At 33.2% G+C, this 72,089-nt stretch overlaps 4 protein-coding genes, 1 long non-coding RNA gene and 1 pseudogene across 9 annotated transcripts; 3 read left to right on the forward strand and 3 right to left on the reverse strand.

Moving 5' to 3' along the window:
• Positions 1-4,192: 4,192 nt before the first annotated feature.
• On the forward strand, positions 4,193-10,245 carry LOC120080471 (Pseudouridine synthase family protein). 2 transcript variants are annotated; one of them, XM_090314654.1, is made up of 10 exons: positions 4,193-4,646; positions 4,848-6,524; positions 6,711-6,766; positions 6,859-6,941; positions 7,190-7,268; positions 7,744-7,854; positions 8,467-8,576; positions 9,158-9,241; positions 9,402-9,439; positions 9,720-10,245. In XM_090314654.1, exons 2-10 carry the CDS (start codon positions 5,519-5,521, stop codon positions 9,788-9,790), a joined length of 1,638 nt encoding a protein of 545 aa, XP_090170780.1. In that variant the 5' UTR covers positions 4,193-4,646; positions 4,848-5,518; the 3' UTR covers positions 9,791-10,245. The 2 variants fall into 2 exon arrangements, with proteins under 2 accessions (XP_090170780.1, XP_090170781.1); XM_090314655.1 differs by having other exon boundaries at positions 5,041-6,524.
• A 1,396-nt stretch (positions 10,246-11,641) lies between these two features.
• Positions 11,642-12,420, forward strand: LOC150035426 (uncharacterized). Its single transcript, XR_016530100.1, has 2 exons — positions 11,642-11,766; positions 11,973-12,420. It is a non-coding gene; the product is annotated as an uncharacterized LOC150035426 (long non-coding RNA).
• Positions 12,421-16,433: 4,013 nt separating this feature from the next.
• On the reverse strand, positions 16,434-21,051 carry LOC120080472 (uncharacterized). 3 transcript variants are annotated; one of them, XM_039035133.2, is made up of 15 exons: positions 20,780-21,051; positions 20,211-20,279; positions 19,968-20,079; positions 19,684-19,836; positions 19,236-19,340; positions 18,484-18,567; positions 18,306-18,421; positions 18,107-18,208; positions 17,921-18,034; positions 17,733-17,789; positions 17,540-17,606; positions 17,401-17,454; positions 17,240-17,314; positions 17,130-17,165; positions 16,434-17,046 (listed from the first exon to the last, which is right to left on the reverse strand). In XM_039035133.2, the coding sequence occupies exons 2-15, from the start codon at positions 20,228-20,230 to the stop codon at positions 16,933-16,935; spliced, it is 1,209 nt and encodes a 402-aa protein (XP_038891061.1). In that variant the 5' UTR covers positions 20,231-20,279; positions 20,780-21,051; the 3' UTR covers positions 16,434-16,932. The 3 variants fall into 3 exon arrangements, 2 of the variants coding, with proteins under 2 accessions (XP_038891061.1, XP_038891060.1); XM_039035132.2 differs by having other exon boundaries at positions 20,211-20,379; XR_005482521.2 differs by having other exon boundaries at positions 16,842-17,046; positions 17,240-17,319; positions 20,211-20,379.
• Positions 21,052-23,383: 2,332 nt separating this feature from the next.
• On the forward strand, positions 23,384-25,920 carry LOC150035427 (uncharacterized; annotated as a pseudogene).
• A 2,581-nt stretch (positions 25,921-28,501) lies between these two features.
• On the reverse strand, positions 28,502-29,341 carry LOC150035428 (uncharacterized). Its single transcript, XM_090314313.1, has 3 exons — positions 29,258-29,341; positions 29,108-29,166; positions 28,502-29,024 (listed from the first exon to the last, which is right to left on the reverse strand). The coding sequence occupies exons 1-3, from the start codon at positions 29,339-29,341 to the stop codon at positions 28,502-28,504; spliced, it is 666 nt and encodes a 221-aa protein (XP_090170439.1).
• A 19,230-nt stretch (positions 29,342-48,571) lies between these two features.
• LOC120080118 (S-adenosyl-L-methionine-dependent methyltransferases superfamily protein) lies at positions 48,572-53,993 on the reverse strand. Of its 2 annotated transcripts, XM_039034680.2 has the most exons (9): positions 53,763-53,993; positions 53,443-53,684; positions 53,195-53,359; positions 52,911-53,093; positions 52,094-52,688; positions 51,616-51,728; positions 51,268-51,488; positions 50,464-50,798; positions 48,572-48,956 (listed from the first exon to the last, which is right to left on the reverse strand). In XM_039034680.2, the coding sequence occupies exons 2-8, from the start codon at positions 53,680-53,682 to the stop codon at positions 50,483-50,485; spliced, it is 1,833 nt and encodes a 610-aa protein (XP_038890608.1). In that variant the 5' UTR covers positions 53,683-53,684; positions 53,763-53,993; the 3' UTR covers positions 48,572-48,956; positions 50,464-50,482. The 2 variants fall into 2 exon arrangements, with proteins under 2 accessions (XP_038890608.1, XP_038890609.1); XM_039034681.2 differs by having other exon boundaries at positions 53,443-53,912.
• Between the last annotated feature and the right edge of the window lie 18,096 nt (positions 53,994-72,089).

A 72,089-nucleotide genomic window follows, 5' to 3' on the forward strand; every position in this document is an offset into this window, starting at 1 on the left:
GAACAACCCTCGCGATGGAATAAGTGGTTGGCCTGGGTTGAGTTGTGGTACAATACTACCTTCCATCTATCTATTCAAACCACCCCATTTCAAGTTGTGTATGGGTGTCCTCCCCTGCCAGTAGTGCATTATGGAGATCCAAAATCAACCAATGACAGTGTAGAAAGACAATTGAAAGTCCAAGATTTAGCCTTGAACGCCCTCAAAGAAAATTTGGCGATGGCACAGAACCGGATGAAGAAACAAATGGATTCACGTCGAAGGGAGTTGCAGTTTGAAGTAGGGGATGAGGTGTTCCTCAAGTTAAGACCATACAGACAATGATCCTTAGCAAAAAGAAGTGAGAAGCTGTCTCCAAAGTTTATGGACCCTACAAGGTAGTAGAAAAGGTTGGAGAAGTTGCTTACCGATTAAACCTACCACTAGAGGCAGCTACTTATAATGTTTTCCATGTGTCCCAACTTAAAAAGAAGCTAGGCAAAACTCAGCAAGTACAAAAAAATCCTTTCATCCTGTCAGAAAAGTTCGAATTACAAGTGAGTCCTGAGTTGGTGCTAGGAATAAGGTGGAATGGAAAGACGGTTGCTCAAGAATGGTTAGTAAATGGAAGAATCTCCTTGAAAGTGAAGCCACTTGGGAGGCTGCACCAGAAATGAAACAACAATTCCCTACATTTCACCTTGAGGATAAAGTGTGTTTCGAGAGGAGCGGTATTGTAAAGCCCCCGATTATCTACACTTATAAGAGGAAGGGTAAAAAGGGAAAAGAGCAAGGAAATTAGGTTATGAAGAGAATGGAGAGGGCAAATGCGGTTTTAGGAGGGGTAGTGGGAGAGAAATTTGGTTAAGGTAGGGACCGCCAGCTGCAGGTTAAATATCACAATCGGAAATCCAAGAAAAGTGTGGAGAAAAATAAGAAGAAGAGTCTCATGGAGAGACTTCTCAACTCTCTCGAATTTCCACTGGGTTTCTAAGGGTTACTTGCTTGTTTTGTTAATTTCTGTTCTTCTCTAGTCATCTGAGACTTTGTTTTTCTTCTTCTTACTTGTTTCTTATCGTTGGCATATTAATAGAAGGAGGTCTTGACTTATTTGTGGTTTGCTCTTCTTAGCTGTGGTAAAAGGTATATTTTAATATGTGAAAGGTTAGTTCGTGGGATTGATTGTTAGGACCGAGAGTCTTAACACATTAATATTCAAATTTGTTATAAAGAGTTGAGAAAATAATGAAACGTGCAGTGTTTACATTTTTTTTTTTCTTTTGTGATCATAGATTTTGTTTAAATTACCATACCAATAAACATTAATGCTTAAAACAAACTTCAATTCATATTTATTAATTGCCGGCCAACAGTATGAATCAATTTCATGATGTTAAAATATAGTCGTTATTTTCTCTCCTTTAATTGTTAAATGTTCTCAATTTTCTTGTTCTCAAATTTTTCTTGTTTCTTCTACAAAATTTAAAAAAGAAAAAAAAAATTGTGTTTAGTAACTATTTGTTATTTCCTGTACTTTTATAATTTAAATTGTATTTGAAAATTGGATAATTATTTTAAATGATAAAACTGTTGAAAATATGTTTAAATATACCAAAATGTCACGTTTTATCAATGATAGACAGAGAGATCATTGTCTATCATTGTCTATGAATGTCTATCACTGATTGATAGTTACATTTTGCTATGTTTGTAAATAAGGTAACTCATTATTTTTTTTATTTGATAATTAGAGGTGTACATGACTCATCTTTTTATATTTGATAATTAGAGGTGTACGTAGGTTGGGTTGGTCTGAATTGAGAGTGTTTTTTGGACCAACTCTTAAAATTCGGGTTGGGTTGGGTTGAATTGTTGACTTATGTAAATTTATCTACAATGTATGACTAACTAAAATCTAATAAAATTTAAATGTAAAATATCAAATGTCTATGATTTATTAACTTTAAATAAATAAAAATATCATAACATATTAAAAAAATATATTAAAAATTCACAAACTAATAAAACGTTAAACAATGAGAAATAATATATATAATTCAAGTTGGGTTGGATCAACTTAGATTTTTTTAGTTTATCCACGATCTGACCCAATCCAACAAAATAAAAATAGTTTAAACCAATTCAACCCTTACATTTTGGGTTGGATAATTGGATTGTTTGAATTGTCAACTCAGTTGAACTTATTGTTAACCGACCATTCTTTTTAGAGTTTATGATTCAAAATTATTATGTTATTGTTTTCTCTAATCTTTATTACACATTTGATGAGTAGACATGATGGAATAGTACATTTATTTATTATTGTTAAGAAATTGGAAATAGAAAGTAAGAAACAATGAATAAGAAATTGGGGTTGTAACGTAGTGTCCAATTTGGTAACTATTTTATTTTTAGTTATTTCTTATTGAAAATTAAGTCTATAAACATTATTTCAACTTCCAAAATTCTTTATTTGTTATCTATTTTGTACTAATGATTTTGAAAAACCAAGCTAAAATTTAAAAATTTAAAAAGTACTTTAAAAACTTGTTTTTGTTTTGAGAATTGGCTAAGAATTCAATCAACATAAAGAAGAAAGATGCAAAATCGTAAGAAATAGAGAGAAAATAGACTTATTCTTTAAAAATCAACGAAATGGTAACTAAACGAAGCACTTGTTTTTTATTTTTAATTTCTTGTTTCTGGAAAAAAAAAATCACCAAAACCTATTTTGAAATAGGTTTTAAAATAGGTTTTGGTGGACGTTTCTAAAAAGATGTTAAAAAGAAAAACTGAAAATTAATTATAAGTAAAAACAAGAAAAACAGAAAAATAATTATCAACCACATTGTTTCTTTTCTTTAGAGAAATTCTCATAAATAAAAAGAAAATCCACAAAATATTTATATTTTTGTAAATATTGCAAACATCAGAATTTAATTCCAACCTTAAACTGTAGCCCAAATCACAAATTCATATTAATACATCTAAATACTTACTTGAAGTATTTGTCCAAATCGACACTTCACTCGAGTCATGAACACAAAATTCAATGCAGAAACAATTCAATTTGTGGGAAGATAGGGCATACGATAGATGTTTGTTACAATAGATACAATAAGGAATTTACTTCTAATCTGAACAAAGGCAACAACGACATCACTTCAAAAAATAATGGCAAAACCCATGTTGCAATGGTTATCACACAGAGTGGAAACCCATTCGTCTCAAATGATTCAAGTTGGTATGCCGACAGTGGGGCAACCAATCATGTGACGGCTAACTACAACAATTTCAACAACCTAGTGGATTATGAAGGTAATGAATTGATAACCGTAGGCAATGGTGATAAATTACAAATTTTGTCTCTCGATAGTTTAACTCTTACTATTAGAAAATATTTGTTGAATCTAAATAATATCTTATATGTTCCTAATATTACGAAAAATCTTGTTAGTGTATCTAAACTAGCACAGGATAATAACATTTATATTGAATTTCACGATAGTTATTGTCTTGTAAAGAACAAGGGTTCGGATCAAACAATTTTGAGGGGCACACTTAAAGATGGGCTATAGCATTTGGAAGATGCTACCTTGAAGTCGGTTGGTTAGTTCAATTTTGTTGCTTATGAGTCCAAGAAGGTTGTGCACATAAATAAAGAGAGTCTATCAACCTTGACATTATATAATATCTTTGTTAATAGTGTTGTATCTAAAACTACTTGACATTGACGTTTGGGTCATTCTTCATTGAGAATATTTGATTTAGTAACTAATGATTGTAGTTTGTTATTTAAGAAAGATATAGTTGAACTTTGTCAATCTTGTCAGTTAGGTAAATCACATATTCTTCCCTTTTCATTATCTGAATCTCATGCATCAAATGTCTTTGATCTGATTCATGTGAGGTAGGACCCTTGTGTTTGTTGGAGTTGATGTCCTGTAATTGTATTGGACAAACATTTTACTTAAATGTTTATTTCAAAATTAGTTGCGTTAACCACAAATCAATAAACTAACATTCAACATAATATTGGACTTCAAGTGTAATTGCGAAAAATTAATGGATTTAGATTTGACGTTGAAATTATTCAATTTGAAAAAAATAAATGACAGAAGTTAATTTTATTTTTGGAAAGAAATGAAGTTAATAAAATAAAGTGGAAGAAGGAAAAAAATTGAATAAAGTTTATTTTATTTTCTTTTTAGTTATTATTATTATTTTATTTAAAAAAACAGATTCTCTTCTCTTCTCCCTCACGCGTCCGCCCCCCCCCCCGAATTTTCCCTGCTCGCCGCCGAACTCGCCCAGCCGCCCGTCCTCCTCAGTCCATCGTCTAGACCGCCGCCGCCCGAGTCCAGTAGCCGGTCTCCACCGCTGCTCGTTGCCGATCTCGACCAGCCGGGCAGCCGGTCAGAGTAGCGTCCGTTCTGTTCCGCCGAGAGCCGTTCACCCAGATCTGAAGGCGTCTTCGTCCGTTCTGTCCTGCCGAGAGCCGTCCGCCCAGATCTGAAGGCGTCTTCGTCCGTTCTGTTCCGCTGAGAGCCGTTCGCCCAGTTCTGAAGGCGTCTTCATCCGTTTGCATCGTCGGATCTCATCTCCGCTGCTGCCAGCCACGTTGTCAGTCGTTTCCCCATCAGTCTCCATTGTTCGTCTCTGGTTGGGTGAGTTGTGGTGTTTGTAAAGATATTTTAGAGGTATCTTGTATACCCACTTTCGATTGTCTCCCAATTGTCCCCAGCAGTCTCCATTGTTCGACCACTGATCATGTTTACAGAGGGATTGTTATTCACAACCACAACCTTATGACTATTTTGAGCTTCCAATCTTTTCTCATACGATAGTAACTCAAATTGCATTTGTAGCCAAGTGAGATAAGTTTTTCCTTGAAGAGTGGCAACGATGGCATTATAGTCTTCATCAAGCCCCAACAGGACTTGTGAGATAAGTGCCCTTGTTGGAACAGGGCTTCCAGCTTGACCTAGATTATCATAATGAAGTTTCATTAGTTTTAAATATTCAAACATACTATTATTACCTTTCCTTGTTTGTTGGAAGGTTTGGTGAACTTCTTCTGCTCGAGATGGAATTCCAAACAGCTCTTGGATTGCATCCCACAGATCCTTCGATCGCTTGTACCCCATGACTTGAGTTGCTACTTCTAGTGTCATTGAGTTGTACAGCCACCCCAGGAGCAGCTGATCAACGACAAGCCAGGCTTCATAGGCAAGGTTTATAACCTCCACAGTCTCTGGAGTCATAGCAGGATTGATTAGGTTTGGGAGCTCGATGCAATGGTGGCAAATGTTTCACTGCTTGCAGCGATTGTGTTTTGACTTAGGAACATGGGAGGGCATGGCTTTTGCCCAAGGAGAAAGCCTTCGATTATGTAACCTCAAAGAATAGGGAGAGTTAAGCCTTCGATTGTACAAAGTTGTACACTGTGGCATACCTGACTGTATTATTGACTTTTCTTTTTCCTTAATAAAGCAAGCACCCCCTTCCCACTCAGCCATCTAACACCACTTCCCCTTCAATGGTGAAATCATCTGCTCTGTTTCATGCTTCCAATTTCTTCATTCGCTCTACATTCATGCCTTCTTCCATAACACTCACTCTCTTCCTTCTACCCTCAAACCTCAACCATCTCCACAGGTTTGCCTTTCGCAATTCACTCTCTCCTTTATCGCCTCGAAGATTATCCACCACTTCCACCCCTTTCCCTCTGCAATACGAAATGATCATCAACCGACCGTCTTATCCTCCGCCGCCCCATCAGAATCGAAGAACACCCACCAGAATCCGCTCCGACAACTCTCCCGAGTTTGACTCCTCCGAGGATCCCACTTCCGAAATGGGGTTCGAGAGCTGGGTGGATCGGAAGCTTATATCCGAGAGTGAAACTATTTCTGGTAAGGAAGGCGTGGTTATGGATAAGGCTATGAGGAAATACTATAATAAAAGAAGGAAGAGGATGTATGGGTCTGATTCTGATGAAGATAATAAGACACAGGACGAGGGATTTGTGGAATTAAAGCCTGAGGTGGTCGAGTTTAATACGTTGCATAAGAGAGAGGAGGAATTGTTCTTCTATGACGCTTTTGCTTATCCGTGGGAGAAAGATAAGCATTACAAAATGGTGTATCAGTTGGAGAAAAAATATTTTCCTGATGAAGGTCTTGACAAGGCTTTTTTGGGACCTGGAGAGTCAAATGTGGAAGTGAATGAACAGACAAAGGGAAGGAAAGGGGTGAAAAAGGGAGTTGGGGTTGAGCCCGAAATGAAAGTGAAGGTCACCCATGGCATGGATGACAAAGGGTTAGTTTTCTTTGATGAGGGGAAACCAGAAAACGAGAACAAAGGGTCGGTGAAAGATGTGACAGAGAAGAAGGTGGAGGAGTTCTTCAAGTGTTTGAAGAAAGTTCCTGCTAAAGATTCTGAGATTGGTCCGACGGAGCCATATCTTTTGACGAGGCATACGGAGCTCCCTGCCAAATGGGATAGTCCTTGTGGGACAGTGGTTTTGCTGAACAAACCGAAAGGTCAGTCTGTGGTTTCTGTAGTCCTTAGAAAGGAAATACCCTGTTTATAATCTTTGATTTGATATCTTTGTGCAAGTTCTGTATCCATTCACATGTGCTCTAATTTGCATTGTTTCAGTTAGAAGTAAATTCCTCACCCTTTTTCTTTTTGACGTTTAAAGAGAACAAAATGATTGTTTAACGTAGGGTGGACTTCATTTACGGTATGTGGAAAACTTCGGCGCCTAGTCAAAGTGAAAAAGGTGCATTTCAGCTGTTTCATCTGCATAGACTACATTATTCGATTATCTGAGCTCCTCTAACAACATTGTTTTCCACTTATGTGCATTGATAGGTAGGTCATGCAGGTACTCTTGATCCTATGGCTACTGGTTTGTTGATAGTGTGTGTTGGTAAAGCGACGAAGTTGGTTGAAAGGTGATGATTAAGTCAGCTATGTAATTGATATTTTGTTTTTCATTTCCCCTTTCCTTTTTCCAAGTGAGATATTCCTTCGTTAATAGAATAAAATAAGAAGATATAAAGGGTAAGAGAAGACATGTTCCCAAGCCAAAGTTAAAATATATTTCTAAATCACTTTTACTAACATTGGTGAAATGGGGAGAGTAATTACAGAAAACTTGAGGCATACAACTTTTCTAAGAGGCGGCATGTTTATCTTTTAGATATCAAGGTATGATTAAGAGCTACAGTGGAGTTTTCCGTTTAGGTGAGGCTACTTCAACTTGGGATGCTGATTCACCGGTGCGTGATCTTATCTCTCTAGTCAATTGTGGTTTCTCATCTCTAACTGATACGCATTTCTGTACTATATCTGTTATGTTCTTCTGGGAAGTATTGTGTATCACTTTACGGTGTCTACTGTTAATGCATCTGCCAGAGGAATCATTATTCTAGTCTTAAGGGAGAAAATTTATGATCCTATATTAACTCATCAAATATTTGCCTCTGGCAAGCCCGGTCACAATAGGCGTGAAGAGATTCTTGAATTGTATTGAATATAAAGGGAGACTTCATTTTATATGCATACTATCCTTTTTCCATCATTAGCATAATGTTTCTCAACATTCTGTTAGTTGTTGAGTTATTAGGTTAATTGCAAAGTGAGGTTTTGACTTGTCTCACAGGTTAATAAAAAATTTCAATCGGGTTCCATTCCTGATGAAAAGTTATTTGTGTATCATCCAAATAAGAATCACTTGTCCCAATTATTATGCAGGTAATTCAACGAGAGCCTTGGGAGCACATCAAAGATGGTGACATAAAAAAAGCTGCTGCTTCTTTTTGTGGGGAAATCTGGCAAGTTCCTCCCATGTTTTCTGCCATTAAAGTAAGCACTTCTTTCTATAATTATAACTTTACATAGTAGAAGCAAGGTTTAAAAATGCATGTTTCACGGAATCACAAATATCATATCTGTATGGAATTTTTACAACTCGAACGGGGAGAATAAAAATGTGTTTAGAAACAAGCTTTTCTTTCAATATAATTTGTGGTATAAGATTATGGTTTGTACAGAGGTCCATTTGATGGAACACTAGGACGGGGGAGGTAATGACCATTTGAAAGTCTGTAGATTTTGTCAACTTCATTGCATCTAATTCTTTAAGGATGTGTTTCTTGTCTGTTCCACATTTCCTCTTTTCTATAGCGTCTCTTTTGTGTAAGATGCTTATATCAACGTTCTTTAATCACCAGGGCTTTCTTTCTTATACATGTCATCCATAGAAAGTTTGTTTCTCTGTCAAAAACTATGATGAGTTCTCTGATTGTGTTAACTGTTACGTTTCGACGGAGCCAGCCAACTAGAATGACAGTATTTCATGCTTCTTCATTCAGAAATTATGAATTATTTGTCATTTGTCGATATGAAATTGATGTTCCAGGAGATCTTGACTGCATGAATACAATTTGATTACAGATTTCATTACCTTGTTTTTAGGTCGGAGGTGAGAAGATGTATGAGAAAGCAAGAAGAGGAGAAAGTATTGAGCTTTCTCCAAGACGAATATCAATCTTCAAATTTGATATTGAACGTAGTTTAGATGACAGGTAGGTTCACTTTCAATGTACACTTCTGTTTTGTCGTTTCTGTATTTGGTGGCTAGGCCATATGCAAATGCATGGAGCACTTGAAGATGTCCAATTGGTTGTTAACAGAGAAATTTGTCTAGCTAAAATTGTGGCATTTCACTATATAAGATAGCACTAGATCATTAGGTGGCATGGGTTAGAAACTTCTGTTTTGATGAGAATCCAACTTTCTTGTAGAAAGATAAAAGTAGTAAAAAAAGAAGCCATATAGAAACACAGGCCAAAATAAGGAGTCTTCATAGAGTTACAGGAAAAGACTCCAATTTCAAGTGATTAAACATGAAGGAAAATCACAAAAGGTCCAAATTTTCAAAAATCTCACGGCCGACTCATTATATTGACAAGGCCAACAACTTGACTCAGTTGTTTACTTGATGAGCTCTGGCTGGTTTGTCGGACAGCTCAAATATACTTGTTAGTAATTTCAAAATTTCGGTTCAAAATATTGTTTTGCTGCACTAGTGTGTAAACTTCTTAATTTAGTGAATATGTTTTCTTTCAAAGATTTTAATGCGTACTGCTTGACTGGTCTGTGACAGGCAAAATTTGATTTTTCGAGTAACATGCTCTAAAGGAACATACATTCGATCACTTTGTGCAGATCTTGGGAAGGTCCTTGGCAGGTATTCATCTTCCCCCTTGCAATGGACCTTCATTTCTCTACATTCTTTTACCCTTTATTGCCGATAAATGCTTCAAAGAGTAAATCTGTGTCAAGCTTCTCGATCGTTTTGATCCTCTCTAGGTATAATCTTGACAATGTAATATTCTTGTCTCTTGCAGTTGTGCCCATCTAACTGCACTTCGAAGGGATTCAATAGGTCAGTTCAAGAGTCTTTATTTAGTTAGTTATTTTAATCATATTGACTCAACGCTCAAATGTTGTCGAAAAGTCTCATCGAGATCGTAAAGGACACTATCTACTTGGTTATATTATTCCATAACATGTTCAGAAGAAAAGAAAAAGAAAAAAAAAAAACTTTTACAAGTTCAGTTTATCATATCAAAGTATCACCTTTTCAGTTATGTAAAGTATTCGAAGTGGTAGTAGCTTGAACTATCCAAGACAATGTGATTTTGACATGAGCCTCCGCATTTCAGGGCAATATCTAGCAGATGATGCCTGGGAATTCAAAGAGTTGGAAGATGCAATTACCAAAGGTTATTTTTAGCTTTAATGTTTTCAACATTTCACGGTGTTGTTAGCCGGGGGGTCGATATTAAGCACCCATTGGCGTTTCTCACAAGTCATGTGACTTTTGCACCATCTTCTGATAAACAAGACATTTAGACTGCCATTGAGAAAAGGAGAGGAGGATGAGCAGTCTGTTGGTATGTATTTAGGGGGAAAGAGTTATTGGACAGAGAAAATGAGGTAATTTTATACTGTTGTTTTCCTTTTTAGAAGACATGATTAATTTGCTTCAGAAAAAAAAAAAACATGATTAATCATTTATTGACAGAATAATTAATCTTTGTGTCTCACAAGATAAGGACGATCTTTTGTTTTTGGTTTTTGATTTTGATAATGGCATGTATTCGTTGTACAATTAACAAGTGATTTGTTATTAGGAACTGTAGATGACTTTCAGAATTAATGAAAGAACAATATCACCATTCTTAACTAGGAGTGAGCTTATTTCAATGCTGTTATCATTTGGGAATTGTTTTATGTTATTTTAGGGTTTGTTTGGTTTACAATTTAGATTTTATTTTATATTTTCAGATTTACTGAATTCAGTGAATATATTTGGCAAACGATCCGAATTCTGTATCTGAAAATTGTTTTCGAATTCTGTAATCTAAAGAGTATAAATTCTGAAAACAACATTTTTTATGTTTTTATTTATACATAATTTGAATTTAAAAATTTAAAATGTATAATTACATTAAATAATATTAAAAATATTTAAAAATATATGTTATGAACTCAATTCAATTTTTTTAAAAATAAAATATTTATTATGTAATATATTATAAATTAGGTTAAATTTCAAATTTGGTCCATATGGATAGGATAAAAGTTAAAGTTTATGATTTTAAATTTTAGATTTTAGTTGTTTGATAGAACTTTACATATAGTTTCAATGGTTTTTAAATCTTTTTAAATAATCTCTATCGTAGGGAATATTTATGAAGTTTTTATCAAACCATAAGGGGTAAATTCGAATTAATCATAAGATTTAAAATTTAACTTCTTCCAACTAACTAGGGACTATTTATGAAGCTTTTATCAAATCATAGGGGTAAATTCAAATTAATCATAAGATCTAAATTTTAACTTCTAATTATGGAGACAAAAATTTCCATTTATCTTGTAAATTATATATTATTACAAAATAGTAATTTTATAATTTTTTTAAAACATAAAACATGTTTGTAAATAAGTTAATAATAGTTTTTTTATTAACTACTATTTAGTGGGCAAGTACAACTAGTTTGTAATTACTTAAATTATAATTCAATTTTTGAATCCTATCACCAAACATGTATTTGATGACATAAAATACAACGCTGTTTTTATTTAATCTATTGTTTTCAAATTTCTATTTTCAGATTTTTTTACCAAATAAGTCTCTTAGATTCTATTATTATTATTAGGATGATGTGGAACCAAATTTTAAAATATCGATGTAGATAGAATTATCAAGGTCTTTGATTTTACGAAAACGTCGATGAATATTTCTTAAAAAAATTAAAAAAGATTTAAATCAGTTAAGAAAAAATCTTTTATGATTTCTAAATAATTTAACATATTTATATTTAATAGATTTTTCTATAATATAATAGAAATGTTAATTCATCCTTCGTGTCATGTCGAACTATTTGAAATGTGAATATCATATGAAACTTTAATACCATTATCAAATGATAATATCTTTTTTAAAAACGTTTTGCGGATGGCATGTATTAGCACTTTATGGTTGATTTATATGTTGTATTTAGTATTAAAATTATTTAGTGGAATAAAGTCAACATCAAAATTTAATGTATGGGAAATATTACTTTTTTTTCCCCTGAAAGAAAGAAATAAATTCGTTAAGTTAGGCTAAAAAAGAGCAACGCTTACTATCAGCTGGTGACAAAAGGCAAGCTGGGGAAACAGTCAGTTCTTAACAGAAGTACATTAGATCTCGAAGCAAAGAAGGTAATAGAATGAGTCAATTAATTAATTGAGCTAATTTTTATAAAACTAATAAATCAATTTAAATAAGTTTAATTTCGAAAATGATTTGGAAATCATCTTTGAAATTCATTTTGAAAATCAAAATCAAAGTGGAGATTTCCAAAAGTTGGAAATCTCCATTATGAAATAAACCACCTTATTCACTTAATTCCATTTTCTTTATGAAGTAGGAGCTGACCTTCATGCAAGCTATAAATTTTCATGATGAAAGCTCTATAAATTGAAGTCCTGAGCTGAATGTTTGATTCATGCTTACAAGAACTTCTTAAAGAATTCTGCAGAAACCTCTAAACCCTCCTCAAATCTTATATACATCCAGCTCAATTTAGTGTTTCCGCTACACAATCCTTGCAAGAGAATAGTAGAAAAATCTTGGTGCTGGTCTATTTGAAGATTGAAGCTCTTTCACGTGGAACTCAACTGGTATTGAAGAGGATTCATCAAAGGTATTGTGTTCAGTAAACCGTATTCTGTAAAAGTTACTTTGAAGCATGTTTTAAACTCAAATTAAGTATAATTAGAGTTCTTATTGATTATGTTTTTCTCCGTTGTACGTTAATATACTCTAACATATCAAACATATACAAATCAATATTTAGTCGTTGGTGATACTCATTAATTCACTAAACGTTATATCATTTCTGACTTTCAGACCTTTCATGTGACTTCCAACATAATTGCATCCAGACTGGTCTCATTCCTTATCAAATCATACAAAGATGCAAATTAGCATCATTGATTTGCAATCAGAAAATTGAAAGTTGGATTCGAATTGCTATTAAAGTAAATGATCGTCCACCAAGTAATAAGCGATCACCCAACACGTCACCCAGTAATATATAATTGATTGTCCAACAAGTTATAAATAATCACCTAGTTAATGTAAGTGATCGTTTAGTTGTATATAAACGATCATTAATATAATACTAAATGATCACTTACATAATGGTGATCGATCTCCTATCTTTTAAGAACATGATATTGGAAGAAAAATACTTCGTAACACTTACCTTCTCTCCTTTTTTTGGCTATGATAAACGATCTTGCTTTATATCCAAAGATAAAATGAACTGAACAAAGATGAAAGCGAGGGACAATAAGAATGTTCAACTGAAACCCTGAGAGAACAATAGGAGAACAAGTTGGGGAATTCGACTAAAAGTGAATAATTGAGAGTGACCTTCCATTCTTGATATTAGTAGCATTCGATGTTGTTGGTAGAATGTTGGTGTTGCATTTTGTTAGAGTTGATGCCCTAAATCTCGTGGGTCATGTAGTTTGTAATTATATTGTACAAACAATTTATTTATTTAATAAAATCTAAGGTATTTTATTCGACATTTAGTAGTATTAACCATCCAAGGTTATCTTTTGTAGCTTAAACATGTATGTGGAGACATACATGTGGATCGTGTTTAAGTGATAACATGAACAGTTTGTAGTAGATGGATAAGGCTGGATATTTTATCCTGGTACCACTATGAATATGGCCCGCTTTGTATAAATATTACAATTGTTGTAAAATTCTACAAATGGTTTGACCTGATCATTCATGTAGAAATATGTGAGTGGGGTGTTCTACACAAAAGGATTTGTATAAGACCGAACCACAAAATGAATAGTCTCATTATATAACACTGTTAATAGTAGAGACTTACATTTCACTAGGATGACCATAGGTGACATGACCTGAATCTTAAATGAGTTGTGAATGAACCTATGAAGGCGGTCCTTTGTTCTGCATGGGTGAGAGTGGTCAGTTTGCTGACTCAATAAGTCTACCATTTTGAGAATTTGTTTGATTAGGAATTGGAAACACAACTTCACTCTTTCCCTAATGCCGGGGTTAATGGATAAATTACTCCCTTAAAGGTTGATTTCAAGGCTTAACAATGTGGCGCCACACCCTCTCTTGGCCCGAGAGAGGTTTGATCATAGCTGAACTATGACTTATTGTTCATTAGAGAGACCAGTGGTAGTTAGATGTAACTATAGGGGCAAAACGATAATTTTGGCCCAACTATACTTACAAGCAATTTGTGAAGGGTCATCACACCGTTAATTGGTTATATCCAACGGACACAAAAATATATTTGTAGCGCGAAGAGTGCAACTGTCAGTTTTTAGTGAAATGACCGACAGTTAATGGAAGTTGGGTAATTTAATTAAAAGAGCTTGATTAATTCTTTTAATTAAATTACCCAAGTACCATTGGAGCTTCAATCTACAGTTCCATAAGGTCCCCCCAGTAGTTCAATTGGGAATTATATATGATATGAATAGTTTAATTTAATTATACATGATATAATTGGTATAAGTCTTTTCCGATCTTCCACTAAGAAAAGAAGGGTATCGTCACGACAACATGTCTTGTTGGCTTGATGCACCAGCTCCGCTTTCAGATTGAAGATTCTGACTTTGATACATTATAATATAAAGTTTATTTTGAGAGAAAATAAATATCTGAATATAATTCAAAACTTAATTATATGGATTAAATTCATATAATTAGATTTAATATAAATTTGATTTATATTAAATACCGTAAATTATTGAGAGAATTTTAAACTATATGTTATATTTATATTTGATATAACATAAACTATAGGTTATATGTTATATTAGATATAACTTATGGTATAATATGTATATTATATAATAAAGTGGTAACTATATAATTATATATATTAAATAAATTTTAATTTATATTTTTTTGAATTTTGAATTTAAATTAAAAGGAGGGAGTTATTTTAATAACCTCCCTCTCCTATTTAAGATTCAGTTATATAATTTTGGCCATCAATCGATCTTGACCCCAAGAATATCTAAAAACTGTTTCTCTCAATTTTCTCCTTCACCCTTTACTCCCAAAATTAACTTCACAGAGTCCTAGATTCTCAACCCCTAAAGAGAATACAGAGGTCTTTGTGACCGGATTGAGAAGAAAATATGTGAAGAATTATTAGGCTTCAAGGGTAAGTATGACTAACCTCAAATTTTTCCCCTTCACTGCATATTGAAAAAACATGCTATAAATTCTTTCTAAAATGCATATTTAGGTCTTTGTAATTTTAATTTCTATGAAAATTAAAAATTGGAACCGATTTCCGCTTCTGCATCGGACATCACAATCCTTCACATTCAATACATATGTTATCCATTGCTCAAGAAACCGTTGTAGGATAAAGAAGTTGGTTGGATTGAGAAGAGGTTTTAAATTCGACGGTAAATATGGTATTGCACAAGGCATAAAGGTCAACGAGAATACAATTTTTAAAAAGGTCATTCATAGAAAAATTTTTGGTCATCTACTATTTAAAAATGTTACTCTCCCGGTGAGATGGCCTTGTAGACTTGAGGTTTTGAAATTTAGGGAATGTTTGGTCCATTAAGTGGAGTTAACAAGTCTGAGGTTAATATGTTGAAGTTATTAAATTTGTGTTTGAGATGTAGAGTTATGAGATTGAATTCTTCGATAATTATGATAAGTAGATTAAGAAAGCAACATGGAGCTACTTAGTAAATGTGAAAAGTAAAGATCTTCCTTAGTAGATGTGAAACGTTAAAAAAAAAAAAAAAAAAAAAAAACATTTGCTCTTATATCATCTTAAATGTGAAAACCATATGTTTTTGGGTGAAGACAAATTTAATATTATATCATATAAAAATTGTAATTTTATCAATTAAATCTCTAAACTTATACAACCAAATCAATTTAGACTTTCAATTAAAATTTATTTAAAAATTGTCCACTCAAATTATAATCTCAATCTTATTAAATCAACATTTGTAGAAATCTACACACATATATGAATTTAAACATTAACAATTTTCAAATATAATCTTAATAAACGTTTTAAATTGATTCACTTATAACAATTTATAAGTTTAATTTAAAAAATTAAATATTTTATACAATATAAATATGGAGGAAAGTGTAAATAGATACACTTGCAAAAATTCAAGATTTAAATTGATATACTTATGAAACTTTAGAGTTTAAATTGATACCATTATTAGTTTGGGGTTTAAATTGATCTAATTTTCATAGTTCAGAGTTAAAATCAATACAATTATTAGTTTAGAGTTTAAATTAATACAATTTTCAAAATTAAGAGAAGATGAAATTACTCAATAAATGTGCAAGTTCACTTACATGTATTATTGAAGTTGAATTGTTTATACCAACTTAAAAATTTGATGGCCCAAATCGACCATTAAATGACAAAATATAATATATAATATAACTAGCTTTGAAAATAAAAGATATACAGAATGAAAGAAACTTTTAAAACTATCTCTATGAAATATAAGTCCAAGGTAAAGTCGGAGTAGACACACTTAATATAAAGAAATTTTCTTGAGCTTGTGTATAAAGATAGTCATGACCACACTTTAGTATAAGCTACTCGAGTCGTATATGCTCTCGTTTAAATGAATATAACAACCATGTAACAAGACTTGTTTGTTAACCATCATCAATGAGGCCTTTGAGTTATGAGGCCTTTGACAACTAAAGGAACATGTTGACGATGCAGCTTTGTGCACCGAGGAATTTTCTACTATGAAACCCATTAACCTTTTAGTCTAGGATTTCCTAAGGATAGAATCTCAATTCAAAACCTGAATACTTGAACAAATATTTCCTCATCTACTTAGTTGACATATCAAAACAGGTCAAGGTACCCACAATTTCATGAGACTACAGGATTTTATCAAAGATTTCTTCAGCAACTTTAGAAGTAAACTAATGATGGTTGAAGAATATTTACGAGGTTTGCCAGATTTGAAGCAAAATAGTTCAATTGAGCTAACTGGGAGCCAAGATCAACGTTTTAGTATGCAACAAAAAGATCTAAAGGCCAAGGTTTCTATAGAGATCTGACATGTCTAAGCTAGCTCCTTTTTAGAGGAATTTAAATATATATATATATATATATATATATATATATATATATATGTAAACAGGAGACTTTATCCATTATATAGCTATGATCTAATCCATACGTAGACGTACTTTTCTCTCACAGGAAGTATTTTGGAGCTTCAAAAGATTGATCATTCGTATTAGTTCTCCTATAAACTGTAATCAAGAGACAAACGATTTTACCAGTTGCAGCTGTCTTCCTACACTTCAGTTGAATTTGGTGGATCAATCCCAATGCCCTTATAGTAGGCCTTCTCTGCATCAGCCAACCGGCTCCTAAAAATTTCCCATTCTTTTCTACATCTCTCTCTTACCTGAGAATATTCAAATTAAGTCTTAAACATTCATTAATTCTAAACAAGGTGGGGGTGAGGTTTGGAAGGCATCAGTTGCTTACCCCTTCCCATGGTGCCCTCCCATTTTCTGCTTTTCCCTGTTGGAAGAGTACTGTGAGAATAAAATCTTTGTTATGAAACGGTAAAGGCAGTATCAAAAGCGTCAGATTACCTGGTTCCCGAGAGAAGGAACACTTTGATGCACAATCCATTGAGCATCTACGACCCCTATTTTCTCATGAGCGGGCTGCTCTAAACCACCAAGTGATGAATTCAGGGAAGAAATGAATTTGTGAAATATAACTCAGGCAAATGAGAATGTTTCGTACTTACGTGAACACATTTTCTTAGAGCAAAATCGAGACCCCAACCATGAACTAAGTCATTCTACAATATCCATGAGAGGAACATAATTTAGAAGTAGCTAAAATTAAGTCAAGGCAATAGATCAAGTAAGTGGAAGAATCCATACTTGAATCAAATGCCAAACACAGCGCCATGCATCCCGAGAAAATACAGTTGCCATGATTTCAACAAAACTACATGCAAGAGAATGTCCAAAAAAAAAGAACAGTGTTCCTGTTAACATACTGAGATTGTATGAACAAGATAAAAGGTAAAATAAGTAAAAAAAAACTAAATAGATTAAATCATTGATTACACACGCTGCACAAGGTGGAAGATGTGGATCAGTGCACCAACCAGGTTTCTCCTCTGTCTCCCTGCATTTAACCAAAGAGAATCAACGATGATTCATGGCTGCATTTCAATAAAACTAGAAGTGTGGATATTTAGTTGAACCATAAATGTAGAAGATTTTTTTTTTCAATTAAAAAAAATGTTTTCCCCTTACTTGTGAACTTCACTGTTGCCTCTTCTTTTAGTCATCTGCCACGTTAACCCTTGATTTGGTTCCAAGCCAGGTTGCGAGATCTCCAAACCATGTTTTCTCACAAGTTTTATATATCTGTTACGGCCAGAAAATTCCAACTTAGCTTGGGGTTTCTCAAAAAATTAGAGAATAAGGTTTCAAGCATACTCTTCTGCGTTAAAATGCTCTACTCCAAGGTCCTCGTCCCAAACAAATATGTAGTCATAGGATGCCACGATGTCAGGATGCAGAAAACGTTTAGCATACCACCTAGGAAAGGAGTATACATAGTTTAGATGAGATGTACAGATAAAATTCACTGCTACCTTCTATGGAAGATTATTGCAGTAAGGAGGTTATAACTGACCATTTAGTTTGCTTGTATACACTCACGTGTATGGCCCGCGTCGACCACTCAAGATCTTCCCACTCACTTGCTCGTCCATCATAGTGAAACAACAGGACCGTGAAGTTCTCTGAGAACTGTCAAAATATATCAGACATGGACAGAGAAATGCAATAATATGCACACCTTTTCAACTAACCTTTTTAACTGCTGCATCAATATTCTTTTTCTGATCAAAACCAACCGTAAATGTTACCAGGTACTTTGGTTTGATGGCCAAATCCTGCAGGTGTGGCCACCAATAATGGATTCAGTTTGAAAACCAGAGTAGAAATTTCAATTAACGAACGAGTTAAATATTTTGCTAGTAAGATAAGGGTCACACACAAAATCCCCTTTTTCTATCCATCTTAGTTTTCACAATGATTTCACATGTGATAATCTCAAGTTTATACAACCCATTCTACATCCTTGTCCATAAAGGGAAACATGCTGATGGTTTGTATCCCAAGAAATAAGCCAAAATTTTGCGACAGGAAACAGATCGGAAAATATAATTCAAACTTCCTATTTACGGAAGAAAACCTATTGGGGGTCAACATTACTCTTTGATGAAATTCCCAATCATTTCTCCCATTGGAAAACACGCATACACTAAACATGTAGTGTTGCAGATAAAAAGAGCTAGAACCGTGAATAGTATTGAGCAGCATCCCATATATAGTAGCATGGTAAGTAAATTCAGACCAAATTGGCCACTGTTTTGGTACCAATGAGCAACTCAGTCCTATGTCATAATTCTCCACTTTTTGTCAAATCTACATACAGACTATCAATTCATTGGTCGAGTTTAAACCATGGACAAGTAAAGTAAATTAAAGCTATTCACAAGTTTCACACAAGATTATTAGGCCAAGTACAAGTTGCAAAGCTTTTGTAGGCAATGAGTACCTCACTGGGCATACCCCACAGACGCCGAAGGTTAAAATCAGATTCAGACTCAACAATACCAGGTGGTAGTCTTTCAGCTCCTCGAGGATTTGTTGGAACCCATATCTGCATCATCATCAATATTTCAATAGCCAGTTCTAGCAGAAGAAATCAGAAATGATACGCACACAAATTTCTCAATAATGCCATCTGATGCCAAAGTATGCTCATAAATAAAGATATCCACAATTATCCAATTTCCTTACCTTAAAAGAAATCTAGATTTCAAAATAGACGTGTACCCCCATTAGTTAACATCTTGTCAGTCATACATCAGTTTTACAATTTTTATAGAATACAGACCACTAAATTTTTACTGTGAAACAAATCAGAAACATCTCACAGATGTAAACTAACGTAAATAAATCATGCTTGCATGCTACAGAAAGACAATGTTTTCAGTGTGCACCTTTGTCTCGTTCAGTGAAAATTGTAAGGAGCTGCCTCTATTACCCTTCAAAGAAGACCAAGCATTCAAGAATGCTTCAGGGGAGAGGCCTGAGTACTTGTCCTCAATGTAAGTGAGATCAATGGAAGGAATCAGGCTGGACGGGAAATTTAGCTACCAGAATAAAAATAAAAATAAAAATAAAAAGCTTTCGCACCCTTAAAAAATATGCAAGCCAAATCATCATGGATGAAATCGAACATATACATAATTAATAGAAAATGGCCGAAAAGAAAATTTTCTACCTGGGATAATGAGAGCGTGGGAAAGGATACTCCTAAAAAGAAACCAAAGACACCTCCAACAAATGTTGTAACTAGAATCCTCATTATTTCATTAGGTTTTCTCATGTTTCCACTGCACAATAATACAAATTGAAAATAAATATTCTAAATGAAAAAAGAAAAATGTGTAGACCATCGATAACTACAGGAAGCCGAAGCTCCACATTATCTAAAACGAAAATAAGAGCTTGATTATAATTTAACCTGCGTATTGGGTTCACCATGGTGTCCAAAACCTTCAAGTTTCAAGTTAAATAAGATTGTCTCTGAAACCTATTAAGTGTGGGAACAAGGAATGACATTCAGTAATCAATTTTGCAGTTTCCAGAACTCCAAGCCTAAATCGGACGTCAACTTTATTAAAGAACGAATCCTGAAAAGATGAACAAAGAGGGAAACTAACAAGTTGAGAAGAAATCCAAATAATTATACAACAAAGAGTTCGCAGCAAACATCAGAAGTGGTCACAATTGCTTGAGATTGATCTTCAATTTTGCAATAACTAAGATTATGACCACAATTGATGCCGCTACAAATTCACTTGCACCAGCTAACATTGCAACAACTAAAATTAACTACCAAACTGGAAAACGCAGCTTGAAGAACTCGAAGAAACACGAGAAAACCAGGAATTTTCACACATATAACTAATTCGCGGGGTCGTCCAGGCGAGAAAAGCAGGAATTGAGAAGCTCCATAATTAGAAATCAGAAAAAACATGAGCGAAATCAGTTTCTCCAAAACAAGAAGTACAACGGAAATAATTGGGTTACCTCCAAATGGGGGATCTACGACTACGAACAGGGGGAAGACCGATCTAAATCTTGAACAATCTAGAAAGCCATGTAAGGGGTGAGTTTCCGGTGAGAGATTTACAGGCAGGCGACGCAAAATTAGGATGTGAATGAAAGAATGGAGAGAGGTTATGGGTTAATCTCCGGAGGAATCGAAGAAATGAGAGCTGAAATACTGTAGGAAGTTTGAATTCGTCTTCCCATTAAATTTTGTTTTATCTATTACTTTACGTGAGCTGTTGGAGGAGACGACGATGGCATTACATATCATTTCCGAAAATTGTCCAATATAACCCAAAACTTAAAAATAATTGACCTCTTTTTTTCTCTTCTTAACATATTTTTTAGGGCTACTACACAAATAGCAAAATTTAAATTTTCATATGAAAAAATAGTATAAATTATAAACATTATGAAAATTACAAAACGGATTATAATATTAGAAAATAATAATTACCAATTGTCAAAACTATCTCCAAGTCAACCCACATGCATAACATTAGGAATTCTAAATGTTAACGGTTTCAAAATTATTTTAAAACAACAAATACATTCTACTTAAACAACTATCCCGATAAACCATGCATTCTGCAAGTATCTAATCTATAATTACAACAACTTATTAGCACCCTAAAGAAGGCATTCATTTAAACAAAAAATCCAACCAAATCTATTGCCAACAAAATCAAATTAGGGATTTCAAAAGGGCCCTCAAAACAGCTTCAAGGGAAGAAAGAAAGTGCTTCTGGTGCCTTAAAAACAGCTTCATCGCAGGAAATAAAGACGTGCTTTCGTTGCCCTAAAATCATTAGGCCTCAAGCACTATGAACGTGAGTACAAAAAGACATTTTCCATTGACTCTTAACCCTTGCCAAATATTTCTTTACAATCAATGTAAAGAACCTACTTTAGTGGGAATACCAGATTGAAAGGACTCAAAATCTTAAAAATCAAAGATTTCAATGTTGCCCTCAGGAGGTTGGGAAGAATGATTAATTTCTACTAATTCATTATTCAAATATAGTATATTTCTAATGTTCGAGACAATAGATGAGACATGGTCAACCACTATACATAAATAAATTTGGGGGGACTCTGATATAGTTGACATCAACCATACAATATCTCTATCTTCAACAATCCTAATAAGATTTGAATCAGCGGAACCAACCTGGTACATTGTCAATCGTGATATAGTTAACTCACTCGAGGGAAAAAGCTTACCTTAGATATATTCTACAAATTGTTGGAACGATGAATTTGATGGAATATATGCCTCAAAAGCTCAAAAATCATGATAATGAGAATTCTCATCCCATCGACCGTCCAATAGAAGTCTAATTCATTGTAAAGCCATAGTTTCTATCATTCATATGTTGCTAAAATTTGATTTACAATATTATTTCTCACTCAAATGATTTGTTTTAAATTTTAAATGATGTACGACTCAAATCTAACTCAATTATATTATGGAGATTTGTAGTAGGTGTTTTTTTAATCAATCAAATATTGATTAATACGTAATCGATCGAACACTACTTGAAAATGAAAATGGCTCTTCTGCTCAGAAATGAAATGTTCTAAACATAAATATATATCTCTTTTTAAAACTATTTGCAAGTATAAATTATTTTCTAAATTACCTTAAATACATTTATCTTCTTTTTTTTATTCCTAAAATAACCCTATTATTCCCCTTCTTCCTCATCGTCCAGCTTCAATCTGTTTTCTTTCTTTCTGTCTTCTTCCCCTTCTTCCTCGTCGTGGACTCCATCGTCCCCCTTCTTCTTAGCCGTTTTTGTTTTCTTTCTGTGTTTTTCTACACCGTCGCTTCTTTTGAGGTTTCATCTTCTTTTTGGCCGAGCTAGCGTGCGTTTTCTAGGTACGTCTTCTCCATTCTTCGCCGCTCGATTATGAGGTTTTCTGCTCGTAATTTCTTTTCTCTATGTTCGATTTTGTATTATTGACTCGCGATTTTGTATGGTTTAATCATTTTCTTGTGCGATTCTTTCTCCCTCCTATGTCTAGGTATTCGATTTCTTACTCTGTTTTTTATTGGATGTTTTGTAGTCGATTTCTTCTTCTTCTTCTTCTTTTTTTAGGTTTAGTTGATTTTACTTGAAGTATGCTCTGTTTTTTATTTGATTTCCTCAGTTTCAAGTATTACAAAAAATTTGACAAAAATTAGTACCCTCACTCCTATCTCTGATTATTATTTGAATTACAAGTCATGAATTGCTATCACTGCTATCACAAAAATCAGTACTCTACTGCTATCACTGCTATCACATATTACAAATCATGAATTACAAGTTCCCTCATTGCTATCACTGCTATCACAAAAATTAGTATTGTCACTTCTATTACTGAAAATTAGTACCCTCAGTTTCAAGTCATGAACTTCCTATCACTGATATTAGTAGTCATGAACTTCCTATCTCTAATCTTAGTCTAGTGATGATAGATACATTTCATAGTGTATCAATGATATTAGTCTATCACTTATAGATATTGTTTTCTATTTATTCTACTAGTCTAGAATGTCATGAGTTTAATTGTTGTTTCTTGTAATGATTTGGAAATATGACTAAGCTTGCAATAGTGGTGTTTCATAGTGGACAGTGGGATGATAAACATAATTACTTGAATTACAAGACATATTGATTGATGAGATTATGTGTTTTGAGAGTTTTGTGAGTTTGATATTAAAGGAAATTCAATTGGATGCATCTATTTCTTCAATACAATTATCTATCTTATTGGATTTTGGTATCAATGGCATTTAAACTGTGGTTGAAATTCATGAAGATAACAATGTTGCTTGGTTTTTGAATTTAGTTAAAGAACAAAGTACAAGACATCCATTAGTTGTTCATGCTACTGATCTTGTTTTAGAAGGAGTTTCCATTTAGAAGGAGTTTCCAATAATGGATTTGATAATTTTTTATGTGTTGTGTCTTCTTCTTCTCCCATTAGTATGATTTTAACATTCTAACAGATGTTGATATTGGTAGCTTGTCTTCTACATTTGATTTGAAAGAGAAGGATATGTTTGCTAGTAAGAAAATAGTATCAAAATCTTTTTACTACATAGCTATAAAGAACAACTTTGAGTTCAAGACTGCGAGATCAAATTCTAAAGTAATTGTGTTGAAGTGCTCCCAAGAAGATTGTGAATGGTATGTCTGTGCATCTCATTATAAGGGTAAGGAACTATGGAAACTTAGGAAGTATATTGCTAATCATAGTTGTTCTATAAATGCTATTCAAACTTCTCATAGACAAGCATCTTCATCATTGATTGGTGACTGTATGATAAAAGATTTTAGCCGTTGTGACCGTTTGACTACAAATGATATTATGATTCACATGCGTACTAAATTTGGGGTAAATGTTAGCTACTATAAAGCTTGGAGAGCGAAAGAATATATTATGAAGTCATTGAATGGTGATGCAAAGGAATCTTATGCCTTGATCCTAGATTTTTTTACAAAGCTAAAAGAAATGAATCCAGACTTGTTTTTTGCTTGTTATCCTTTATATATCATCAATCAAGCTTTCAATGAGTATGTAATCAATATTTGATAGACTTGTTTAATTGATATGGTCTATCAATGATGTTGGTCTATCAGTGATAGGTCTTATAGTAAATGAGTATATCATTGGTCTATTGCTGATATTTGGTCTATAAGTGATAGATCTAATGTAAAACATAATGTAATTAATTCTTTGATATATCTTTTTTTCTTTTTTTCTTTTTTTATCTTACTGTAGGTTCATTCACTGCATATGAAAATGATTCTGAGGGACATTTTAAGTATTGTTTCATGGCAATTGGATCGTGTATTGAGGGGTGGAAATATTGTAGGCCAAACATATCAGTTGATGGCACCTTTTTGAAATGTAAATATGGTAGAGCTCTTTTGACGACGTTAACAATTGATGGTAACAATCAAATTTTTTCTCTTTCCTTTAGTGTTGTAGACTCCGAGAATTATGCATCATGAAAATGGTTTTTTGATGATATAAAGAAAAGTTTAGGGGACCGAGAAGGTTTAGTTATTATATCCAATCAACATTTAAGTATTCCAAAAGGTGTTCAAAATGTTTTTCCAACGACTGAATATTGTGTTTGTTTGCAACACCTTTTGAGAAGTTTGAAGTTGACGTATAAGGACTCTTCTATCGATAATATGTTTTTTAGATGTGGAAAAGCATATACTATTGCTGATGTTAAGCTGAATATGAGATGGATGGAGGCTATATATCCTCACATACGAGACTATCTTAGCAATGTTGATTTCGAGAAATGGGCTCGTGCATATTGTAGAAGGATAAGATATCAGATGATGACTACTAACATTTCAGAATGTTTAAATGCAGTTCTAAAAGAGCTTAGAGATTTACTTGTGGCATCACTACTCGATTCAATCAGACAATCACTTCAAAAAAAAATTTATGATAAAAGTAAAACTGCATATTGTATGAAATTTGTTTTGACTAGTTAGGCCGAAGAAAAATTACAAACACAACATCAGATATCAGGAAACTTCACGGTAAGAGTTACTTGTTTTCATGGGTAATATAACACAATTTGTCAGTGATTGAGTTCTATTAGTGATAAACTTCTATCACTGATAGACTCAGATAGTTGGCTCTTAATTAATTTCTTGTCTATGTGTCATTTTTCTCAGGTTAATGCAATTAATGATGTCAAATTTGAAGTAATTGATGGAAGCAATCATTTTATGGTACATTTAGATTCCAAATCATATACTTGTCGTGTTTGGGATCTTGATGAAATTTCATGTGCCCATGCACTTATTGTTATTCGTGGATGCAACATGGATACTTACTCATTTGTTCATAAGTATTTTTTGACAAGCACCATGATTTCATGTTATGTTGGTTCTGTCTGTCCAGTTGGGAACCATGCTAATTGGAAGCCTATAGGGATTGACATGAGAATATTACCTCCAATTGTTAAGCATCCAGCAGGCCGACCTCAAAAATAAAGAATATTATCAATTGGCAGGCAAAGAAGTCAGACAAAGTGCAGCCGTTGTCGTCGTGTTGGTCATAATCGTAGAACGTGTAAATTTCCTCCATTTATACAATGATGCAACATTTACTATCAATGTGATCTTTATAGATGTGAACATGTAGGTTACAAACATTTTTAGAATGTTGTAGGGTTTGCTATTTTTACCATTGGTTCGATTATTATATTGTTCATACGAACATAACATTCTGCTTGAGAAATATAAAATGTTTAGTACTTTGACGAATATAGAAATATTGTTTTTTTCATTTTTTGTCAATAGTGTATATATATATATAAATTCACTTTGCTTCTTATTCAATGTGAAGTAATGTCACTTGAAAGTACAAAATTTAGTCTCTTGAACTTTTTCTCAATACAAAGTATAGAATTTCCTAGGGAATAAAAACGCAAAATCAAGTACATAGGAAAGAAAGTAACATCAATTTTAAGTATTGTTGTTGTGCTTTTTATCACTGATATTGGTCTATCATTGTCATTGATCTATCACTGACCATCTATTACATAATACCAAAAATTTAGTTCTTAGAACTTTAAAATAGAAAGCAGAAAGGGATTTCCTATATTTATATGACAAATAGAATTACATATGAAGTTTTTGTGAGTAATTTCAAGCAATTTCATTGTGATTTAATTTTTATCACTAATATTGGTTTATCATTGACATTGATATATCACTTATCATCTATTACATAATTACAGGATTTTGGTCCTTACAACTGTAAAAATAGAAGCACAAATGGATATAATTTGCACTGATTCAACTAGCGATCCAACAATTTCCTATATTTATATGACAAAATGAACTACATATGAAGTCTATCATGGATAGTTTCTATCACATATATGTTTCTATCACTGATACTACTAATGTATCCACAAAAACTAGGGTATAATATCCCACATCCCACTAATATCCCATATCCACAAAAAACAAGGTCTAATAGCCAAAACATTAAACTAAGTCACAACTACATTATTACATTTGAGAGATTTTTAAGTCAAAACTAGGGGCAATGTCCTTGATTCTAGGAGAATGTCTTATTTGTTTTGGAGAAGCTTTCTTTTCGTCTTTTGCATTCTTTTTGTCCTTTGCATTCTTTTGGTTTTTTGCATCATTTTGCTCTTTTGCAATCTTCTCGTCATTTGCATTTTGCAACATCTTCTTTGATGGTTTAGGTTGTCTTTTAGGTCTAACATTTTCAACATTCGTCGTTGTATTTTTTTTTTGTTCTAATAACCCCAAAATGTCAACACTTAATTATAGTTTTATAAATATATACTGAGTCTAACAGTCATAAAGCAATATAGGGAATGTGATAATTGTTATACCTTCACTTTTTTTGCTTTTTCATGCACCATTGTTTACCTTTCTTCATGTACATTCACTTCTTCCTTCTTGTCTTCAATCTTCTATAATATATTATATAAGTGTAGCAATGCACAAAATTGTAGATGTTAGTATACTTTTTTTATGTTACCGTTGAACTACAATAAAAGGATTATAACATTCTATCAGTGATAGAAACCTATCACTGATAGCCTTTAATGAGCAGCACACTTAAAGTATAAAACAGAATAGCAATAACCTACTATTTAACTAGATGGATACCTTTTTTCCTTTAGCAATATTGGCTTCTTCTATTTCCTTCTCTTTCTCATGATTTTGTTCATGCATCTGTAGATATTAGTATATCCTCAGTAAACTATATGTACTTTATATAGTCTATCATTAGAAAAAAAAACAAAAAAGTAAAAAAAACTAGAAGGCTTTAATAATTTTACCTCTTTCTCCTTGGCATAAGTAGTTGCAATTAAACTACTTTGTCAATTTTAGCATCAACATTGACATCTATCATTTCTAGACTCACAGATGGAGGATGATTCTTGTCAAAGCACTCTTGAGTTTTTCTTTCACTTTTCTTTACAATTTCCATTAGAGAATGTAACAAAGTGAAAATCTTCATTTGTCCCTTTTTAAAATCTACAACATCTTCTTTGTGTTGCCTTTTAAGACCTTCAATATCTTCTTGTAAAGAAGATATTCTTTCTCCAATCTTTTTATCTTTTTCTACAACATTTTATCCTTCCTCCAAACTTTTTCCCTCCATTTCCATATATTTTTTTGAAGTATTTTGATGTCATTTCTTCTTTTGATGCAACAATAGGAACTAAATGAAGCTAAACACATAATATTTAATTAGTACTGTATACAGATTACCTTCTTTTTATAAGATTTGAAATACTCAGATAATCACAGTTAGGAATTATCATTGACATAGTTTAATGAGATCATATCAGTGTGGGCTTATCACTGATAGACCCCATTATTGATAGACCAATATCACCGATATAGTCTATCTATATGTGATATTGGTCTATCATTGATAAACTATGTTGCTGATAGACTCCTCTTACTTGTGTGTTTCAATAGATATAATACTTCTATCATTAATATTTATCTATCACTAATAGACCAATATCATTGATAGACTTGCATCACAATTAATAATGAAAAATTAGAAACTTACATTTCGTTTCGAGAAGATATTGTCATTAAGATCTTGTCAATCTAGTTGCTTTATTGTTTCCCAATTCAAGGTTCTTGGAAAGCCATTTCCTATTCTTTTTGTGAACCCTTAAGAAAGTTTAGGAAGTATTTCATATGCCCAATAAGCTAAAACTATAGGGAATCCTTGCAGATAGGCAGCTAGTTTGTTTTTATTCTTAATAGATTTCTTTAAAAACTCAACCGTAAGACTATAATACAGTATTCCCCATGGATAATTCCTAAACTTCTCCTCATCATTCAACATCTTTACATGCTTCCAATCCACACATTTATGACGTTGTTTTGGAATCAACAAGTTTTCTAGCAAATAAAGATTGACAAGTTTTGCTATTTTTCTTTCATCACTGCAGTGACTAGAAAAATAGTCAAATGCACTATTCACATTTTCCCTAGTGATGCTAGTATAATTTCTAAAAAAATATTGTCTAATTTCTGAATCTTTTTCTTCAGTTTCATCTAAAACGTTTTCAACAGGGTATTCATCACAATTTAATCCAGTAATCAAACAAAAATCCCTCAACCTAAACTCTATTATGTTACCTCCAAAGTTGAAAAGAAGAATATTGTTATCAGTAGAGACATTTTTAAACCTAGCAAATGCCCAAATGGTCCTTCCTTAAATAAAGATAGACACAAAGAATCTAAACCCCTAATATGGTCTATCACTTCCAACTTGACATAAACTGCGACTTTCAAAGTGGAGTTCCAACTTTCTTTAGGGATTTTTTCTGTCTATTTAAACAAAAAAGAAAATATTTATTAAAATATAAATATTTTAAAGAACAAATTAGAAATAGATATATAGTAAATATATAGTTAATACCTTCTCTTTTTTCATCTTTTTTTTGCTTGATGGTTCAACTTCTAAGGTTCTTTTTGCCCTCTTTTTTTGTTGTTTGCTTTCCATAATTGTCAATATGTTAGAATAGTAATAACCACTTTAGTTAACAAACTAAACATTTCAAGTTTATCATTTATGGAGCTGATAACTTATAGACTTGAAGTAGTGAAATCTATCAATGTTAAACTTATCACTGACACATTTCTATCATTGATAGACTTGAAGTGGTGAAGTCTACCAGTGATAATCTTATCATTGATAGACTTTACCACTTCAAGTCTATCAACGATAGAAACTTATCACAAATAGACCATGATCAACAACATATTCGAAGTTTAAAAACAGGCTAGCAATAGTCTATCAACTAAACAACAAATAAATAGAAATGAAAGTATAATTTTTCTTTATTTTCATGGAAAATAAATCCAACATGCTCCAAGTCTATCAATGATAGCAAAGTATCAATAACAAACACTAATCAACAAAAAAAAAAGAAAAAAAAAACAAACAACAGTAAATATACATCGAAGACAAACAATAATAAAGTTTAAAGCACCGATAACAAATAACAGCAATAACAACAAACAATAATAACAAGTAAAAGCAGTGAATATTCAGGTTTATTGGTGACAGAAATCTACCACCGATAGACCCCAAACAAAAACACATTTGTTTATCAGTGATGACAATAATCCAACATGCTCCAAGTCTATAAGTGATAGCAACGTATCAATAGCAAACACTAATCAACAACAAAAAAAACATAATAAACAACGGTGAATATACATTGAAGACAAACAATAATAAAGTTTAGCACTGATAACAAATAACAACAATAATAATAAACAATAATAATAAATAAAAACAGTGAATATTCAAGTTTATTGGTGACAGAAATTTATCACCAATAGACCCCAAACAAAAACACATTTGTTTATCAGTGATGACAGAAATCCAACATGCTCCAAGTCTATAAGTGATAGCAATGTATCAATAGAAAACACTAATAATAAAAAAAAAAAACAATAACAAACAGCAGTGAATATACATTGAAGACAAACAATAATAAAGTTTAAAGCATCGATAACAAAAGACACTATTAAACAACAATAAAGTTTAACGGCAATAATAACAAACAATAATCAATCAACTAAACAACAAAAAAGGAAGAAAAAAAAAAACAGTCATGCAACTATACTTTTTGTTACCTTTGAATGTGATTCCGCACTAGTTTTTAGTGAATAATCGTCAATGACGGTAGGATTCTTTTGTTGATTTGCAGATTTTAGAACATAGGGTTTGGGTTTTGAAGAAGAATGGGTTGATTGAAGAAGATAGTAGAATCATCGATTTCAATGAGTAATCGTCGATTGAAGAAGATCTGAAAAATCTGAAAGGAGTGCTACAAGTTTCCTTGTTTTTGTGCTAAACAGCCCTTAAAATCGGGTTAGGGATTGAATACGGGTCGTGGATTCCATGGGCTGGAGGGTATCAGGTCGTGGGCCTATGGGCTTTTTAGTCTTTTTGTATGGGTTGTACTTAAATTTGTTTATATTTATAATTTGTTTTGGTTAATGCTATATTTACAATTAGTTTGGCCCAATTAGTCTATGTTTGCAAGCAGCCCTTATATTATTATGTAAATGTCGTGATTGTAAAAGTATTCAAATGAACCTAAATGAATATCTTAGTAAACAAAATTTATATATTATAAAATTATAATTGGTTTCGTATGTATGAACAATAAACAAAAATAAATTTTAAAAAAATAAAAATGCATATTGCAAAATTTAAAATTTAAAATTAAAAAAATATTTATATATACATATTAAAAAGGGGAAAATGACAAAACTACTGAAAATACTTATAAATAATAGCAAAGTATTACAGTCTATCTGCGATAGACCGTGATAGACTATTATGTGTGTTTATCTCTGACATAGATAGACACAGATAGTAGTCTATCGCGGTCTATCACAAATAAACAGTGAAATTTTGTTATATTTGTAAATATTTTAGTTCATTTTCCTATAATTAGAAACAACCCTATTGAAAATTTGAAATTTGAAAATCAAAATAATATATAAATCTAAATATTTGAAAATTCAAAATTCAAAATTAAATTTGTTATATTTGTAAATATTTTGGTTCATTTTTCTATATTTGAAAACAACCCTATTGAAAATTTGAAATTTGAAAATCAAAATAATATATAAATCTAAATATTTGAAAATTCAAAATTCAAAATTAAATTAACATATAAATATAAAAATAATAATAAAGAAAATAAATATAAATAAAAGAAAGAAATAATTATAAAAGAAATATAAAAAAATATAGAGAAAAAAGAAATGTAAAAGAAAGAAAGAAAAATAAAATAAAAAAGTCTCACTTGAGATTTTATCTGAGAACCATAAAGATGAGGGGTGTTTTGGGCATGCCTTCTCATCAACAAGCAAAGTTTGCACTTTGATGCATTTTAGAAACAACTTTAAATAAAATAGAAATGAAACAGTAGAAACAGTAGTTTCTCGATTTAGGTCCAATGTTTAGGAATGTTTCTCAAATTCTAAGAATAAGAAACATGAATGGTTATAAAATAGGTCAGTTTCTTAAAAAATGAGAAATAGTAAATAGAAAACGGGAAATTGGAACATTATCAAACGAGCCCGAAATAACTATTTTACTCTCTCTTTTAAATGAATCATGAATCACTTCTCACTTCTCTCTCAGTTTATGAGTTTCTCATATTTCTTCTCATGTTACCAAAAGATCACATACAAAAAATGATCTAAGCTTAAACTTTACGAAGTCATTTAAAAGTAAATATGTTTTAATATTTTGCTTAATTTATAAGTATGGTTGGAAAGAACATAAAATAACTCATGAAAACGAGTGGTAATTTAGCTAAAACAGAGTTGTATCAACAAAAATATGATAAAAAAATATAGTCGTTCGCGCAGAAAGGTGCACGATCGCTAAGTTCTCGCATTGTAATTTTGTTTTGGTCATATCATTGTCGATACAATTTCATTTTAGTTAAATGACCACTCGTGGTCATACATTTTTTCGTGTTCTTTCCAATAATACTTATAGAAAGAGCAACATTTGAGAAAAAATATTCAATGTAAATGGTCTTACAATATTTAAAATTATATAAATTTCACTTTTGGAGTATAAAAGTCAAATTTTGTTTCAGTTTTAAGCATTATTAGAAGAACACAAAAAAGCTTATGAAAACAAGTGGTCATTTAATTAAAACAAAGTTGTACTAGAGGAGATATGATCAAAACATAACTGCAAAGTGATAATTTAGCGATGTCGCACATGAAGTTATCGATCATACTCATGAGATCATTTAAAAGTAAAGATGCTTTAACTTTGTGAAGCCATTTATATTACCATATCACATACCAAAAATGATCTTAGTCTAAACTTTGTGAAGCCATTTAAAAGTAAAAATACTTTAACATTTTATTTTTTTATCTGATGTCCGTGAGTGTCCTGGTCAGCTTACATGCACCTCGAGTAATCTCACGGGACAACCCATCTGACCTTACAACATTTTGGTGTCAGAAAAACTGGTGGGATATTAAATCCTAGATAGGTGACCACCATGAATTGAACCCATAACCTCTTAACTCTTTATCAAGGGTCATTATATTTATTTACCACTAGACCAACCCATGATGGTTCATTTTGCTTAATTTATAAGCATAGTTGGAAAGAACACGAAAGAATGTACGAAAACAAGTGGTCATTTAACTAAAATAGTGTTGGATCCACAAAGATATAACCAAAACAAAATTAATGTTCGCACAGAGTGATAGCTAACATCATGTGCATGATCGTTGAGGTCATGTGCGCCATCATTCAGTTCATGCTTTGCAATTTTGTTTTAGTCATATCTCAAGCAATACACTTCGTTTTAGTTAAATGATCACTCGTTTTCATACATATTTTCGTGTTCTTTCTAACCATACTTATAAACTGAATAAAACTTTAATAGTCTTTGACTCTAATACTCAAAAAGTCCAATTTATATAAGTTTAAATGTTACATTTTTTTAATTTTTGCTTTTTCTATAAGCATTTTTTTAAGAACACACAATAACGTAAGAAAACAAATGGTCATAGCTAAAACAAAGTTGTATCAACGAAGATATTATCAAAATAAAATGAAATTTCAATAAGCTAAAGGTGCATCATTGGTAGCTTAAGAAAGTAAGTTGTTTTATACCCTTAAGTTATAAATCTTTATTGGTTCTATAACATATTTTGAGACAAATAAATATTTAAATCCCATTAGATTTGTATAAGAAAGAAAATGTAAGGTGTTGATAAAAAGCATGCTATAAGAATCTATAAACGCTGCTGGAAAAATAAGATTTGCAGATTTGTAGAGGAAATGATGTTGTAGCACTACCTGAGTTCTAAGTTGCAACATGGGTGGGAAGTTCTCATACTCTGAACCAAATATGGGCCCACCACGTCCCGGCACGCCCCCTAAGCAACTGAACATGTCTAATCACCTATTTGTTGAAAAGACTTAAAGAAAAATCGATGTTATAACATTGACGAAATTTAAAGTTGCAGCATGATCCTTGTTGGGATTGATGTCCTAAATCTAGTATATCTCATGATCTGTAGTTTTGTTAACACAAATTATTTATATAATAAAATTAGAGTTATTTTATTTGACGATTAGACTGCATTAATTCAATCAAATAACTAAGATCTAAGGTTATTTTATGAAACTTAAACATGCATGTAGAGACATACAGGTAGATCATGTTTAAGTAATAACCTAAATGGTCTATAGTAGATGGATAAGACTGGGTACCTTATCCTAGTGACACTATGAATACAACTTGCTTTGTAGATGTTACAATTGTTACAAAGTGCTACAAATGATCTGATCTTGATCGTTCATATAGAGACATGTGAACAGGGTATCTATACAAAGAGTTTGTATAAGATTGATCCACGAAATTAATAAACTCTCTATATAATACCATTACTAGAAGAAACTTACATTTCATTAGGATGACCATAAGAACTTGACCTTAATCTTGAGTGAGTTATGAACTCCAATTTATGATGACAGTCCTTTGATCGGGTGAGAGTGGTCATGATCGCCGACACAATAAGCCTATCATTTTGAGGATTTGTCTGATTAGGGAGTTAGGAACACAACTACACAAGATAGAATTCACCAATTCTCATTCCTTGAAAGTAGATAAATTGCTCCCTTAATAGCTGGTTTCGGGTCTTGAACAATGAGACCTCAACCTCTCACTAGCCCAAGAGGTGTTAGTTGATTGTTGGACTATAAACTGTTTGTTCATTAGAGAAATCAGTGGTACTTAAGGAGTTAGATGTAACTATAGGGGTAAAACAGTATTTTGACCCAGCTGTTGAAGGGTCATCGCTTTGTTGATTAGTTATCCATGGACACAGAAATAAATCTACAGTGTGAATAGTGCAGCTATCGATCTTTAGTGGAGTACCCGATAGTTAATGAATATTGATTAATTGGACTAAAGAAGTTTAATCAATTAATCTCATAGCTCACTAAAGGAAATACAAGAGGAATGATATGAATTGTTCAAATCAATCGATAGAATAACATATTAATGAGACTGATATGATATGATTATTTATAGATTTGATCTATAATTAAGAGAAATATTTGAATAGGATTTAAATAATTATTTTTTTATGAATCATATTCGTAAGGAATTAGTTAATTTTGAGAGGTGGAGAAAAATAAACATATGATGTTTATTTAATTAATTAACTATATACATTAAATTAGATATAATATATATAATTATTTATTAGGTTTGCTAATTAATCAAATAAATTTTATTTGATTAATTGAGTCTTAAAGGCAAATATGAAAATACTTGGAGAAGAGGTAAACCCTTCTCCATATAAATTTTTTCTTTTACCCAAAATTAAAATTAAGGATTTCACTTTGAAAACCTAGCCTCCAAAGTTCTCCCAAAACTCTCTCAACATTTTTCTTCTTCCCACCATTCCTCCTCGGGTTAGAGGCTACTCTTCTAACCCTAGGATTCTAAGAGAACATCGACGTCTCTCTTACAATGGTGTTCATTGTTCGTTTGAGATACATTGCAGAGAAAAAACCTGGGATTTTTGTGAAGACAAAGGGATCTACAAAGGTAGGAAATTGTTCTTCTTTCTCTTCTATTCTCTTCAAAAGCATGTTGAATTAAATATGTTTATCCTCTGTTTTATTATACTTGCTGTTGTATTTTGTTTCATTAAACTGAAAAACGAAATGTAAGGCGTTCATACACTTCTGATCGGGATTCGATCCCTTGAGTTCTCATGCTATGAACTAAAAAATTGGTCATCATTATCCTGAAATATCAACTTATCATCTGAGTACAAATTAGTAAAGGTGCCATAAGTGCATGAAGTTGTCAAATCACCAAACATGTTGTAACATTGATGCCATAACATTGATGAAACCTTTATACTACAGCATGGTGAGGTGTCTTCATCCTTTGAACCAATATTATCCTAAAGCACCGTAACATCAATTTGAGCATATCAAATCACCTTAAATTTACAGAGATAAGATGACCTATCTAAACATTGAATACTGCAGGGATAAGAAGGTATTATTTGTCACATTTGTCTATCATAGTCTACAACATCAAGACTATAGAAAACTAATTGATTACTATGTGGGTTCTTTGTATTTTCTCTCAAATCTTTATCTTTTAACATTTTGTTTGGCAGAACTATTTTCACTCTGACTATTTATGGCTAATTTCTAGTATAAGACTTGACTAAAATCCCTATGTTTTGATAGTTATTAGTATTAATAGAATATTTTTTTGAAGCTCATGTGCATCTTTTTACTTTAAAAGCTTTATACCGTTAAATAGTTTTTCTCCGTCTGGCCAATCGAGGTAAAGATTCAGTAAGTGTGTGGAAAATTAAAAGCAACTGAGAGAGTAGAAATATTACACTAGTTTTTGTTAAGAATAATAAAGATAATTAGAAGCCATTGAGAAATGAGAGTAAACGCATTGGATTAGCACAGATGAACTCCAACTAATTTGATGTTCTAGACTACATCTGGAGATGGGTATAGCAGGTTTTCTCACCTAAAAAACATAGTGATTTGAAAAATATTCTGATTAATGTTGTAGCTATGAAGTGTAGGGAGTCTAATGGTCAAGTCTTACACATTTTGTCAATTGATATTCACACCATTTTTAGCAAACCTTTTTTTATTTTGTCATTCTTACTTCATTCATTATATTTACTGTTTATGAAGCTTTAGCATTAAACATCCAAACCACTACTATTTGTAAATTACTTTTTATACAGCATTGAAGGAAACTTTGTGAAATAGTTTTAGTGTTCTTAAAACATCAAGTATTCCGATAGAATCAACCTTGGAATATTTTAAGTACTACTTGTTATTGTACTGATTTATACTGGGTTCATGCAATGGGTGATATAAATTGTGTATTTATGAACATAAAAAACCTCGAATTAACCATACAACAAAAGAAATATTTTCACAGTAAAAATAGTTTTAAGTGATAGCTGCCCTCGGATGCACGATCGCTAAACTCATTTACATGTTTGGTCCTTGAAGTTTTTATATATTTGATCCCTCTATTTTTTTAAGTACAACAACTATAAAAAATGGGAGATCAAACCTTCAATCTTCAAAAAGCTAAGCTAACTTTGACTTTGATCCCTCAACTTTTGAATGTACCTATTCTTGAACTTTCTATTTTATATAAATAAGTTTTAAAATTTTGAACTTTGTGGCTATTAAGTTTTTGACATATTCAACCTTTTTAAAAGTTTATCATCCCAATGTATTTTGTAAATGAAAATTATTAATATAACGATTGAACCAAACTCAATAAACTCGTAATAATAATGAAAATGTTTAATGAAGAACATTTATTACATTGAATGCATAGAATAGGAAAGTTGAACGACTTCTTGAAAGTTAGAGATTTAATACAAAAAGAATTAATTAGATATCTAATTTAAGGTTCTATGGATGACTCGTGAAGAAAAAAAATGGAGATTTTTCTCCGCTTAACAAATTCGAGTAAAATTACCAAAACAAAACTTTCGCTCTCTCTCCTCTCTCCACTCTCGTCCTCTTGCTCCCTTTCCTCTCTCACAAATTGTTTCTCTCTTCCTCTTGCTCTCGATCTCACTCTTCGACGCTCAATCTCGTTCTATAACATAAACTCAAACAAGAGAAGAAGACTTGATGGATCTAGTGGAGGAAGCTAGTCGTGTAGACTCTCTAGAGCCAACCACGTGATATCACCGGAGAAGAAAAGCCAAAGTCCAGAGAGAGACATTGTAACGGTTGTTGACCAATCAATTTGCTAATTAAGAACAACAATTTCCTTGGGATAGCTATAGATTTCTTCATTTCACCATAAATGACCACCTCATAAAATATCTTTATTTCACCATAAATGATAAAATCTATTACAAAACTTCATGTTGATATTATAAATTTAACTTGTCTAAAGCTACAACATTTTACCTACACTACCTTTTTATTTATTTATTATTCTGTAAAATGACAAAATAGCAATTTAATGGACCTTTTATTTAAATATTGTAGTTTTACAAATGAATAATTAAGTATATATATCAGTAATTACACTATCATTTGGAAAAAAAAGCTGGAAAAAAAGCAAAAGGCGGAGTACTTTTGAATGGATACCACGTGAGTTCAACTTTTTGAAATCCTAAAATGCCCTTATTCTCTTTTAATTGTAGTGTAATTATTTTGACATCTGTATTAATGAGACTGTAGTTAATTGTTCAACTACATATCCCTTTCAACGCCAAATTTTCCATAAATCTCGTAATTTAACGATTGTTTTGAATTTTTGTATCAAATTTAATAGTTAGTTTGAATATTCAATCTTCTACCGCAACTAATTTTTAAATCTTGGTTTGAAATTTAAAATATCATATTATCTTATTTTTAAATTTTTTTCTATGATTATCTTATTTTGGATTTTTAAATCTTATATTATATTAGTTTTCCTACATTCTATATTTATAATATATTTTCTCTTAATCATAATTAAATCATACGTTTTTAAATTGTTTTTATGATTATCTTTATTATAAATTTGTTTTAAACATGGGATATAAAAAAAATCTCATTTTTATTAATTAGTCTTTTTTATTTTGAATCATATTATTTGTTGTTTTAAAGATTCCATTGGGAAGAATTGTAAAACATAAATTTCATCAAATTTATAGTCAATATAGTCTCATACATGTTCCCATTTTTCTTTAACCCTAAAATGCTTTCATCTGGATTTCTCCTACATTATCTCCATTCTAAAAGATCGAATGTAATTGCTTTTTTCAATTATCATATTTGATCTTATCTTCAATCTCAAATTTTGTTTTATCTAATTTTTCAATTTTCATCTTTTTCTTACACGACCAATAGTTCAAGTCGCAAAGTCTCTTCTTTCCAAAGTAATTCCTATCGAGTCATTAGGGTCAAGCATATAGACGGTGTTGGTATTAACTTGTTTGCCTTAGGGGTCTTTTACTCACCTTGATCAATTTGATCAGGAAAGGATGTACCATCGTCGAAGATTTTGTTTCTCTTCTATTAATGAGATCTCAACGATTGACATCAACGCCACATCATGATTGGTTAGTAATTTCAATTGATGATTTTTACTTGAAATTTTCATACTCCAATCTAAATCGATGTCTTTTTTCATGAATGCAATTATCTAGATAAAGTTTTTAGTAATCCATCCCTCACTTTCTAAACTAATATTCTAGTCTAGAACCAAGAAAAAGTATTATAGAATTTTGGGTAAGTTCAAAAGCGACGTAGATGATTTGGTTAAGTGATCTTCAATTGCAGTGTATTTGTTTCTAAGTTTATTGTATTGTTGGGCATATTTGTTTTTAAGTTTATTTGTATTAAACTTTTAAAAGATCTTTCATGACTCCAAAACCTTCCTCAGAATTATAGTGTAATTAATTTTTCTTTTAACCCTAAAATGCCCCATCTAGATTTTGTTAGGCTGCAACTAATTCTTCCATTTGCCATGATTTTCTCCTAAATAATCTCTCTACACTTTCGAATTTTAAAAATTGAATGTAATCTTTTTTAAAAATCGAATATAATTTTTTTTTTCAAATATTATGTTTGATATTATATTCAATTTCAAATTTTTTATTTTATCTAATTTTTTGGTTTTCATTTATTTCTTATTGGTGCATAGATGAAAAACTCGACTTAATCAACCGATAGTTTGTTTTAGTTACAATGTAATTACGAATATTTCTTAATAAGTCATTTACAATTTTATTTGTATGGCTAGCGGTAGTTTAGACTTTTCTAAATTCGTTTATATTTTATTTTAAATTTATTTTGCTATTTCTATGAATGAAATGTTGATTGCTATTTTTACAAATGAACCGTTAAAATCTGCTATTCTTCTTGTTAGCCCTTTTAAAAAGTAATTCGTGAAATAGGATAGTTTTAAAAGTGTTTAGTGGAGTAGTTTTAAAATTTTAAGACGTGGGAAAAAAAATAAAGAATTAAGTCGATAGTTGAAATCTCAACCTAAAGTAAATTGAAGGTTGAGGTTTCGACCAACAAAAAAAATAAAAAGTAAGTCGATGGTTCAAAACTCGACCTATATAGGTCGAATTCTCAACCCTCGACATCCTTTGAAGTCACTTCCACTTTAAATCCATGGGTCAAGTTTTCAACACTCGACCTATGGTTTTTTAAACAACCAAAAGCCTCATCTTCCTCTCTGCCTTCTCCTTCTTGCTGCCTTCTTCTCTTCTTCTCTTTCGTGTGAATCCCTTATCCCCACACTTCAATTATACAGGTTTGTTCATTATCTTTTTTTAAAAATATTATAAATTTTGTTTCTATTCTCATATTATTATTTCTTTTTTTATAGTTTATATTGTTGTTCGAGAAACAAATATTCAAAAAGAGGTATATGTTCACTCAACTAAATTCCTATTTTTTTAATTAAAAAATAAGTTATAGATTCTAACATTATTTTATTTTATTTTTTTGGAAGTTTTTGTTGCCGGATAACAAATAACATAAAAAAGAAGGAAACATTGTCACTTTGAAGAAAAAAAGTAGAACCACTATTGAATTTGTGAGTTTAACTTTTATTTTTTACTAGTTTTTTTGTTTTTAATACTTATTTATATTTATTTTATGTTAGATATATCATTTTAATTCTTTATATATTGATGTTAATAGTTTTTTAGTATTAGTCCTATATTGATATTAGTCTGAATTCAATAATATTTTAGATCTACCATGTTTATGTTAGTCTACTATGTATTATTTTAGATCTACCATGTTAGTCTCAATTTAATAATAGTTTTTTAATAGTCTGAATTCACTAATATTGATATAATGACGTTAGTAGTTTTTTTTTTTTTTTATAGTTTAATGTTTTTATTAATATTACGTTAGATCTACCATGTTAATATTTTCTTTTACATTTTAAATAATATTAGTGTTATGGTTTTTAGGGTTTATTGTTGTTTTTGAAGACATTAGATTTTGTTTGTACAATATCTATTGTCTTAAATTTTAGAAATTAGATCTTAGATAAAAGAAGTAATCTTATTTATTTGTTTTTTAATATGATATTCTATTTTTTTTAGTATTGTTTTTTAGTTATAAAATTTAGTATTTTGTTCGTTTTTAATTTTTTTAAAAAAGTTATTAATTTAGTGAAAGTTTAACTTTGATGTTTATCGTTTAAAAAGTTTATTTATTTATTTTTTTTAGTGATTTTTTAAGAAGAAAGTTTAGTTTATAGTTTAATACAAAATTATTAATTTGATGTTTAAAGTTTTTTATTATAAGAAGTGTAGTATTCTTGTTTGCTTTTTTTTTTCCTTAATCATATTCGATTCTTTTAGTTTTTAGTAAGTTTGATGTTCAAACTAAGTTAATTTTTTTAATTTTTTTTAATATTTTTGTTTGTTTGTTTGTTTTTAGTATTTAAGTTTATAATTAGTAAAATATTTAATTTAATGCAAAAGTTTAGCTTATAGTTTAATACAAAATTATTAATTTGATGTTTAAAGTTTTTTATTTATTAAGTTTAGTATTCTTGTTTGTTTTTCTTAATAATATCGATTCGTTTAGTTTTTAATAAATTTGATGTTCAAACTAAGTTTTTTTTTTTTAAAAAAAATATTTTTAATATTTTTATTTATTTTTTTTTGTATTTAAATTTGATAATTAGTAAAATATTCAGTTTAATAGAAAAGTTTAGTTTATAGTTTAATATAAAATTATTGTGATTTTGTTTATGTATTTCTTATGATATTTGATTTTTTTAGTATCTAACTTTGATGTTTATCGTTTAAAAAGTTTAGTTTTTTTTAATAAGAAAGTTTAGTTTATAGTTTAATGTAAAATTATTAATTTTTAAATATTTTTGTTTGTTTTTATTTGTATTTAAGTTTGATAATTAATAAAATAATTAGTAGTGTATTGTTTGTCTTTTTTCTTTAAGAAAATGACGGACAAATGTTTGGGATTTATGTTGTTTACAAATGGTAATATAATTGATGGGGTCGATGAAGTTGATTATGACCAACCACTATGTTGAGGTGTTAGCATAAATGTGAATAGTGGACTTGTTTTTTAATAATTCATTGAAATTGTATGGATGCCATTTGGTGTAGATATGAGAGTAAATCAGTTAAAAATAGACATCCTAATCTAACACCATCAGGATCAGTAAGATTTATATCATTATTCCTAATGAACAAGCAATGAACTTATGTTCTCAATTGCGATGCCACTCTTGAATTTAGTGCATTTATATCTTAAATGTGAATAGGGTATAGTTGAATATAAACTTGAATGCACCCTTTAGTCAATTTGAAGATCGACTCAATGTATTGACCCTGATCGTGAATCAATTGCATCACCTTGTGATGATGAAGATATGGTGGCTAACAATCAATATATGGATTTTAAAACAGAAACGGACGGATGTTGACAATACCCAATTGTATAAGGGGATGGTTTGTCAAGGCAAAGAAATACTACAATACGCGGTCAAATGTTTTACTATTAAGTATCATGCATCATATGAGGTTGTGGAATCGACACCGCCAATTTGAAAAATTTAGTGCAAGAAGTGGGAAGAAGGTTGCAATTGGAGACTTCTGCAACAAAGAAAAAGTCGCATGGCTTATTTGAGATCACTAAGTATGTTGATCAACATACATATTTTTACTCATAACTTACTCAAAGTCATATGCAGTGCACTAGAGTTTTGTGATGCTGTAAGAGAAAAATCATCTATCAGCGGCACAACTGCAGTTCGACATAAAAACAAAATTTGGATATCATGTTCCTTACCATAAGGTGTGGGAGGGCAAAAGAAAGGCGTTGGTTAAAGTATTCGGTGACTGGGACGAGTCATACAAGTTAACTCATGGTTGTATATGGTTAAGCAGACCAATCCCAGAACACGTGTGGAGTGAAGAGTGAAAGAAACGTCAACTGAAGGACTTTTGTATTTTGGGCATTTGGTCCTTGTATAGAAGCTTTTAATAGATGTCGGCCAGTGATTCAGATAAATGGTACCCACTTGTATGAAAAATATCGAGGAAAGTTACTAATTGCTACATCAATTGATTCAAACGTGCATCTTCTTCCACTTGCATTTTCCGTTGCAGATGAAGAGTCTGCAGACTCATGGGGATGGTTCTTGAAACATTTGAGAGAAATTATTACACATGAAGAGGTGTGTTTAATTTCATTGACATACTGACATTACCTCAGCAGTGAATAATCCAGCAAATGGTTGGACGAAACTAAAATGTCATCATCGATTCTACTTACGACATATCGTCAGCAACTTCAATAAAAAATAAAAATTCAACATATTAAAAAATTATGTTTATCGTGTCGGATGTTAATTAAAAAATTTAATAAAACCATTGATAAAAGGAATAAATCGGAGTTGTCTGAGTTTTTTTTTTACATTGGTATGGAGCAATGGACTTAAGCATATGATGGAGGGTTCAGATATGGGTGGATGATGACAAATCTATCAAAGTGCATAAATGGAGTCCTCAAATGAGCTCGAATGTTGCCGATAAGAGCTCTTGCTCAAATAACATTCTTCAAAAAAAGAAGAAGAAATAAGGGTTGCTTTGGAACAGGAAGATAAATACACCCGGTAATTTTATTTATTTATTTTTTTTTTGTAATTAACAAAATGTTTCAAATATATTTATAATACTAAGTGAGTAAATTTTCAGGTATGCACACGAAAAAATTAATAAATAGGCTGCAAGATCTAGTAAACATGAAGTACAGTCATACTGTGAAGACCGGACGTCACAACCTTAATGCTAAAGGAAGAAATGTTCAAATACTAAGGTTAAACGGGCTCGAACGGTACTGTTCATGTAACAAGTGGCAAGCGTTTGGAATTCCATACTCGCATTTTATGACAGTTTGCTCACATTTTAACATGAACTACGAAGATTTTATTGAGAAAACTACTATAAACTGTCAACGTATGCTGCATGTTACTCCCCTCAATTTAAACCTGTACTGCATGAAGATTACTGGATCATGCACCCTAATATGTTTGTCTTACATGTTGACCATCGTTGTTGAGGAAATTTGGTAGACCAAAGAGTTGATGATACCATAACGAGATGGATTAGACAGAACCAAGCGCTCGACTACGATATGAGTTTTGTAATCAGTTAAGTCATAATCGAAGGAAGTGTTCTTTATTATGAAGACAAACTCCAGACAGTTAGGGATTTTTATTTTTAATATTTTTATCTTGAATACTATTTTTATTATGTAAATAATATTTTTATCTTGAATACTATTTTTATTATGTAAATAATATTTTTATCTTGTAAATACTATTTCAATTGTGCAAATAATATTTTTATCTTGTAAATACTATTTTTATTGTGCAAATAATATTAACCTGTACATTATTTTTATGTTTACTCAAGAAACAATAATTTTTTCTTTTAGATCATGGTTTTAAATCCAAGACCGATTGATCTCAATGTTATGTACGATCAATCAACTCATCGATCAGTTATAGGGGAAGATCGTACCAATGCCGAGATATCCTATAGACGCTGACAGACAGTTGTTCATCACACTATCCCACTCCACTCTCGAATACTACCGTTACTTCGTACGCTGGATTTGATGGAGTTGCTAGATTGGGATTCATTTAGCTAAATTGACATCTCATCACAACACTGATTGAGATGTGGAGAGCTAAGACGCATACATTTCATGTGCCCACTATAAAGTGCACTATCACTCTATAAGACATAGGATTGTTGTTCGGGTTACCTGTTGACGGTGAGTCAATCTCTAGAGTGATGCATGATGATTGGTTGCATGTTTGTCAACTGTTCCTCAGTGTGACCCCACCTGTCGATAAAATTAAAGGATCGAGGTTAAGTTTGATATGATTAGAGACACAATTCTGTGAGCATGCCGATGATGCGGACGAGGAAACTGCCATGAGATATACGCGAGCATATATATTACAAATGATGAGCAGAAGGCTGTTTTCTGACAAATCAAGTCATTTTGTTCACTTATTCCTGCTATTGTTAGCTAATCTCTATGATGTGGGATGGTATTCTTGGGGTAGAGCACGTTTGGCATGGCTGTATAGACAGCTATGCCAAGCAACAAAACCTGAAGTTCGTGAGATCGCTAGGCCTCTAATACTGTTGCAATTATGGGTTTGGGAACGATTTCCATCAATAGCTCCACAGCTCTGACATGTAAATGACGCTTAATTAGTTGAATGAGCCTACGTTCTCGGTATGTTATTTTAATTCAATTTAATTTTACAAATATTTTTATATGACCGATCTAGTTAATTTTAAATCTAAATTATTAATTTAAAAATATAGGTGGAAAGACAACTTTTATGTGACTATGACAACTACACATGTAGTTAGTCAATACAGATACATGTTTGATCTACTTCAACCTAATTAGGTACATTAATCTGAACCAAATTGAATTTTTTATACAAATTTTTAATGTATTTGTCTTTAATATTTTTTTAATATAATATTTTATATTTCAGATTATTTAGTAGCCTTACAAAACTGTTATGTACACTTTGCCCAATTTCTATACGAACGGTTAAAACATATGGGCGGACGATAAGTCCTCTCATATGTTTTCACATTAGTGAGTGACATCTTCCAACAAGGTAATGAGACAATTTGGTTTGCAGCAGAATGTCTCATCGCCTTGTAATACTGAACCTCTACTACATGACATCAACCTAAAAGCTGGAGATTGGCACGAAAAAGTTGCACATTTGGTAGTACTAGGGCATTGTCGTGCAAGGTTTATTGCAATGGGGTTTCTATTGGGCAATTTGATAGGGATGCCACTCAAAATTACATTAATTGGTATAATAATATTACAAGGCACTATGGTACTTGTCCAGAAGTAGCGATAGATCATCGGTACATAAATAAATATTGTCTAATTATTTTTAATTTAAATTTATTTTAAATATTGTCTAGTCGTTTTATAATTCACAGAGATCGAACAACAGTAGCCTCCGCGATGTTGCAAATGATCCAAACCAAGTTCTTGCTATATGCAGCAACAACGAGAGCTATATGGAGGAGATACATTATATGTATGACATACCTGCTGTTCCTCCATTAGTTCCTAAACATAGGGGACCTGTTCGAGAAGAAGAATATGAGTTTGATGAGGTTGCCCACAATGTAGAAGAATTGCCTCCTATGACGCAGATGTATAAACATGGGCGCGGCCATGGAAAGCATAATGAATATTTATATTATGAAGCACCTGAAGAGGTACCAGAGCAACACCAAGAGGAATCATAGCAACCTCAAGTTCAAAGTCGACGACGATAATCAACTCGAAATCGACAACATCCGTCTTGTGGGACACATTGATTTTTTTAAAATTATTTTTAAATGAATGAGATACATTAAATAGTTGTATTAATATGAACATTTTAATTTACATTTTATTATTTTTAAATTATAGAAGAAAACGTGAATGAAAATTTATTATTTTCTATGATGTCTTAGAGTTAAGAGTTAAGGATATTGATTTTATTTATTATTTAGAAATACAACAACATCCAAACTTAAAAAAAAAAAAAAAGAAAAAAAAAAGAAAAAAAAAAAAGAAAAAAAAAGAAAAAAAGAAAAAGAGGATTGAACATTTTAATTTAGATTTTATTATTTTTAAATTATGGAAGAAAACATGAATGAGAAATTATTTTTTATGATGTCTCTTAGAGTTAAGGGGCTGTTTGGGGTGCAGAGTTGAGATAGGAGATTTGAAGTTCATATGGAGTTCATATATTGTTCATGTCTGTGTTTAAGGTGCAAAATTATTTAGTCTGAGTTCATATGTCTGTGTTTGGGGTGCAAATTTCATATATATGGATATTTGATGCAGTTTTTTGAACTTTTTTATTCAATAATTCTACCTATCTTTGTTTAAATAAAATATGGATTTCAATTTTTTCTTTTAATTTTTTAATTTTTTCTATCTTTCTTTCTTTCTTTCTTAGTAATGAACGACAATTAACTCATTATATTTATGGTAGAAATATGTTTAAATAAAATGAGAAACCAAAGTGAAATAAAAACTTTTGATACTAGCTAATTTTTCTCCATGAATTTCATTTTCTTTTTCTTTTTCTTCCTATTGTTGCTTTATATTTTTACTATGTCATGATTTTTTTTAATTAAATCTCCCCCATTATCATAACAACCAATGAAATGTCACCACATTTCTTCAACAATTCACTTTCATTCCCTCAAAATTTGGATGATCATCAAAGAATAAATCTCTAATTTTCACTCATTTTTGTTGGAAAATGTTGTAGGATTTTTTTTTTTCATTTTATGGTTTTTTTTGTTATATGTTACATATTTTTTAACTACATACATATTTTTCGTCTAAATATTCCTAGCACTCATTTGATATGTGAATTCAATTAAATTAAAATATTTTTTTACAAATTTAGGAAGTTGATTCTTGAAGATGATTTTTGCTAGAATTTGTAGTCGAAGGTGGTTGTCAGAGTCTGAAGTTGGTTGCATGAAGGTATATTGGAGTTGGTTGTCGAAGTTTGTCATTGGAGGTGGTCTTCAAATTTCGAAGTTGGTCGAGCGAAAGTGATCGTTAAAGTTCATCGAAGATGATTTTCGCTGAAGATTGTAGTCAAAGGTGACTGTCGGAGCCCGAAGTTAATTGCATGAAGGTGGTATTAGAGTTGGTTGTCGGAGTTTGTCATCAAAGCCCGAGTTGGTCGTCGAAGTTGGTCGCTCAAAGGTGACCATCGGAGGTGATTTTCATTTGAGTTTATAGTTGGAGTTGGTCATTGGAGTTTGTTATCGAAGCCAATTGGTCGTTGGAGTTGGTAGTGCGAAAGTGGTCGTCAGAGTTGGATCACCAGAGGTGGTTGTTGGAGACCAGAATTGATTGTTGGAGTCCAAATTTCATCGCTGAAATTGTCATCAAAGGTGGTTGTTGAAGCCCAAAATTGGTCGCCGTAGTTGTCATCAGAGGTGGTTGTCGAAACTCAAAATTAGTTCCTAGAGTAACAGTGGTTAATGGGTAGAGCAATTGGAAACATGGGAAGAATGGTGAGTTGGTAAAATATACAACTCAACTCCACAAACATTTAAAGTTGGTGGGTGAAACAATGAGCACCAACTCAACTCAACTCATGTTGGTGAGCCAAATACCCCTAAAAGTTAAGGATGTTGATTTTATTTATTATTAAAAATACAACATCAAAACTAAAAAAAAAAAAAATGAGGATTTCACCTTCATTTTTTTTCTTTTTTTATTCAATGTTGAATCAATAACCTATGTTATGTATAAAGTAAGAAAAATTCTTTGGATTTCAAGAAAAAAAAAACTTTCCAAACAATTGTTTGGTCAAAAGAGCCCTCCAAATATTCGGATCTTGGATTAATGATCAATATTTTTTTTATATTTAGAGAATGGTGGTCGAAAATAATGTCTTTGTCGAGTGTTCAACACTCGACATGCCTTTGTCGAGTGTTCAAGTCTCGACATACATACATAAATAAATAAATAAATAACTATAATACTTCTCTAAATAGTTTTCAAACTACAATATTTTTCTAATTAGTTTTGAAAACTACAATATTAATCTAAATTTCTCCAATGTAGTTACTCGTTAAAAAAAATTTATAAAAAAGAAAATTAAAAAAACAAAAAGAAAATGTTCTACCAGCCCACTCCTACCAAAAGTTATTTGGTAAAAAATGAAAAATGTCAACAAACATAAATCTTCTTGCATATTTATGAGAAAAAAAAAAAAAAAAAAAGAGCTAGTTTGTCATTGTATCTCATTGATTTCGTACATTTTCTGCAAAATGACTGTATCTTCATGGCACTTTGTATCATTCCATCTTCATCTTCAGCAACGATAACTGGGGAAAGTCAATGCGAAAATGGCCACTCCAAATACAAATATATCTCTGGATCCAAGCTCGCCAATCTTCCTTTTCAACTGGGAGCCCAGGACTACATAAATATGTAATACTTGGTTTTCCTACAAGGGTAGAACTGACATTTTACAGACCAGGTAAACAACCTTGAACTATTAATTCTTACTTTACCGGTGACCAAAAAGAAATCCAACTCATTTGGGAGAAAAGGTTAAAATATCATTTTGATCCCTGATCCTTTTACTTTTGTACTATAATCAATTTTAGTCCCACTACTTTTGATAAAGCTTTAAAATGGTCCCTATAATTAAATTAAGTTCAACCATCAGTTGAGTTGGTGAAGGAAAATAATAAAATATGCCAAATAGGATAGAAATTACAAAGTCACACCAGGTCAAAAATATTGAATTATTTTTTATTCTTTAATTTCGTCTCCTTTCCTCTTCTACTTCCACCTCTTATTCTTCTTCTTCATTCTCTCTCCTCCTTTCCTCAATCATGATGCTCATTGTCGCACCACCAGTCAACTACTCCTATCTCGACCATATGCTCGTTGTCACTGTCGCGGTCTATTGCATTATTGTTCGACCGCAGCTAGGAAAAAAAAACCCAAATTTGGAACGATAGGGTTGGGTGTCCGTTTGCGTTCGTGCATTTATGATGAAGGGTGTGGTTGATGATGAAATTGAAGGGGTAATGGTTTAATTTGTTGTTTCTCGACTGTAATGGGTTCTCAACGCTAGGGCAGAGAGAAGTTTTTCATTTTGGTAAATTTGATTTTAGGAATTGAATTTTGTTTCAAAATCAGGGCGTCTAGTGCATTGTGGGAATGAAAATTTGAAAATTTGCAGAATCTCTCTGTGGATAGAGCTACATGGAGTGTGAATTTGATGGATATTTGTGTTTTCGTTTTTGGTTATATTTGTTTTAGAGGGAGGATGGAAAAAACATAAGAGTGGTGAAGGGCATGGCGAAGAAGAAGAATAAAAAGGGGAAAAAGACAGAGAAGGAATGGGAAGAGAAAAAGTTATTGAAGAAGAGGATGGAGAAGATGAGGGGGAAGAGAGGGGAGAGAGAGAGGGAATAAAAAAAATTCAATAGAACTTAATTTAGTCATAGGGATCGTTTTTAAGCTTTATGAAAACAAGTAGAGGGAGTAAAATTGAACATTTGAAAGTCCAGGAATTTAAATAGAATAACTATCAAAGTACAGGATCAAAATGATATTTTAATCTTGAGAAAAAGAAAATAAAAAGATTCAAGGTTTCAAGTTGAAGTGTTTTTCTTGAACCCCACCTCATGGGAGTGTTTCTTATCTAATAAAAGGGAAAAAATACAAAATTTCTAGATATGAAAGAAGCTAACAGTTTTCTGTGTGCTAGAAAATTTCTAGATTTGAAGTACAGCAGTCTCCTAAGCCTATTTTACAATTGTTCTACTATAGTTGCGAATTTATATATCCTTAATCTTTTTTAAAGTTCAATTCTAAAGAAAGACGACCATTTTTCAAGCTTCAGAAAAAATCACCGCAGAGGCCAATAAACTAAGAATGAGACTTGAGTCAACGCAGTAACATGCTTCATTCACAAAAGGAAAATAAATTATATCTACCTGAAAAATGCAGCAAATATCAGTCTGATGCTAATTCCTTCTCCCACAACTTCTTTCTTGCAATTAAAACTCTTTCTTCTACTTTGGAAAGAGCATCGACTCTAGGTTCGACTTCTGATAACCATCCATCCCATCTTAAAGCTGTAAAATACTTCCGTATGTAGTTTATGACAGACGGAACATCTCGTATAATGACAAACCCATCTGGCCTTAAAATCCGATCCATTTCGATTAAAAGATCCTCCATACTGCATCCACGAACATTAATTTCTGAGAATACAGCCCAGGCATGAAGAAGATCGTAGGTGCGAGGATACGTGGAAAATGCTTCACACCTGTAAAAGAAAACCAAGGAATCTGGATAAGCAAAGAACACAAACAGGACGGTAGCAAATATAATGCAAAGTCGGATTATGAGTGAATGCAACTTCCCAAATATTAAATGTAAGGGCCTGATGACTATAGACCTTATTTTAAGATTTAAGGAATAAGTGGGTGCAACTTCTTAAATATTAAAACGTAAAGCCAGATAACGCACACACGTATATAAATCAGCTTCATCCAGCTGTTTATCGTAAACTAGATGCTTGGCATGGCATGTATTGTATTTGCTTCAGTCAAAATCCATAGCAACATGGCAATGGGGGAAATCATTATATTAAATAATCAAGAAAAAGTCAATGAACATTAGTAAATTCAATCACCAAAACCAACCAGTATCATGAAAAAAGAAAAGGTAAGAAGGAAAGTACAGCACAGAGAAACCTAAAGACAAGTTGAGAATGACCGGGTAAAGTGCATTACCAATCATGAACAGTTCCTAATAAGCCTCTATCATAAACAATCTTCAACTTTGCAGATGAATTGACAGGAGCAACATTCATCACCCAGACATCTTTATTAATTAGTGCAGCACCAAACCCTCCAAGATTGGAATTCATATCCATCACATTTCTGATGGAGTCCCTCTGTATGACTAATCTCATTTCTTTCCAATATTCTGCCACTCTAAGCTGCCAAACAGTCTGCATAAATTGAATCTTTCCATTAGGTTTCTAGAATATGACGAAAAAGTGGTAAATAATGAAACAGCATTTGTTGCTGATAATGCTCAAAAACTATAGATGAGATGACATCTATTAAGAAACTTACACTGTCTTCTTTGAATTCTTCTGCACTGACACCAACTTCTTCAAGACGTGGAGGAGCTGAAGTAAGTCTCTGTGGCCAAGGAACTAGTCCACTTCCTTTTTGCCTGTGCATTTCTGTTCCATTGATATGTTAAAAGAGAATAATGCAAAAGAACGTCTAGGTGCACACAAGAAGCAACAACGACAAGCTTACATAAAAAAAATGAAATGGAAATACAGAGCTGTAATTAATAGAAAAATTATGGCAGAATCTGTTGAAAAACACAACTCCGTTACTTAATAACGACATTAAAATTCTTGTGTATGTACTGCTTGAAACTTTCTTCAGAAAAGAGTAGTATAAATCAGAATATTTTTATAAACCTTAAAACAAAAAAGAAGAAAAGATGAAGCCACCTAAAACTGGGAGGATCATTTAACAGGAAAACTCTTCACACGGTCAATAAAAGAGCATGTGGCTAGAAAGCATTTACACTCACTTGCAGTGTATCTGGATATGCATGCTTGCATCGACACATTCCAAGTCAAATCTGGATCATCATCCAAATTACACAAGGGTGGAAGAGTCCCCGGTTCTCTTTTCAAGTAACAGCTATTGCTCACTGGCTTTCCCCATATGACAGTTTGATCCTTTTTGGCAACAACTTTCCAGCACATCCTTTTCAGGATGTCATGCATAGCCATCCCAATCCTTCTATTTTCTGGATCATGTGCATAAGCTTCAGGGGAGGAGTAAGCAAAATAACCTCCAGGTCTCAGTAACCTGTCAAGTTCTAATAACAGGATTCCGTCTCTCTGTAGCCAATCAATTCGACATCGAGAACAATGAGCCAACTCAAATGATCTACTTGGATAGGGGAGTCTTTTTGTTCCCAAAACACCAAGAGTTGATGGGATCCCCCTCTCAAGTGCAAATTGTATTTGATTCTCATGCACATCATTAGGAGCCAATGACATAGCAATAATATCATGTGAAAGAAGATATGCTCCAAAACTTGCAACCCCACAGCCGACATCTAGGACATTCCGTAAATTTCCACCATTGTGGAGTTTATCACCAGGGAACTTAAGCATCTGAACTCATAACAAGGATATTAAGCATGAATCTCATGTATTAGACTCTAGGGGTTGACACACAGTATTCACTTACTTGCAGAAAGAAGACTAAGCATAGAAACAAATTTTGACAGTTCGGAAGCTGTCAAATTACTCAAATTTGAGATTACTTTGAACTTTATTTATGCTTTTCTCTTTCAATACAGTACATCAAGGATTGAGAACGGAAAAACAACTCACCTTCGCAAGTGCAATGATATACTTATCAGCTCCATAGTGAAAATGAGTTCCACCTCCAGGAAAATTGAGCTTATCCCCATTCACAACCATCCAGTTCTGGTCTGATTTTTCTTGTGCAAGGTGTGTATGTGGTATGTTTACCTTCCACACTTCATCCCTACTATTTGGCCATCTTATTGGGATCTGAAACTCTAATTATAATTTTGTCGGGATCAAACTTCAAAATAAGCTAAAACCCTTCAACAAAAACACCATTTCTTAGCATAAGTACATATATAACCAACCTTGTAACCAGTAGGAGGAGGAACAAGACAATTATAGCGGCGTTCAGGAGGAGGACAATGCCGCTCATAATGCTCCATCAAACTCAAGTTCAGCTTCAATTTCAATTGGTAAATAAGGTTTCTATCTAAACAAGGTATCAACTCCGAAAACCTTTCATCGCAGATCTAAATTCCAAAACAAAAACAATTGAAAGTAAACAAACTTTAACTTTCATAAATAAATAGAAACAAAAGGTAGTGGTACTTACAGGTATGGATTCAGGGACGTGGAGATTGAGGTCTCGACGATGTTCATGCAAATCGTCGAAATCGTGATTGAAACGGTCGCCAGGAAAAAGAGGATCGGAATCTTCCTCATCAGATCTACGGGAGCTGGGTGCGAAAGAGGATCCATAATAGAGGCAAAGGAGGGCGAGAAGAATGATGAATCCGAGTAGAAGGAGCTTGAGTAAGCGAGTGGAGGACAGGGACTGGTTCTTGTGCTTCATTACTGCAACAATGGCAGAATCTGAGTGAAGATTCAAAGAAACGAAAAGAAAACCACAGCAGATTCAGAAGATGAAGCTACCGTTCTGACGCTGAAGAGATTGGGTGTGTTCAAGTAAGAGTTAATTCCGACTGTTCATCGTATTTTCGCCATCGCCAAAGGGCCCAGAATTCTTGATTACGTCAATCTTTCATAAATTTCTTCTTCTCTTCTTTAATAGGTTTGAATGATAGTTTGATCCGTGTATATTTTGGTTCTTATATTTTAAGTTTAGTTGATTTTTTTTTCTTTTCATTTTAGTATTTGAAATTTATAAAAATGATCATTCTAATCTCTTAAAAATGAATGTAAAAGAAAGACGAAGGGACCAAAGTCGTCATTTTTTTAAAGTACAAGGACCAAAATACAATAAAATTAAAAGTACTGGAACCAAAATGAATCAAAACAAAAAATATTGAGACCAAACTAGTATTTAGACCTTCTTATTATTGGTACACTAAAGGAGTGTTTAACCATTGCCTTTATAAGTTGGTGTTAAATAACTTAACTTTAATAATGTTGCACATTTATTGAGAAATTTTATTTTTGTTCTTTCCCTCTTCTGCACATTTATTAAGAACTTCATCTTACAACTTTGCACCCCAAACAGAGACTTATTAAATCTAACCTTCAGACTTCAGAACTCAACTCAGCACCTCAAATATTTCTTAATAGAGATTTGTTGCAAATACATAATATGTCTCATTTTGGCCAAGTTTTTATTTTTCCTTTATTAAATTACAAGTTATCTTTGTCATATTCTCAAATTTTATTATTATTATTAAATTTTAGTATAATAAGCAGATACGAGGATTTGATCATTTAACCTCAATGAATAAAATACATGTCAGTTATCATAGAAACTAGGCTTACTTAATATCCTTTTGATTGATGATATATATATCTAAATTAGTTGAGTAATTTAAAATTTTAGTCCAACTTTACCAGTCATTTTCTCCATTACCATAGTGAATATGTAATAATTAGTTTTTATTCATAAAAATTTGGTTCAATCAAATTAATAGAATCAATTCAAAATTTTTAAGACTATAGGATCAATTTCAAGTGTGTCCTTATTTGGCCCAAAGAGTTGGTGGATCCCACTATTAAAAAACATCCATTTTTATATCTTATCAATTTTTAACATTGTGGGTTCCAAGAGTTCACAACTCTATAGACTTCATAACTCATTGCTCTTCACTATTTCACTCTTTACCCTAAACACTCTCTTAAGCTTTTGGCAACACGAGGATAACATTGTTATCTCCACGAATGGTTGAAATTAAAAATGATAACAATTGTTTCATAAAGTTGGACCTCATAAATAAGCCAAAAATTGTCCATAAAATAAATAAATAAATAAGCCAAATAGACTAAATCCAAGATAAAAGTGGATTTGTGATCTAAGTAATCATTAATCATTAATCCAAATTAAATCATGTAAACTTCATATCATTCACTCTATAAATATATTATTATAACTTCATATTTAGTAGTTTGATCCTGATCTTGATCTAGTCAATCCTACATTCTAGAATTCTTTCCGTCTTTGTTAACAGGCCAATACGCCTTTTCCCCTTTAAATTTTGGCCGTCATAATAATGATAGTAACTTTCAATTTTGTGTGTAATATATTACTAATACATTCAAAATTTTTAGAACATAACGAATCCTATTAGTCATAAAATTGAAATTGATATCTACGAAAATCTTGAGAAATTTGGGTTGATGATCCAATATGTGAGACTAATACATTCAAAATTTTTAGAACATAACAAATGACCTATTTTTTTTTTTAAAAAAATGTCAAATGAACCTCTGCTGATGTCATTGCCATATTAGATTCAAAATTGCCCTCCCTTTTTGTGTTCCATACGAAATTTCTCTCTTCAAACGTAACGATACTCTTGTGTGGAAGTGTTGCTCGATCTTCTTTGCAAAATCGTCCATCTGCTGTCAACATTCAAAGCTCTTATGTATGTGAATTTCGTGCATGTTATGTCTGTTTAGGTTTTGGGTTGGAATCGACTAGCACGTGGGTTTCGAGCTTTAGTAATCGATCGCACCTATTTTTATTTTAGGTTTCGATGTGTTCTACGTCATTGAGGACGAAGGCAAGCTATAGTTAGAGCCATATAAGGTGAAAGTGACATCTGCAAGAGTGACATTTGCACGAACGATATTTGCGAGAATGATATAGGCGAGAGCGAGATCAATGAAAGCATAATAGGCGAGAGCAAGACAAGCGAGAGCAAATCTAGTGAGACTTAAACAGAATGTATGGTTACTGATTTTTTTTTAAAGAAAAAGAACCTGCTATCTGATAATCCTAAATGGAATGTAAGGACGTAGGGATCCATATGTAAACATAGATTGAACGTTCATTTCATGCAGGAGTACTTTGAGATGTCAAAAGGTCTGAAAATACATGAAGTTGATCAGTTTTCTGGGCAAGTAACGAGTTTGGCCCACATTGCAAATGCCAACAAGATTGTGAAGGAGAAGCTTACCAAAGAGCAGTTAGAGATGTTCAAGAGAACAATTTTTGGGTGTTCGTAGACATTGACATCGTATTCAACAGTCCACTTGTCCACCATATGTTGTTGAGGGTTTTTTGGGTTGTATGTCTTAAAATTCATAGTTTGTAAACAGTAAATATATATGAAGTTCATTCAGACAAACGTTGTTGAGTGAAAATAAATTGGTAACTCTGAATCCAATAAACTACTAACTCTTGGCTATTGTTATGTATGCTTGGACTTTATGTAGAGACATAAACTGGATCAAGTTTGAGTATAATAGCCTAAATAGTCTATAGTACTTGGATTAGGTTGGGTACCTATTTCTGGAGATACTATTGAACACGACCTGCTTTATAATTGTTACAAATGTTGTAAAGTGTCATAAATGATGTGATCAGTTCGTTCATGTAGAGGTACATATTTCTGGAGATATTCTGGACAGCTTAAGCATGAGGCTCTGAAATGCATCTTCAACTCCAAAATGGAGGAAGGCACCTTTGTTCGTGAACATGTGCTTAATATGATGATCCACTTCAATGTGGCAGAGATGAATGTGTTGGATTGTATCAGCACGCAGCGGAAGCAACAAGGATCAGTAAGCACTCTAATTCATTAATTTTGGCAGAAACTAAAGCATGTTATTGCATAAATAAATGGGTTTCAAGTCATACCTTTGTAGAACTCTTGAAATCTCGATTTCCAGCTGTAAATCTCTCCAAATCTTGTTGTAGAACACCTCAAAATCTTCCCTACTATCCTCTTGGAGCTCTTGATTGAGTTGTGGGACTCAAAATAAGCTTGAATTAAAGAAATTTCGAAAAGAGCTCACAGCAGCAACCCAATTGAAGAACACCTTCTTCACATGAATTTTTCAGCAAAAATTCTACCGATTGCATGCCTCAAATTCACTCCAATCTTCTCAATATATTGCAGACTATCATGCAATGGAGATGGCCGCATGAGATGCAGCTCATGCTTGGAGTAATTGAAGACTAAAGATGGTGGGTTTTGTGTGAGCAACTATGAAGATGATTGTGGAAAAAACCAAAAATCCAATTTGTGTTTTTATTTATCTTTTTCAATTTTCAATTGATTTCAAAAATCAATTTGTTTTCTAAAATTGAAAATATTATTAATTTTACAAAATTAATTTCATAAATTAATTTTCTTAATAAAATTAATAAATAATTATTTAAACAATTTAAATAATTCTAATTAATTTAATATCAAATATTAAATTAATTTTACACAAATCCACCTTTATATATTTAAATCATATTTAAATATTAATTCTCCAATTTCGTTTAATTCTAATTTGAACATTTCAAATTAACTTATCACGCTACTCTAAAGCTAACCCATTTACGAGCTAGTAGGGGGACCTCGCGGACCTACAAATCATGGGCTCCAACGATCTGAGATTTAATCAGCTAAACTCATTACACTGAACTAACCCCCATTCGTTAATTAATGGGTCACTCCAATAAAGCCCATAGTTGAACTCCCCTCACTGTAGATATATTATGTCCACTCGATATAACCATGATTAGTAAGTTAACCCTTCACAAGTTGTTCGTAATAACGACTGGGTCAAATCTCTGTTTTACCCTCGAAATTGCCTCTTGTTCCTTAAGTCCCACTGATTCTCTAATGAACAATTGATTTGTGATTCAATCAACAAATCGAGTCCCTTTCGGGCCAATGAGAAGGTGGGGCCCTTTGTTCAAGAACCAGAATCAACACTTAAGAGAACAACCTCTCTGTTAACCCTAATCGGGTAGGAGCGAATTCCATCTTGTAAGGCTATGTCCCCAGCTATTCATCTGGTCTTATCCCCAAAATGGGAGGCTTATTGAGCAGTGCTGTTGGACTACTCTCACCATTGTAGATCAAAGGATAATCCCGAGCAAACAAGAATTCATAGTTAGCTCAAGATTAAGGTCAAGTTACCTAGGTCATCGTTTTGAAATAGTCAGTCTTAAACAATAAACAGTGTTATAAAGTAAGAGTGATTGATTTCGTGGTCCGATCTTGTACAAAAAGAATTTGCACAGGATGCCTCCACTCCTTATGTCATAACATGTACAAATTAGGATCACTTCGTTTGTAGCACTTTACAACTCTTTGTAACAACTAAAGAGTAGGTTGTATCCAATAGTGTTACCAGAATAAGGCACCCAATCTTATTCATATACTATAAATTATTTTTTACTATTTACTCGAACCTAATCCACTTTTATGTCTCCACATATAGTTCAAGTACCCATGTAATAGTCAAGGACTTTTAGGTTTATTGGATTTCTCATAAGCAATACATATATTCAATAACAACTTATTGAATTTTCAAAATAAGTTTTATTGTTTACAAACCACGAGTTTTAGGACATAAAACCCAACAGAATGGGTCACGCATCGATGAGGGCATCCAGGTTAGCATAATCTTGCATTCGTTGCCGGATAGCTTCCTGCGCTTTGTTAGCAATACGATTCTGAACAAAGTAGATTATATCCTTACAACTCTCCTTAACGAGTTGTAGACATTCCAATCCTTGCTGAAAAGTAAGGAGAAGAAGGTTGATGAGGCAAATGTTGCATCATCATCAAAGAAGTTCCATAAGGGTTCAACCTCAGGAACTAAGTCAGCACCTTCTACTTATAACACTTCCAAGTGGAAGAAGAAGAAGGGTGGTAAGGGGAAAGGAAAGGCACCTGCTAACCCACAACCTGTCACCCAGCGGGGAAGGCGACAACACCCGGTGACAAAGGAAAATGTTTCTATTGCAACCAGGATAGGCACTGGAAAAAGAATTGTCCTCGCTAGATCAAGGAGAAGAAGAAGGCTAAGGCCAAGGCAAAACAAGGTAAACATGATTTACTAGTTTTGGAAACCTGTTTAGTGGAGAATGATGATTCTGCCTGGATTATTGACTCTGGGGCCACTAATCATGTTTGTTCTTCTTTTCAGGTGATTAGATCCTGGCGACAGCTTGAGGTTGGAGAGATGATGATGCGAGTAGGCACTGGGCACATCATCTCAGTTGTGGCAGTGGAAGGGCTCCAGTTGACTTTACAGAAGAAGTTTATCATTTTGAATGATGTTTATGTAGTTCCCGAGTTAAAGAGGAACTTGATTTCTGTAAAGTGTCTGATACAATGTAATTATACTCTTAATTTTCATTTGAATAAAGTGTTTATTCATAAAGATGGAGTTGAAATCTGTTCAGCAAATCTGGAAAATAACAAGTTTCCTCCATAACATAGAGATGTTTAAAACTTTCGTAACTCAAAATAAACGACAAAAGGTTTCTCCTAAGGAAAATGCCCAACTTTGGCACCTTCGATTAGGACACATCAATCTCAATAGGATTGAGAGGTTAGTGAAGAATGGACTTCTAAGCGAGATAGAGGTAAATTTTTTACCAGTGTGAAACTTACCTGGAGGGCAAGATGACTAAAAGACCTTTTACTGGAAAAGGTTATCGAGCCAAAGAGGCTCTAGAGTTAGTGCATTCTGACCTTTGGAGTCCGATGAATGTGTGAGCCAGGGGAGACTATGAGTATTTCATCACTTTTACTGATGATTACTCTCGGTATGGGTATGTTTATTTGATGTACGGAAGTCTGAATCCTTTGAAAAGTTCAGAGAGTTCAAGACTGAAGTTGAAAACGCATTCGATAGACGAATCAAGACATTTCGATCGGATCGGGGTGGGGAGTTTTTGAACATGGAATTCTTTCCCAACTCTCAATGTTGGGTACATCTCAGCAGAATGGTGTAGCAGAGAGGAGAAACAGAACCTTGTTGGACATGGTTCGGTCTATGATGAGTTATGCTTCCTTACCGGACTCGTTTTAGGGTTTTGTAATGGAGATTGTAGTGTATATCCCCAATTATGTTCCTTCCAAGAATGTTGCGAGAACACCTTTGGAGTTGTGGAACGGGCATAAAGCTAGTTTACGTCACTTCTGCATATGAGGTTGCCCAACACATGTGCTTGAGGCTAATCCAAAGAAATTGGAACTACGTTCGAGGTTGTGCCTCTTTGTAGGCTACCCAAAGGTACACGAGAGGGTTACTTTTATGATCCTACGGAAAATAGAGTGTTTGTATCTACAAATTCTACCTTCCTAGAGGAGGATCATATGAGGGAGCACAGTCCATGTAGTAAGATCGTGTTATGTGAGCTTTCTAGCGAAACTACTGAAACTTCAACAAAAGTTGTTGAAGAACTTGCTTCATCAGCAAGAGTTGTTGATGATAATTCATCTGATAGGTCAGTTCCACCTCAAGAGTTGAGGAAACCTCGACGTAGTGAGAGGGTTGCGAACCCACCTGTTCGCTATATGGATTTCTTGAAAATCCTGGCTATAGTAGCCAATGGCGACGTTGATGATCCTTGTCTTATCAGAAGGCAATGAGGGATGCTGATCGGGATGAATGGGTCAAATCCATGGATCTCGAGATGGAGTCGATGTACTTCAACTCAGTATGGGATCTTGTAGATCAACCTGATGGGGTAAAACCTATAGGTTGCAAATGGATCTACAAGAGGAAACAGAATGCCGATGGGAAGGTACAAACCTTCAAGGCTAGACTTGTGGCAAAGGACACAGGTGGAAGGAGTCGATTATGAGGAGACTTTCTCGCCTGTTGCCATGTTGAAGTCTATCCACATCCTCCTGTCCATTTCCGCATTTTATGACTATGAGATATGGAAAATGGACGTCAAGACTGCCTTTCTGAATGGAATCTTGAGGAGACCATTTATATGGTGCAGCCAGAGGATTCATAACCCAAGGTCAAGAGAAAAAGGTTTGTAAACTGAATCGGTTCCATTTATGGGCTGAAACAGGTGTCTCGATCTTGGAACATTCGGTTTGATACTGCGATTAAATCGTACGACTTTGACCAAAACGTTGATGAGTCTTGTGTCTACAAGAAAATCATCAACAGTTCAGTAGTTTTCCTAGTGTTGTATGTAGACGATATCCTACTCATTAGGAATGATGTAGGACTACTGACTGTAGTTAAGAACTAGCTAGCGACCCAATTCCAAATGAAAGATTTGGGAGAGGCTCAGTTTGTTCTTGATATTCAGATCTTTCAGGACCGGAAGAAAAAAGTGCTAGCACTTTGGGCATCGTACATTAACAAGATGTTGCTCAAGTACTCGATGCAGAACTCCAAAAGAGGCCTATTTCCTTTCAGGCATGGAGTTACATTGTCTAAGGAAATGTGTCCTAAGACACCTCAAGGGGTTGAGGAGATGAGACAGGTCCCCTATGCATTTGTCATTGGCAGTTTGATGTATGCGATGCTCTGTACTAGACCAGACATCTGCTATGCTATGAGGATTGTCAGTAGGTATCAGTCAAATCTAGGACAGGGTCACTGGACCGCAGTCAAGAACATCCTCAAGTATCTTCGGAGAATGAGGAAATACATGCTCGTGTATGGAACTAAGAATTTGATCCTTACTGGATACACGAACTCTGACTTTCAGACTGATAAGGATTCTCAGAAATCCACTTTAGGGTCAGTGTTCACTCTTAACGGAGGAGCAGCAGTGTGGCGAAGCACTAAGCAGCGGTGCATCGCCGACTCCACGATGGAGGCTGAGTATGTAGCGTCTTGTGAAGCTTCTAAGGAGGCCATTTGGCTCAAGAAGTTTCTGACTGATCTGGAAGTTGCTCTAGACATGTCTAGGTCCATCACCCTCTATTGTGACAATAGTGGTGTTGTGGCGAACTCCAAGGAGCCCAAGAGTCACAAACGCGACAAACATATAGAGAGAAAGTATCATCTCATCCGCGAGATAGTGCATTGAGGGGACGTGATAGTCACGAAGATCGCTTCAAAGCACAACGTCACTGACCCATTTACGAAGGCTCTCATAGCTACAGTTTTTTAGGGTCACCTTCAGAGCATGGGTCTATGGGACCACCCGCGGCTGGACTAGGGTAAGTGGGAGATTTTATACTGGGCTTTAGTGCCCTAGTTTATTGTTTTGTACTAGTTGTTTTGTACATCCACTCGCTTTAGGATAAGTGGGAGAATGTTGGGGATGATGCCCTAAACTCTCGTTGGATCCTGTAGTTTGTAAACACTATATTGAACAAATGCTTATGATGTAATAATATATGATATTTTCTTCACTATTGTCTATAAAACATGGGAATTTTTATTTGCTTTACCATAAACTAATAAACTAAGATCCCTAGTTATCATTGTAACTTAAGTATGTATGTGGAGATATATAGGTGGATCATGCCTTAAGTGATAACCAAAATGGTCTGTAATATATGGATATAAGAGGGAAACCTTATCCTGGTGACACTACGGATGCAGCCCGCTTTATAGAAGAGTTACAGGTGTTGTGACTTGCTATAGATGGTCTGATTCTGATCATTCATGTGGAGACCGAGTGGAGGCGTCTTATACAAAGGAGTTTGTATAAGACCGGACCACAAAGTGTTATAGTCTCGTTATATAACGTCGTTCATGACAGAGACTTCACTTCGCTAGGATGACCATAGGTAACATGACCTTAACCTAAGTGAATTGGGAACTTCTGCCTTTGAGGGTGGACCTTTGATTTACATGGGTGTGGGTGGCCAGATTGCTGACTCAAACCTACCACTTTGGGGATTCGTCTGATTTAAGAGCTGGGAACTCAGCTACACAAGATGGAATTCACTTCTTCCCCGAAATAGGGATAAATAGATAGATTACTCCCTTAAGGGCTGATCTCGGGGCTTGAATGATGTGGCACCACATACCTTCTCATGGCCCGAGAGGTGTCCACACATAGTAGGACAAATTGTTCATTAGATGCGTCAGTGGTACCTAAAGAGATAGATGTAACTACAAGGGAAAAACGGTAAATTGGCCCAACTGTATTTACGAGCATTTGTGAAGGGTTAGCGTACTGTTGATTGGTTATATCCGATGGACACAGAAATATATCCGTTGTGAGAAGAGTGCAACTATCGATCTTTAGTGAAGTGCCTGGAAGTGAACGGATGGTGGATCTCATGGCTAAAGAGTTTAGTCAACTATTCACGTACCGTTGGAGCTTCAAGCCACAGGTCCATAAGGTCCCCTTGGCAGCTTAATGGATTCAAGTTGAGAATCAGTTTTTGGGTCTAGTGTTCAAATTAACAAGAGAGGGTTTGATTATATATGATATAATTAAACTGGTCAAAGATATATGATATAGTTACATGATGTATGAGATACATTAATTGGAGGAAAAGGATATAAATATGATGTATATCTAGTGGAGGAGAAAAGGATTATGGTTAATATGTTGCATATGATGTGATATTAAAACTATAGGTTATAAATATAATATGATTATATTTATTTATAATTAAACAATTATGAGATAATTGTTGGTGGTTTTCTCCATAACCATATGTGAAAGTGGGAGGTTGCATTCAGTTTTCATAACTGAAGGATAAAATGAAAATAGTTTTCATTTTGCAAAAAAAAAAAAAAAAAAAAAGAAAAGATAATCACTTCAGATTTGTATACTACCCATCGTCTAGCTAACGAGAGCATACACGATAGCTCAAGTTTTCCAAAACGATCGTGTACACGAGTAGTCGACCTAAACGATCGTATAATTTTTTCTAAACGATCGCGAGTGAGAGCGAGATTACCTAAACGATCAGACCTGATTTACTAAATGATTGTGCACCTGTTTCTAAATGATCAAACACCCGTCTATATGATAGACTCCAAATCTCTCCCACTTGCTTGGTCATTGAATACGATTGTAGTTTCCTCCTCCCCTTTACCAAATCCAATAGAGCCCACACCTCCTAGATTCTCACTCCGAGAATACCGAGGTTACTGAGTGGTGGTGTCCTCCTTGCTGCGTGTTTGTGTAGAAGACCGTTCGGTGGTGAGCGAAAACGAGATTTGGTGGACGATTGGCTTGGCATGCACAGCGACAGCGTGAGGTGTTGTTCCAAGTGAGAGTGAGAGAAAAAGAGAAAAAGAATTCTTCAAAAGGTATGTCTCTCGTTCCTTTGTATTTAAGTTTTAAAAGCATGTCATAATTTGTTAGTAGATGCATAACTTGTTATATGTTTGTGAATGCGGTATTTTTGTCACAATGAATTTGGAACGATCTTGCTTCAGTTCATAGATCCTCTTTGATAAAAGTTCCTTCAATTGGTATCAGAGCCAGGTTCTGATATTCCAAATCCATTGCTGTATAGAATAACATTTGCATTCTTGGTGGGTGAAGCATGCTTGCATTCTGTTTAAGTGTTAAATAGTTTTGTGGATGTGAATAATTGGAGTTTTCTGGTATGATGTCTCTGGTTATTTAATTCTTTTACATTCAAAATTAATTGTAAGGGCCCCTGTGTTTTTGGGCATATTAACTTGCTATCGAATCTGTAATTCAAAGAGTTTGAGTCATTGTGAGTCACTCGTGATGAGCCTTCAAGGCAAGAAGTTGCACTGTACTTCAAGGATGAAGACGACCAAGCATTGGTCAGGTCGTGTAAACGATGGGGTAAGTGATCGTTAAGTATGGAATACTCGGCAACATGTTGACGCATGCACACTAGGCGATCGTGTAGCTCGGCAAGCTTCATCGCTTAGTTACTGACTACATGATCACGGAGTAAATTATTGCTTAAGTGTTTGTTCTATGATCGTCTAGACGATCGTGCTTTATAGCAACGTCGTCATCTAAACGATCGTTAAGCCTTGCATGTTTGAATTTGGTGTGCTAAACGATCGAGTGCCTCATGCTTCATCACATTGTAAATGGTACTCGATCGTAGCTAAACGATCGTGGATACTTGGCCTATTTACTAAACGATCAGGGAGGCTTCACCCGGGCGGTTTAAGACCTGGTTCGCCTGTGAACCGGTTTGCTCGATGGAGTTAGTGTAATAGATAGAATTTTATTTCCAATTTTTTAGGCTTAATCATCCCGATCCATTAGTCGTTGGTGAATGTACATAGGATGTATGTTTGATTATATGTCATATGGTATGTCATATAGTTAAAATCCCGCCTTAGGTTATGCATTGGTCATGCATCATTTCTATATTGTAAGAGTTATGATTAGAGTTTGCATGATTTAAATTACATAAAAGCATGCTCATGCATCATATAATATAAGAGTTATATTTATGCATGCATTAAGCATAGACATGCATCATCTTTATATTATAAGTGTTATAGTATAAGGGTGTATGGAAGCATGTTTGCTTTGTTCATTACCAAGTATATAAGTGTTATATATAGTAATGAATGGACATTGCATGAAGCATGCCACATAGGTTAAATTTATAAGAGTTATAAATACCTAGTTGTGCATGGCAATGTGCATAGGTTTTGGTTGTTTCTTTTATAAGAGTTATAAGGGAAATTAGAATTAAAATCAATAAGAAAGACATGCATGCAAACTTAGGCTTGAATCATGGTTTTAAAAGTATTTTAAAAATTGGAGGAGATAGACCTAAGATCACGGTTCTAATGAGATTAGAAACCTAAGGTTTAATCTTTTAATCAGTTTAATAGGATTAAATTGACTAATAAAAGATTAAAAGCATAGCAAATCTATCTATAAAAGACCTTTTGTCTAAGGTAGGTTCTGTCTAGGCTGGGGTATTTAAGCTGACGGAAACGAAACACCCCTACCTGAGAATCTACCTGGAAAGGTGAATTAGATAGATTTGATGCATGCATGCAAATTTGAGGACAGTCCGTTAAAGAGTTTAATGAGACTACTTGAACATATTTAATTTCAAAGACAAGAGTTATTTTTTAGCAAATTAAACTGACTTAGATAAAATCAGTAGCCGGATGGTATAAGTTAATGATGTTAGGGTTGATGCCCTAAACTCTCGTGTCCTATAGTTTGTAAACAGTATGTACGAATGCTTGTATTGTTATTATATGATATTTACTTCACATCTTGTATTTTGCTCATTTACTTATTTTATTTGCTTAACCACAAACCAATAAACATAAAATCCCTGGTTATCTGTATATGACTCAAGCATGTATGTGGTGACATACAAGTGGATCATGTCTTGAGTGATAACCAAAATGGTCTATAGTATATGGATATAAGAGGGAAACCTTATCCTGGTAACGCTACGGATGCGGCCCGCTTTGTGGAATGTTCACAAGTGTTTTGACTTGTCACAGATGGTCTGATCCTGATCATTCGTGTTAGAGACATGTGAGCGGGGGCGTCCTATACAAAGAGTTTGTATAAGACCTAACCACGAAGTGTTAACGTCTCGTTATATAACACCGTTCATGATAGAGACTTCACTTCATTAGAATGACGATAGGTAACATGACCTCAATCCTGAGTGAGTTGGGAACTCTTGCCATTGAGGGCAGTCCTTTGATTTGTATGGGTGCGAGTGGCCAGGTCGCCGATTCAAACCTACCATTTTGGGGATTCGTCTGATTTGGGAGCTGGGAACTCAGCTACACAAGATGGAATTCACTCCTTCCCCGAAGCAGGGGTAAGTAGATAGATGGCTCTCTTAAGGGCTAATTCCGGGGTTTGAACGATGTGGCGCCATACACCTTCTCTTGGCCCAAGAGGTGTTCACACATAGTTGGACTATGTTGTATCGTTCATTAGAGGAATCAGTGGTACTTGAGAAGTGAGATGTAACTATAGGGGTAAAACGATAATTTGGCCTAGTTGTACTTACAAGCATCTGTGAAGGGTCATCGTACTCATGATTGGTTATATCCGATGGACATAAAAATATATTTGTGGTAAGAAAAGTTCAGCTGTTGGTCTTTAGTGGAATGCCTGACAATTAACAGATGGTGGATCTCGTGGCTAAAGAGTTTAATCAACTATTCACGTACCGTTGGATCTTTAAGCCACAGGTCCATTAGGCCCCCTGGGTAGCTTGGATAAAGTCGAGAACTAGTATTTGGGTTAATTTGAAATGTTCAAATTGACAAGAGGAAGTTCGATTATATATGATATAATTGGACTGGTTAATTATATATGATATAATTGGCTAAATGTATGAGATACATTATTTTAGAGGAAATTAGATATAAATATGATTTATATCAAGTAGAGGAGAAAATACTATAGTAGATATGTGATATCAAACTATATGATATAAATATAATATGATTATATTTATTAATTAATTAGTTGGTTAATTATAAGATAATCATGCAAAAATTCACGTTTGGACGTGGGTTAGTGGGCAACGTCAGTTATGGTAACCAATGAATTAAAATGAAAAAAGTTTTCATTTTGAATCGTCCAATCGATCGTCCGTCAATCGCCTAAAAGTTTAATTTAATTTAATTTTAAAAATCATTTTTGGGAGGGAGTTGAAACTCCCTTCCCCCCTTTCTCTCTAAATCGTGATAGTGGGGTAGTTTTGTTTTTAGTCTTCTTCCTCTGATGTGTTTTCACAGAAACAACATAGAGATTCACAGAAAACGTTCTGAGAAAATCTAAATCTCATCATCTCCTCTCTTCTCTCTTAAACTCCCTCTTCCAAAATAGCCAGAGCCCACGCACTCTTCGATTCTCATCTAGAGAATACTAAGGTAGCTTAAGTGATGGTGTTCGTTCCATTCGAGGGATTTCCATTGAAGATCGGTCTTCAAAGGTAAGGGTTTTCTATACCCATTTATCTTTTATTTTTTAAGCATGCTATATTCTTTTAATTGGATGCATAATTTCTATTTATTCTCTGTAAATTGAACATCTGTAAATTGAACATCTGGGTCCAATCCCGTTTTTGCTCAAGGACCTTCGATGGTTCCTTCAATTGATATCAAAGGGGTTTTTTTGGCCCAAATTTTTTGAAAATTTCATAATGATTATATAGTTTAATGGTGGGATTTAACATTCTATATAATTCATGTGATGATTATTGATGAATGTTGTTTTGCAATTATGGATATTTTCAAAATTGGGCATTTAGTTGATCACTTTCCTTTTACATAATTGTTTTGTAAGGCACCCCACGTTTTAGGGCATAAAATTGCTACTGAGTTTGTATTTACTGTTCTTGAGTCACTTGTGTTGTTCCCGGTCAATTACTAGAGAAAACGATGCAAAAATTGGATGTGTTTCGAAGGAGTTCGAAACTGTACAGTGGGCGACTATAGAGTAGCGTCATGACGTTGCGATTCGATAGATGAAAATCTTCTCCATAGCGTCGTGACGTTAAAGCACGGCGTCATGACGCTCCGAGACGGAGAAGATGCACGGTCCAGCCCCAATTAGCGTGCGATTCGTGGTCTACTGGTCAGGATCGGTTCGTGGGTTCTCTAGTTCGAGTCTTTGGGTTCTTCTCGATTAGTTCGTGGTTGGTTTAAGTAATTCATGGTCTGGCTCGAGCGATTCAAGACCCGGTTCACTTGTTTCGAATCAGATGACTATTAATTTGTAACAGTTAGTTCTCTTTTGTTTTATGTGTCCATTCCTGGTCCATTAAATGCCTTTAAATTATGCATGTGACGTATGATTTAAATTTTGTTATTATATGCCATAATGTATGCCATATAGTATAAAATCCCACCATAGGTTATGTATTTAATTTCATGCATCATTTATATTATAAATGTTACAATATATATAATTGTATTATTTGATTAGTATAACATGCTCATACATCATATAGTATAAATGTTATAATATATGTATGCATGCATTAATAACATATACATGCATCATTTATATTATAAGAGTTACAATATATAGTATGAATTTATGTTTGAAGTATGTTATTAATTATTTCATTACCTTATTATATAAGTGTTATATATGTTAGTAATGAAATGAAATTATATGAAGCATAACACTACCTTAGGTAATTTATAATTGTTATAATGTTCTAAGTATGTCAGTGGATGCAATGTATGGCTTTATCATTTGCTTATAATTGTTATAACAAAATGAAATTAGATATTAAAATCGATAAATCAGAATTGCATGCAAACCTTAGGTTAAATTCATTTTTGTAAAATAGTTTTAAAATTTGAATCATATAAACCCAAGATCAAATATCTAATGAAATAATAAATTTAGTTTAATTTTTTAATTGGATTAATAGATTTAAATTAGTTTTAATAAAAAATTAATACTGTAACAAATGTATCTATAAGGAACCTTTTGTCTAAGGCTAGTCCTGTCTAGGCTGGGGTATTTAAGTTGACGGAAACATAACCCCCCTACTTGGGAACTGACCTTGGAAAGGTGAACTAGATAGATTTGTTACAAGCATGCAATTATTGGTTAACGTTTGTTAAATTGTTTAATGAACCTTAATAAAAAAAAAATTTAATTATCTAAAGCAAATGTTTCTTTTGGGAAAATTAAACAATCACTTAGTTAAAAGCAGAAGCCGAATTTTCCTAAGTTAATTAACAGTAGGTAAAATGCTTAGTGGGAGGAAAATTGGGTATATGATACTTCATTTTTATCCTCTTCACGTTTCTCCCTAAAAGTTCACACCGTGAGATCTATACTCAGCCTCGATTTCCCTACAGATGGTGTTTGTATAAATCAATATCAAGGTGAATGGAGAGAGTGTTTATAGTAAGTGGGAGTGGGACATGTGATAACACATCCCTCGATCTCTCTCATTAGTTTGAAGTAATGTCTCATGCACGACCACGTGGCACCTTGAGTGCCCTCTTACGAATGGCATTTTTGCATGACACTTTATTCAAACTCTAGAAATGAATAAAAGTTACTTTATTTTTGCCCTAATCGGTTTTTCCCTACGGTTGGCTCATTGGGGCGAAACTCTAGAATCTAAAATGAGGGGTTACACTTACAAGAAATGTTAAGCGGTTTTAACTATTTCTGGACCGAACAATGATGACTGATAGTTACAGTAACAAGGGGTTGTTCTGTCTATTGGTTAAGATAGTCTCATTTCAGTGAAGGGGCACTTGATCACCCTGTGGTAGCTTTTGTCCTATCTCACTGAAGCATCATTGCAAAATAATTATTTTGCTAAAATTGATTGGTTTTTCTAAGTGGTTTAATGCAACTAGGCTAATATAAATAATTTGTATGGTTTCAGCAAATTTATTTATTATGCCTTTCGCGACTCTTAATTTACTCGCTGTTGGTAAACTAACGTGCGATAATTACACGACTTAAAAAAACAAAATCAACACTACCTTGATCATCGATGACCTCCGTATAATGAATCAGCGGATTTCCTTAGAAAAGTCGAGTGGAAAAGAACGATACTATAGTTTGTCCTAATGGAGAACTTTCCTCCCATTCCAGCTCTAAATGCTACTTGAAATGTTCGATAAGCATATGAGCGATGGACATGGACAAACGAGTAGGCCCGTACATCTTGGCAAGCTTTTCTGAAGTCTTGGCCAAGAAGCATGAGCCCATGCTCACGACCTGTGAGATAATGGAGTCCCTGAGGGGAATGTTTGGACAACCGTCCACATAGCTCAGACATGACGCTCTTAAATACATCTCCAATACCTGTATGCAAGAAGAGACATCTATTAGAGAACATGTTCTCAACATGATGGTCCACTTCAACATGGCGGAGATGAATAGGTCCATCATCGATGAAGTCAGTCAGGTTAGCTTTATCCTGGAAACTTTACTTAAAAGTTTTCTACAGTTCCGTAGCAATGTTGTTATAAACAGGATTGAATACAACCTGACCACCTTACTCAATGAGCCACAGACATTTCAAACCTTGATGAAAACCAAGGAATAAAAGGGTGAGGCAAATGTTGTTTCATCCTCTAAGTAATTCTTCAGAGGTTTGACCTCTAGGACAAAGTCTGTGCCTTCTTCTTCTAGCACTAAAAAGTGGAATAAGAAGGTGCCAGAAGAAGAAGGACGGAAAGGGAAAAGCTGACCCACCAGCTGTTGCCCAGAAGGGCAAGAAGGTCAAGATTGCAAAGGGAATCTGTTTGCATTGCAACGAAAAGGAACGTCGGAAGAGGAACTGTCCCAAATATTTGGCAGAAAAAAGAAGGCCAAGCAAGATAAATATGATTTACTTGTATTGGAGACCTGTTTAGTGGAGAATGATGATTCTGCCTAGATAATTGATTCAAGTGCCATTAACTATGTTTGTTTTTCATTTCAGGAAATTAGTTCCTGATGGCAACTAGAAGCCGGGGAAATGACGATGCGGGTTGGAACTGGGCATGTCGTCTCAGTTGTGGTAGTGGGAGTTCTCCAGCTGACTTTATAGAATAAATATATTTTACTTGAAAATGTATATGTTGTTCCTGGTTTGAAGAGGAACTTAATTTCTGTAAAGTGTTTGTTAGAACAATATTATTATATTCAATTCTCTGTAAATAAAGTGTATATTTCAAAGAATTGTGTTAATATTTGTTCTACTAAGTTGGAAAACAATCTTTATGTGTTAAGACCATCAACAACTAAATCCCTCCTTAACACTAAAATGTTTAAAACTGCAGTAACTCAAAATAAAAGACTTAGAATTTCTCTTAAAAAATGTCCAACTTTGGCACATGAGATTAGGGCACATCAATCTCAATAAGATTGAGTAGTTGGTAAAGAATGGACTTCTAAACGAGTTAGAAAAAAATTATTTACCTGTGTGTGAGTCATGCCTTGAAGGCAAAATAATTAAAAGATCTTTTACTGGTAAAGGTCATAGGGCCAAAGAACTCTTAGAGCTAGGACATTCAGACCTCTGTGGTTCGATGAATGTAAAAGCAAGAGGAGGGTTTGAATATTTCATCACCTTTACTGATGATTATTCAAGGTATGAGTATGTTTATTTAATGCAACATAAGTCTAAACTTTAAAAAGTTCAAAGACTTTAAGGCCGAAGTTGAAAATGC

The sequence above is a fragment of the Benincasa hispida genome, chromosome 6 (genome assembly GCF_027475165.1).
Source record: "Benincasa hispida cultivar pf3 chromosome 6, pf3_genome.v1.1, whole genome shotgun sequence".
NCBI lineage: Eukaryota > Viridiplantae > Streptophyta > Magnoliopsida > Cucurbitales > Cucurbitaceae > Benincasa > Benincasa hispida.

What these genes read in the sequence shown, in the direction of transcription:
- LOC120080471 (XM_090314654.1), top strand. Translation starts at nt 5,519, where the DNA reads ATGGTGAAATCATCTGCTCTGTTTCATGCTTCCAATTTCTTCATTCGC. An exon ending in GCCTAGTCAAAGTGAAAAAG is followed by an intron (nt 6,767 to 6,858) that starts GTGCATTTCAGC and finishes GTGCATTGATAG; the next exon opens with GTAGGTCATGCAGGTACTCT. An exon ending in GAACGTAGTTTAGATGACAG is followed by an intron (nt 8,577 to 9,157) that starts GTAGGTTCACTT and finishes GGTCTGTGACAG; the next exon opens with GCAAAATTTGATTTTTCGAG.
- LOC120080472 (XM_039035133.2), bottom strand. Translation starts at nt 20,230, where the DNA reads ATGGTGAACCCAATACGCAG. An exon ending in GTGTTTGGCATTTGATTCAA is followed by an intron (nt 17,455 to 17,539) that starts GTATGGATTCTT and finishes TGGATATTGTAG; the next exon opens with AATGACTTAGTTCATGGTTG. An exon ending in CTCTAAGAAAATGTGTTCAC is followed by an intron (nt 17,315 to 17,400) that starts GTAAGTACGAAA and finishes GGTTTAGAGCAG; the next exon opens with CCCGCTCATGAGAAAATAGG.
- LOC150035428 (XM_090314313.1), bottom strand. Translation starts at nt 29,341, where the DNA reads ATGGAAAGCAAACAACAAAAAAAGAGGGCAAAAAGAACCTTAGAAGTT. An exon ending in AAAAGATGAAAAAAGAGAAG is followed by an intron (nt 29,167 to 29,257) that starts GTATTAACTATA and finishes TTGTTTAAATAG; the next exon opens with ACAGAAAAAATCCCTAAAGA. An exon ending in AAAGTCGCAGTTTATGTCAA is followed by an intron (nt 29,025 to 29,107) that starts GTTGGAAGTGAT and finishes GGCATTTGCTAG; the next exon opens with GTTTAAAAATGTCTCTACTG.
- LOC120080118 (XM_039034680.2), bottom strand. Translation starts at nt 53,682, where the DNA reads ATGAAGCACAAGAACCAGTCCCTGTCCTCCACTCGCTTACTCAAGCTC. An exon ending in CATATCCAGATACACTGCAA is followed by an intron (nt 51,729 to 52,093) that starts GTGAGTGTAAAT and finishes TCAATGGAACAG; the next exon opens with AAATGCACAGGCAAAAAGGA. An exon ending in AAGAATTCAAAGAAGACAGT is followed by an intron (nt 51,489 to 51,615) that starts GTAAGTTTCTTA and finishes CAATTTATGCAG; the next exon opens with ACTGTTTGGCAGCTTAGAGT.